The 72,089-nt window shown below is 37.6% G+C and overlaps 1 protein-coding gene across 3 annotated transcripts, besides 3 other annotated features; it reads right to left on the reverse strand.

Moving 5' to 3' along the window:
• Positions 1-3,422: 3,422 nt before the first annotated feature.
• EMB (embigin) lies at positions 3,423-50,576 on the reverse strand. Of its 3 annotated transcripts, XM_011543146.3 has the most exons (10): positions 50,421-50,576; positions 50,183-50,215; positions 35,375-35,458; positions 18,428-18,614; positions 18,108-18,196; positions 12,956-13,083; positions 10,409-10,685; positions 9,517-9,550; positions 7,090-7,144; positions 3,423-6,521 (listed from the first exon to the last, which is right to left on the reverse strand). In XM_011543146.3, the coding sequence occupies exons 3-10, from the start codon at positions 35,418-35,420 to the stop codon at positions 6,504-6,506; spliced, it is 834 nt and encodes a 277-aa protein (XP_011541448.1). In that variant the 5' UTR covers positions 35,421-35,458; positions 50,183-50,215; positions 50,421-50,576; the 3' UTR covers positions 3,423-6,503. The 3 variants fall into 3 exon arrangements, with proteins under 3 accessions (XP_011541448.1, XP_047272658.1, NP_940851.1); XM_047416702.1 differs by lacking the exons at positions 50,183-50,215; positions 50,421-50,576 and adding an exon at positions 48,573-48,616; NM_198449.3 differs by lacking the exons at positions 50,183-50,215; positions 50,421-50,576 and adding an exon at positions 48,271-48,519.
• Positions 23,406-23,455: an enhancer, noted in NCBI's record as "active region_22542". NCBI's record gives its function as "activates an Ori minimal core promoter by ATAC-STARR-seq in GM12878 lymphoblastoid cells {active_cell/tissue: GM12878}" and the evidence as "EXISTENCE:reporter gene assay evidence [ECO:0000049][PMID:35858748]".
• Positions 48,063-48,252: a silencer, noted in NCBI's record as "silent region_15998". NCBI's record gives its function as "represses an Ori minimal core promoter by ATAC-STARR-seq in GM12878 lymphoblastoid cells {active_cell/tissue: GM12878}" and the evidence as "EXISTENCE:reporter gene assay evidence [ECO:0000049][PMID:35858748]".
• Positions 48,333-48,462: a silencer, noted in NCBI's record as "silent region_15999". NCBI's record gives its function as "represses an Ori minimal core promoter by ATAC-STARR-seq in GM12878 lymphoblastoid cells {active_cell/tissue: GM12878}" and the evidence as "EXISTENCE:reporter gene assay evidence [ECO:0000049][PMID:35858748]".
• Positions 50,577-72,089: the final 21,513 nt, after the last annotated feature.

Here is a 72,089-nt window from a genome sequence, read left to right on the forward strand (position 1 = left end):
TACTATACAGCCATAAAAATGGATGAGTTTATATCCTTTGCAGGGACATGGATGACACTGGAAACCATCATTCTCAGCAAACTATCACAAGAACAGAAAACCAAACACCGGCACGTTCTCACTCATAAGTGGGAATTGAACAATGAGAACATATGGACACAGGGAGGGGAATATCACACACCGGGGCCTGTTGCGGAGTGGGAGCTAGGGGACAGATAGCATTAGCAGAAATACCCAACGTATATGATAGGTTGATGGGTGCAGCAAACCACCATGGCACGTGTATACCTATGTAACAAACCTGCACATTCTGCACATGTACCTCAGAACTTAAAATATAATGAAAAAAATTTACCCAGAACAACAAGAAAATTTGTTCTCTGCATCATTTTAACTTAAAATATCTATTTTTATGAAGTTCGCTACTGCCTTTTAAATTGTTCAAATATATTTTGGGACACTTTGAAAATTCCTTTCTGAAAGACTTTTGGTTCGATGTGTTAAACTAGAGTCCCAGCTCTAGGTGCACTTTTTCACTGGGCTTGAGAAGGACATATTGTTCAACATGATTTAAATTATTTGTGAGTATACACAAAGAAAAAAAAAACTAGTGTTTTCTGTTTAGTGCCTTTATATTCTCTTTTAAACCACTATTAAAAATAAAAAGCATGACAATGTTTTTCAATACTTAACTTTTTAATTCACTAAGTACTATTTTATTCAATTTAATTGCATATTAGATGTATCTTTTCAGTTACATGCAACAGAAAATATTTTTTAAACATTCCTATATAGACATTTTCTGTGCTATTTACACAGTACAGAAAGCCCTCAATGAGAATTTAGGCACATATGCTTACAAAGGAAAAAATTATAATTATTAGAAAGTATGTCAAAATAAATCCATGATCCTTGATTTAAATAAAACTAAAGATTATGATCATATTTCTTTCTTTAAAAGTACAAAGACAGTTAATAAAATGTGATAGTTACAAACATGTGCTATGATTTTGCAGCATTAAATAGTATTGTTACATATGTAATAAATCTAACATTGTGCTACATTATTTTCTAAAGTAAATTAAAAATTAAATAGCAAAATCAGTTTTTATAAACAAAGTTTTTGAACATAATAAGCCAACACATAAAAATAATATACATAGTTGTTGCAGGTTAATCTTGTGATTAAAAGTAATTTTGACAACATTATTCATGAATTATTTTCACTGACTTCATAAGAAAATTTTATCATAAAAGCACAATCACACATTCATGATTCACTGAGAATCACACAGACATTATTATTATGACACATGAATCAGAAGATATGCAAGCCCAAAGAATTCTCGAGTGCATTCCATAGGCCAGCAAAAACATGACTTTCTTTGCCAGCTTCTCTTACAATCTGTGAATCATACTTTTGAATGCCAATAAATCTCAACCTATTAGATGCTTTTGGAAATTAATAAAACTTTAAGCTTACTAAACTGTCTCATTATAGGCAGTTTATAGTGAGACTCTCCTGACATTTACTTAAAATGGCTATTTCCCTATGTTTACTACTAAAAATGGCTATTTCCCTGAAAGTTGATTTTTGTTTATCATTTACTTGTTGCAGATGCTACTGCTGTGTCTATGGCAGACTATCCATAATGTACTTAAATTCTCTCTGCAGGCTAAATGTACGACCAGAGACTATTTTCTGCCTGTTGTCCTGGGGAAATCATAAATAGCACCTTCTTTCACTTTCAGTGGTTGGATGATAAATTTTATGGCCACCCTCCCAATTTATAAGTAAAATTACAAAAAAAAAAAAAAAAAAAGAAAGAAAGAAAGAGTGCTAAGGCAAATAAATGTGTCTTGATTCCCCAGCACCACTATAGGGATACAAGAGTGGCAAAGCATGGATTCCATAAAAATTCCATGGAATTTATGATATAACTGACCAGTTGAAAGGAATAAAATTGATATTAAAAAATACAGATTATAGATAATAGCCTCATTTTCTAAGAAGCATGTAACTTGCAGGCCAAAGCTGTTCAACGTGGTGGTTAATCCTAGGTTCTTCAGGAGGACTCCGTGAATGTGAATCTCAGCTCTAAACACTTACAGGCAGGGTGACTTAAGGCAGCTTACCTAATCTCTCTAAGCTGCAGTTTCCTCATCTATTAAAAAAGTAGATATTAACTGTTTTTATAGCATAGGACCATTGTGTGGATTAAATGAACAAAACATGTCAAAGCAATTTGCACAGTGCCCATCATATGCCATGCACTCAATGTCAGTTATTATTATCCTTAGTGAAGCAGAATTCAATTGGTAAACAGGGCATGTAACTGACTTTCTGGATACAGTGCAGATACATTCCTAAGTATCATATGAAAGAAGGGTCTATAGTTCCATTTTCTTTTTCTCAATACTAGAGTAGGATAAATTCATGGTTAATTAATAAAAATCAAAATAGACATTACATAAATCTGTATAACTTAAGATTCTAAAATAATTGAGTCACTCTTCTATTTTTCATTCATTCAATAAGTATTTATTCAGAATATAGTACAAGTAGGTCACTTTGCCTTTAATTAATACTGCAACACATACTTGAACTTATTTCCACCTATAGATGAACAATACTAATGAGGAATAAGTCCCCAATTCTTTGCATAAATTTGTTCGATTAGACAAAATGAAAGAAATGCTTTCAGTGATCAAAACTAAACTATGAAACTGTGAAAATAATTATACCTTTTAAGATTAAATTTTGAATTGGATCTGAGATATTCTGAAGTATACTGGCAGGGGAAAGTGGAATGAGGTTAGTGGAGTGAACACAAACATCAACTCTCTACAGTATGATGTAAAGAAATACAATCACTAAATTTTGGGGGGAACAGATACAGAGTCTTCCTCTGTCTCCCGGGCTGAAGTGCAGTGGCAATCATAGCTCAGTGCAGCATCAAACTCCTGGGCTCAAGTAATCCTCCCGCCTCAGCCACCCAAGTAGCTGGAACTACAGGCAAGTACCATGCCTGGCTAATTTCTTTTTTATTTTTAGTAGAGACAGGGTCTTACTATGTTGCCCAGGCTGTTCTCAAGTTCCTATCCTCATGTGATCCATCCTCCTTGGCCTCCCAAAGTTCTGAGATTATAGATGTGAGCCACCATGCAGCCTAAAATTCTTTACATTTAAAATCAATGCATTATGTTATTAGAATAAAGGATAAAAATAAGGTTTGCATTTGTACTGTCCATGAAACATGAAGAACAAGGGAAATTTAAATAAGTTGAAAGCAACGTAATCTGTGTAATAGTTTAGGAATTAGAACTCATTTTGCTCACAAGACACTAATTCACTATTACAGAAAATATGACTGGACCTTTATACTATTCTATGTGTTTTTCAAAGTAAAAGAAGCAAATACTGAAGTTATAAAAGCTTGTTTTTCTTTATTAGAATACTTTTTTCAATTCTGATTTGTCACAATTTAGATTCTTTTTCTAAGAATAAGCAGAAATTTACAAAATTTAATTTTTATTTATACATTCATCCGTTCAATACACATTTCAAGAAAGCTGTATTGCACCCTTTCAGTGGTAGTTACAGGACAAAGAAACAAAATAATCCAAGAGAGAGACCAACAAATGTATATTTATAACACAGAGTAATAAACACAAATAAATGTGGAGTTATTTAAGCATGTAAGATGGTACATGCTCTACCAGGTATGGGGGCTTCTCTAAGACACAAGATCAGATTAAAGTCTTGAAAGATAATCTGGGGTTAGTCAAGCAGGTAGAAGTGTGAAGAGCACTTTCTGAGCGGAATCTCCATGTGCCAAGTCTAGTTCAAGAGACTGGATAGAGATTAGCAATTTGGAGAATGCAATATTAAGAAATGGCAAAGGTGAGCCTACAGAGATTCCAAAGTTGCATAGTGAGGTTTGTGTTTGAGAAAGTGGACTCAGGCAGCCACGCAAAAGAGGGATTAATAGAAAAGGAGACTGAGGTAGGAAAATCAAGGCATTAGTGTTGCAGCAGGTGTGGGCAGAGTTGGGGAGGCAATGGGATGGATTCATGAGCTATTAAAAAGGTCAAAGGAGCAGGGATTCATGACCCATAAGTATTAATTAATACAGAAGAAGAAAATATCAGAATGAGTTCTAAATTAGGGCCTGAGCAGCTAGATGTTGGGATAATAACAAAAAGACTGCAAAAGGAGAAGATTTACACTTTGGCAAAAAATGTATATGAAAGTATCTGGGAATTTTATGCCATCATTAAATCTACTTATTATGCTGAAAATCCTTGTTAGCTGGAAAGACTAAGAGAATTCCCCAAGGTGCCTAATATATAAACTTGGAGTAGTTTTCCTACTTCAACTTTTATGCGGCTTATTATTTGCAGTCAATTTATATTTGGTCAATATTAGTTAATTCATTTATCATCTCTGTAAGATTGGTTAATGGAAGCAGATTAAAATCCAACAGTGGTAATTTTCTGGAAGTCCTCCAGAGAGACTACAAAAAGCCAAAAGTCAACTTTAATTTTTGAGTACTTTTCCTATTTAAGGTTACTGAGATAAATTGTCTTTGCTAGAAAAAAATAAACAGTATTGCCAATTAAAAACTCCATTTACTATAGAAATATTCCTGATTATTTTACCTTTGGGAAGCAATGCTTGTTGCTTGAAAATTGTATGAGCCTCAATGGTTAGTGGTGGTAAAATGGAAGAATGCATACTGCAGATGGGTTACACATTTGTTTGTGTTCTATATTCCAAGTCACAAATACACTGCTTTGAATTGTATTTAGTCAAACAGCAGATTTGACTAATATTTCCCTGAATTCAAATAGCTTAGATTAATTAAGCTAACTGATTGGTTATCTACCATTATATAGATATTACCCAAGTAATGTTGTCAAAATAATAATTAATTAAACTAAAATAAATGTATGGCCCTGAGACCAGAATAAAATGAAAACCAAGAATAAAATGAAGTTTGCCATTACCGGGATGTATTCAAGTTCAGCAAACTTATATGTGTAGTTAAGATGCTTTACAACAAAATATTGCATTTTGTTATAGCAACAAAGTATTGAGCAGCTTCCAAGTCACTACCTTATGTGTATTATTCATACTAGTAATATTGGTAAACATTAGTGATACAATTTTCACTACCAAAATTTTATTATATTTTTCTTAGCCAATACATGGAGCAAATTTTTATAAAGTATTTCTTGTCAAATCATTGAATTCCTCCTCCCCAACCTTTAAATTCCCTAGTCGCCAAGAATCTTGGGTTCCACACCACCACTCTTTGCTTCTGTTCTTAAAGTTGTTGCCCTTTGAGCAGTGGGACACTTCATGGTCATTTATGTTATCTAGTATCTTGTGGTATGATTTTAGTATTCATTCAAGCATTGACAACTTTTCATGTTGATTCAGATTTTATAAGATTTGATTACAGTGAGTTTATAAAATATTTCAGTTATATATGCAATAGAAACGAAGTATCCTATTTTGGAAGATAAGTCTAAGGCATTCACAGCAATAAAAAAGAAGTGCTTTAGTATTTCTGGACTTCAGTCAAGGGAATTATTATTGTAAAGCACTAATAATGCAGGTTTAGATATTTAACCAGCCATAGATACCAGGAAGCCAGGTGTTAAATCAAAGAACCAGGAAACCATGAGCCACAAAAGCATCAGTGTAGCAGTGTTTTAAGTATTACGACTATATGGACCTGCACCCTAAAACATAAACAATGGTGTACCTTATGAAGTTAAAAACCCTATTTAAGACTAAGAAGCACTTTAGCCTGGTGGGGAAAGCAGTGGTTATGAGTGGAATAAAGACTGGAAAATTTGCTTTTGTAGTGCAGAGCTTTAGAGCAAGCACAGTTTTATTTATTTGCCTTAAACCAATATTTCCGGATAAAAGGTATATTTTTCTTGTGGAGATTGTAGAATAACTATCATTAGCAAAGGCAGAAAGTATTCATTTCAACTTAGTAAAGACATATTTTTTCACTATCACAGAAAGATGACCTTTACATAAAAATTGTTACATATACTTCCATAGATACTAATAGTAAGTATGATTTTTTTTTAAAAAATAACTTTCTAAGACAAATGGCAAAGGCTTTCTTTTTCATGAATTCTTTGGTTATAAACAGGTTTTGAGTGATTTTTGTTCTATGAAGTATTAAGTGATTCTGCTGATATCTGTTCTGTGTGTCCTTTGAAGACCAGAATATAATTAATTTTATTCTGGTCTAACATATTTATTCTGATTTACATTGCTTTTATGTAACATAATTACAGAATGAAAATATACCTTTAGATCTGACATATATCGTTGATGAAGCTCCTGCTGAGCATGTTGCATAAGCTTTTCATCCTTTTAAAACTAAAAACTCAGAGGCTCTTAACAGGAAGGATAAACAAAGCTGAAATACGAACTCTGTATATCTTCCAATGATTCTCGACATGATGTTTTGTATTCACTGGCCCAGAGACTCCTGAGTTAAATAAAGCATAATCAAATATAATTAGTATGTTCTGGTTATTTTATAGTAACTTACTATCACTTTAGCAAAGCAAAAAATACTGGGAAGTGAGGGATCCAATCTACTGCCAAAACAGAGCTCCTACTCTAATGTTGATGAACTAAAAATTTTGAATCTAATCAGCAAAGAAAGTTAGCTTATATGCATAAGTTTATACCCCCAAATATATGGGAATAAATGAAACTAAAATAACAGAAAATCCAGAAAATTTTAGAGGAAAACAAATAAAGCTACATGAAAAATTGTAAAAGAAACTAGTCCGTGGTGATAAAATAAAATATGTAGCCAGTGCAAAAGATTTACTTCTAGATTAGTTGCTATGTGCCCTCTGGTGGAAAATGATTTATTTTTGTATAACTATACTGTATATTTTCCCCTATAATAGTGTTAACAAGCATATTTGAGCACATCATAAATGACCAGATCTTTTATGGAACTAAAAAAAAGTAACTGATTGATAGATAGCCTATGTATATTGAATTTGACCTTTTATTTGGAATATCATTCAGAAGTAACTTACATTTTTTCTATGCCTGGGGACATTATTTTCTATACCATTGCTATCATCTGATTTCCTGCACAGAAAACAAAAAAGAAAATTACTAAATGCTTATATTATATAAAATTAAGTCAGTACATCACTGATATGGCTATCAGGTTAAAATGTAAAATGTCAATACGGACAGAATTCTTTCTTCCTAAAAATGTTTTACTTACAATGTTGAATTTATTTTATGGCATTGCTTGAAGAGGAGCTGTTACCACAAATGATAGTGACAAAGGCTTGTTGATTTTATGCACAGGGAGAATTGCTTCTCCCCAAGCATGAGTGAGGACTTGGGCGTAAAGACCATAACTTATGTGTGGTTTTGGAAACATGCAAGGTAATAGCCAATTAGGAGGTCAGCCAACATGTGTGATATTGGTGCTATACATTTGTATGCTTATTACACTGAAATAGAGGTTAAAAATGGTTCTTTTTCCACCCAAAGTTTATCAGAGCAGGACTACAAATGTGGGCCTCAGATTCTAAAGATTGACGGAAACTAAATAACCAGTATGCATAATGAATACCTTGCCCTTCAAGGTCTTGGGGGCAGGCGTCAATTATCAAATCATAATGCATATTATAAGACAGTGTTACTTACAATTAACTGATAATTAATATTTTCTAAAAAAAAAGAAATCCCACGAGTGCTTGTTTTTCTTTTGTGTGTACTCTTCAAAAGCAGAATAATGGCCACTAAGAAAACACCTCAGCAACTATTGCAAGAAATGGTTTGAGGGACATCAAGAAGCTCATTGTTCTGAATGATTTCAAGTGCCCTTGATATTTGTATACAATCTAAAGATAGTGAAATAACCTGAAGAAAAACTAAACACCTTCAGTGATCCTTATGGTGCTATACAAGATGAGCAAAATGATGTACATTGATCCAATTTTCAGAAAAATAATTCATCTTTTACACTATATATTGAATCCATTTTACATTGTTCAGAAGTGATGGTCCATTCCACACTGTTCTGGTACCATCCTTTCAGAGTGTGTTTTAAATCAGAATGCAACTTCCAAATGTGAGCTCAGAAGAATGGTTAGAGACAGTGGGAGGCAGAGCTCGGAGAATAGAGGAATCCGAGCAAGGTTCTGTTTTCAAATATGTCAATGACTGTCACGTTTGTTATATGATGCTAAGAACAAGAAAAACGCCAATACGTGGAAATAGGAAAGATTAAAAGTTCAAATCAACATAAATAAGATATCTATGTTCTCCAGAAAGAGAAGGGATTCTCTTGGGAGAGATACAATTCCCTTCCAACTATGGGAGTCTATGATTCTAAGACAACATTGCTTTTCTCTATCTGGTGTTATAGGATTTCTGATGTAGTTATTTTGTGCCCTTAACTTGGAAGCTCATATCATATTGGTTTATTTTAGCAGCCTATGTGAATGGAGTCAACATGATTATCTGAATAATGTCTACAAACATCTAAATGACAACTGTCTGCTCCACTCCTGCTATCCATGCCTGTAACACTCACTCCATAGAGCTCCTGTTGGCTGATAAACTCTAAGTGCCATTTTGTGTTAGTTATAGTTGCTCAGGCCTTCCACTTCTCAGGTTTCTTGCAGCAACTTTAATCTAGCCTCGTTTTCCTGGACTCCAGCCCTTGGCTCTATTGTTCAGGCTTTAATCCCAGTCTTGGACACCTCTGTCACTGGCCTCCATACTCAGTTCTCTGGCTTCGAGGAATTCGGAACTCCCATCTTTGCCAAACTAAATTACATCCCTGGTGATTTTATTTCCAGACCTCCTCATGCTTAACTCTAAACAAAGGCTGTGTAAGAGAACCTGTGGCACAATTTGTGTTCTCTGAATAATAATAACTAATAGAATTCTAGGCCAGTGATTTTCAACAGACAGAGGATCAAAACCATTTGTAGATGTTTTCAAGAAATAACAGATGCCATAGCCCCAACCCAAGAGGTTCTGATCCAGGAGATTCAGCAAGGTCTGAGCAACTGTATTTTTTTAAAGAGGCTCTTAAGTGATCAAAAATTGCCAGGCTTGAGAACTATTGCTTTAAAAATAATAATATTAAATACTTCCTGATGGTTACTGCACACCTTCTGTGCACCATAACCTATGCTATGCATTTACACATATATAATATTCATTCCATCCAACAACCTCATATGGTGAGTACTATTATTAAATCCATTTTGTAGAGAAGAAAGCTGAAGTACAGAGAAGTGCAGGTAGTAAGTGATGAAGAAGAATTCTCACGCAGGTAGGCAGACTTGGAAAGCCACTTTCCACCACCACGTGGACATATACAGAAAATACTCCTCTGCCTTTTCTCCCCCTAACTGCAAACATTTCATTCAATTTTATGTTTCCCTGTATTTTACCCAAGTGAAAATTAATCTGTAAAAAATAATACTTACAGCTGTTCAATCTGCTCAAATTCTTTCCCCTCATCTGTGTAACAAAAGAAGAATTTGACTGTGAAGTTGGTTTGTCACTTTTATGGAACATATATGCTCAATTAAACCTCCTTCCTAAGTAAGTAAGTACTATGCTGTTTCTCCTGTTTGGAATGAAGGAGAGACATGCTACCTTAAACACCTACACCTCCTTTATCTGCACTACAGACCTTATCTGCATTTCTGATCAAACATAGTTTAGTGGCCTGGTATTTTCAAAAACATGACTGCTTAGTTTGTCATTATTTAAATCATTAAAAATTTAGTATAAAATCAGGAAAGAATACAGGACGTAAGGTCAATTTTCTAGAGGATTACTGCTTTATCAACCTGTAACCCATCAGGCACAGGCCGCAAAAATAGGACATGACAGGATGGTCTCTCTTTAATGAGAACTCTGGAATGGTTAATAAAATATTTTTTTAAATGATAATCTAAGTGAAAGAAAAATTGTTTCTTTTAGACTTTTTATATTAAGCTATCATAGATTTTTCTAATATTCCAGTGCCAGAATACATATCACCTAATTGGTACTTAGGTACCAGTAGCACCAAAAAAAAAAAAAAAAAAAAAAAGAGGGGGGTGGTGGGGGAAGAGAAAGAAAAAAGGCATTTTTAATACTAAGTTTTTTCAGGAATTGAAACAGGAAGACCATGGGTATATGTTTCCAGCTCACTGTCACCATTGTTGTAAACCTAAATACTGCTCCAAATAAGAAAATGAAGATTTTCCCCAAAAATCCTAAAGTCATTGCAATGTATCAAATCATAATCCATATCATAAGTAAATGATACTTATAATTAACTGATAATACTTTCTAAAAAAAACAAAAAACAAAAAAAAGAAATCCCACCTGAGTGCTTCTTTTTCTTTTGTGTGTACTTTTCACAAAGCAGAATGGTGGCCACTAAAAGAATCACCTCAGCCACTATTACAAGAAATGGTTTGAGGGGCACCAAATAGCTCAGCACCACAAGCTCAATGTGTTCTTCACTCTCGCCTAATTGGAATAGTGCACGGCACCAGTAAGATTCCCCATCTTCCTCCAAAAGTTGTGTTATCTTCAGCTTTGTTTCGTTAGCATATGTTCCATTGATCACATATTTATTCATTTGAACACCAACAGGAACCTAATATGAGGAGACATTAAAATCCATTCCTATCATAGCACATAAAAGATACATGACATAGTTTTTCAGTGAAAGCTATAAGATAATGCCAACAATATTGCTTACTAGAGAAAGGCATATTAAAGTTTGTGAGAGGTTATCTATAACAGACTTAAGTCTTATCAGAGTTTGATCTCCCAGGGAGCAAACAAAGAAAAAATATATACATTGCTATAAGGATTTAGCAGTGAATGTTTAAAACTACAAAGAAGCAAATAGGTCATCATGAATAAATATTATAGAAGAATTAAAAACAGAAAAATCCCAATCATCTGAGTCTCACATTCCTATCCTTGCCTAGTGCTTTAAAGTACTTTTTCCTTCACAAGCACAGGCACATATTCAAACAACTACCACCCCGGAAGCTACTATTTCTGATCATTTCTATAAAGGAAAATCGCTCACTCAGACAATGTGATTTCCCCAGGCTAGAAATGAAGATGAAACTCTCAGGCTTTTGGAGCTGATGTAGATAGAATGGAGGGGACCCTCTGTGAGCCTGGGATCCGAAGTGAACTGCACACCTTCTGTCTTTTCATATCTGAATTTCTTTCTCACTCAGATAAGCTGGCTTCTAAGATTTGCTGGGTTTTCCACAGCCTCACAAGGTGCCATATTAAGCTATTTGGGGCTGTTTTATTTAATCTATTTAAATTAAATTTTATTCCCAAGCCATTTGATGCTTTTCCTGCTCCATCACTCAACCGTGCTATTCAATAAATGCTAATCTGCATACAAATATTCTCAGAGCTTATCCAAGGAATAATTATCTGTGAGTATATTATTCGTGCAAAAAAAATTACAGCAACCTGGCACCATGTGCACAACACTGCCTGGAATGTTTGGTACAGATTGGTCAGAGCTAATCAATCAAAGTACCATATTTTTAATAAGTACCCAGCTGATTCTGATGCACATGGTTGGTCTACATTTTGAAAAGGCACTTGTGCTCAAGTTTTGACCTGCATCCTATTCCCCAAACTTTTCTCACATCCTAATAAGACTCATGCTTAGAGTCAAATTAAGAGGATAATGACTAGTATAGCAATGGACAAAAGCACTGGTACGTCTAAAACGACATTTTCAACATCTGATATAATTAGATGAAGGCTAATGTTTTTCACATATTGTTGTACCACATACACATCAATAAATAAAGCTGTGTATTTCAAATACCATAGTTGACATTTGTTTTTACAAAATTACACTTTTTAAAAAAAAATTACATATACACAATGACTGCCTTTCCTCATCATCCATCAGAAGACATAAAGGAGTAGGAATGGCTTCAGTCTGCATCTATGGGATTTGGTTGGAACTATTTCATTGAAAAACTAAACCTGTTAGCACAGAATAAGTCACACTCCCTTCTGAATCATCTGTCATCCTTCAATAGTCTATAATAACACCAATTTTGCCTAAGAAGGAATTTAATATTTCATTGTAACATCTACACTGTCTCACATGTTCCTTCTACAATTATAGCTTGCCTTTAACGGGACTTTAATTGTAATGCTTCTTAGTGCCAGGGCAAAGGAAGGGTGTCTCTTAAAGGACAATGTCCTAAATTTTCCTGCCATTAGAGGCTATTTGGGGAGAAGAAAGGAAACCAGAAATTATTTATAAAATACTCATGTTTTTCTTAATATCAGCTCTTTGAATAGCGATTTCTCTCAGTAAAAAAGGAATTAAAAGTATTTGGCTTCTCTCAGGTAGCTTGAAAAGGCCAATGACACTTTCTGATAGAACCTAAGATGTAAGATTAAGTTACAAAGTTTTCATTATTTTCTCAAATAGTGCCACTATTTTGCATTCTATCACAGATGTTTCAGGAGACAGAAGCCCAAAAAGATGTCTAGCATTTTTTCTAGTTACTTTCATGGAATGATTTTTAAAAAGAATATTTTCTAATGGGGTTATTTCTAAACTAGGCAACTACACACAAAATGTAATTTCTTTTCAAAGAATGTAATTAAATTGTTAAACCTAAAAAACAAACTACCAGCTAATGAAACGTTAAGAGTATCTTCATATGTATAACGTAAACATGCCAAAAACCATCAAATGACAACTCTGTTTGTCACTGCTCTTTCTTTATGAACATAAGCTAAACAACAAGATAACAAAAGTATAAATCATCTTAGGAATGCTGAGTCTGTTACAATCTTGTTATTTTTTAAATAAATGTTTTCTGTTGTTGTTGTTTTCTTCAAATCAAGGAACTATCTTACCTTTACACTCCCATTACTACTGTACCAGGTCCAATTTAAAGGAAAACAATTTTGACATTTACATGTCAAGACAGTAGAATCCCCTACGTAAGAGATCAATGGCTTGTTTTTCCCATGAAGTTCAGGGACTGAGAATAAAATAGAGAAATGTATGTTACTGAAAGAGTTTAGGTAAAGGAAATGTATTAAATGTGCAAATATTGTCTCCTTTCATTTTTTCATTACATTATTTTAAGTACTTTCAGTTATATATCAATGAAACTAATTTATAGTAGTTAGGGTGTAGTTAGTAGTAATAATAATAGTAGATAGATTCGATATAATTGTCTCCAATGTATAGAAATGGAAGGTCTTCTATTATTGAGCCTAACAACAAAAGTATTGTTCCTTTTTGGATAAGTTAAATGTTTTGGGTAAGAAAGAGGCTTCATGTTTTCAAACCCCTGTTCTTTCTTCCCACCTACTAAGTTACCTTAGAGTAATTATTTTCTTCAAAGTTTTAACCTCAGGTAGCATTTGAGTGAGCAGATAAAATTTCCAGGATAGGAAATCTTTAGTTGATACTAATTTATGAAAAGCCAGCAAAGAGTTAGAGAAGGTGGGAACAAGGAACAAAGGAAAATTAACAGAAAGAGAACAGCGTAAGAAAGAAAATAAGATTTAAAAATTCTTTCATGTGGTTTTGTAAAATATATATATATATACACTAATATCCATTATGATAAATTTCCTAGTCAAGGAAGTTTGAAGTAGATTCCATTAGAAACAGAATACAAATGAGCACTGAATTTAGAAAAAAAATAAGTTTTAAGGATGTAATAACTTGGTAAAGAATATTAAAAGATAAGAGCATAAACAGTACAATAAAAAGCCTACATGGTGCAATCAGTTCCTTCTGATTGACCTTTAAAGATGTATTATAGAAGGTACACTTACACTGAAGATGTAGACTCATCAACTAAGATTATTTTGTTAATTTTTTTCTTTTACTTTTTTCAATTTTAGCAGGTTTTTTGCTTCTTTTGGTTTTGTGTGTGTGTGCGCACATGCGTGTGTTTGTCTGTTTACTTTTTTCATTTATATGTTTAGTTTGCCAGTAGGGAAAGAATGGATGAAATCATGTCAACTAAAGACCTGCAGATAAGCAGAGATTGGAGCTTGGCTAAAATAGGGATTCTTTGCTGAAGCCACAAGTTTCCCTACAACCTGAGAGGAAGAGCAGCCACACTTCCTGAGTTCCATCTGAAGAGGCACAAGATGCACTAGTGCATTACTAGGGCAATGACCTCAACAGCCCTGTTAGGCTCACCTTAAAACAAACACTGTTTTGGAGTGCAGGCTTTGCATTAGACACTCAGTAATTAAGGACACAGTTTCCGCTTTCCCAGGTTGTTTATCTCTCAGATATCCTATTTCTCAATCTCTACATGTTTCTTTCTGGCAATTGAGTCATGCTTTAGCATGAAAATATGTGTTGAAATAGGTTCAAAATACCAAAATTTACCCACAGGCTAAGAATAAAATGTGGAAGAAAGGTAATTCTTGGGGAAAAACCTGGCAGAATATACACTGCTTTTCAGTATTCCTTGAAGAGCTACCTGCTTGGGAAGCATAATGGAAGCTGCGAGGCGCTTTTCAAGAAAGTTGAGTATTCTGAGATTTGATGAGGAACACATGACTATGTTATTAAACCATCCCAACTAAATATTAAGATCAGGCTGTAAATTGCAGGTAGCTGACAATGACTGAGTGACAACATGGAAAAGCTGAAACCAAAATTCTGTTTTCTTGCCATCTCTTCAGTTTTCTTGATTATCCCCTAGACTAATGACTAAAATACCATAAACCATGCTTTTGTTCTGCTATATATGGCTAATAACAGCAGTGTGGATTTAAATTATAAAATGCACTATGTTCAGGGAACATGACATTTGTTTGAACTATTCTGGGGTTCAGGGCCACAGCTTATATTTGGAAATATTTACTAATATAAGGACAGTGAGACAGTATTCTAATGTGCCCTGTCGACCTTTTAAGACTTTGCATAAAGTAGGATGCATACGAGTGCTACGGTTGGAATAAACCAGGTTTGAAGGTGGTGAAATTGCTGATTCAGGCTAGTTTCTAGGAAGATGGGGTTTGGATATACCCAGTGAAAGTAACAGCTCTCTGGAGTTGTAAAATTGGAGACTATATTTGTATATTCATGAACTAGAACAAATTGGCCTAAATGTCATATTGGTTCAAAGACTTTTAGGTACCACTAAATTAGGAAAAAAGATTACTCCATGTAGTAAAAGAATGCTAACTATACTTCAACACTGGGATCCAGGGCTGAAGTCCTAGCTGATTCTATTATGCTACCTTTCCATACTTTATATTTTTAGATACTTCCAGGGGAAGACAGATAGTTGAGCTTTGACAGGCTTCACTACATTTGGTACTATCAAAATCTCATCATGACTTCCAAAAAGTTCTTGTTCTTTACCAATTAAATTTCTGCATACTTTCTACTAAGAGATTTTAACACTGATAAATATTATGGAAGCTTTCAGCAACCACTCAGAATATTTGATCCACTACTGAGAAACACTATAGACCATCACTCATCTTTCTCTTTCTCGGGTGGCAAGTAATCAGCAACTTATTAGCAGTCACAAACTTCCAGTGTACACTTTTGCTGTCTCCTCTGTCCTGGCATCAAGAGCGAAACACATAAAGTCAGCAGGTTTTTGTGCATTGAACTAATCAGTAATCTTGAGGGCCTTTTACAACTTTGTAGTAGTAAATCAACCAGCACCCATAAAGACAGCAGCAGGGACTTTGCTGATGAATTGTTCTGAAGACTCAGGCTCATGCACTATAGGTGGCTCATGTAGTCAATGGCAGAAAAATTTATCTTTGGTTCAATTTAAAATAGAGAATAAAACAGTCTTTTCATCTACATGCAGTTGTAAGTCTTCTAAGAAAAGATAATTATTCTTCTTAGGAAAAACCATTAAGTAAACCATATGGAGAAATAATATAATAGGACATTTATAAAAATACACACCATTTTATAAGCCTTTCAGACCTATTAAATAACTATAATATCCATAATGTACAGATGTCTTTAAATACTACTCAAGTAAAAATTATTTCTGTAAGCAATATTCAATTTAGATGAATTATAGGGAATTTTTATTTTACCAAGGAAGATTTAAAAGGACCCAACTTATTAATTTTATAAATATCTTCAAGATATAATACATACTTAAAAGTTACATTAATGTTAAAGGGGCATTAAAAACAAATTAGCTAACCTAAACTGCTTCAAGACAACTAGAAAAGAAAAAAAAGTAAATGTTCAGTGATTCTTTGCTTTCCTTAAAGCCTTGATTTAAATCCTAGGCCTTGGGTCAGCGCTGCTGACACCAGCCAAAATCAGCTTAGTTATCTCAAAACAGTTGGAGAATCAAGAGGCCTTCCGTGTGAATACTTGCAATTCAATGTATTGGTATGTTGAAAAGTAAAATGCTTGTTAATCTTCACATTAGACACAAGAATGGTCACTTCCACATAATAATTTAAGTAATTATCAAAACTAATGAGAAAAATGTGTTATCTTCAATATTGAAAGCAGGTATGACTAGTATATATTTCCAGAGCACAATGTCTTAGAAAAAAAAAGAAAAAAGTGTTTAAAGTTGAATATCTTGGGAGCACTTTAAGTCACAAGATTCTGTGAGCATTTCCTCAGAATCTGTAGGCCTTCTTTACATATTTTTTAAAAACTCAATAAAACATGTTCACTGAAATTTTGTGTGTTTAGTATTATTTTTTGCTCATTGGGAAGAAAAAGAGAAAGGGAGGAAAAAAGGAAGGAAGGAGGCAGGAAGGGAAGGAAGGAAATGAACTCAAAAGGTGGGAGGGAAGAAAGGACAGAAAAAGGGAAAGGAAAAGAGAGATTAAGGAAAGAGGAGGGGAAGGGCAGATGGGGCAGGGGAGGGAAAAATGAAATGCATAAGGAAAAGGAAACTGAAAGGAAATGTATATGGTGTTATCTAGTCCTTCACCAAGTTAAAGGCAAATGGAGGGAAAAAAGTTAAGAAAGAATATACATGACTAAAATAATCAAAGAATGATACTAGTTTCTGCTTTTGGAGAGACCAAGATATATAAATACAAGAATTTATTATATTCACCACATTGGAACAATTACAAAGACATAAAAATAAAATGACTCTGTGAGTGCAGAAGGGATGCAATGAGGGACACAGGAGTGAACCATTAGATCATGGCAATGGTGAAGCAAGCCATTCTGCTATTGATGGAGCCTTGAGAATAGCATCCACATTCTGTCACAGCAGACAGTCGGGCTTTAGGAGTTTTAGGAAAAGTTACAACAATTTTCATGTTTCCTGGGGAATTAATGCAAAGCAGAGTCCGACGTAGTTAATATGGCGACAGATTGCATTTCCCAAATACCAGCACGATAATATGGTTCACTAATCACCACAAAATACTGGGTTTTTCATAATGATAATTATCTAACTCAAATAACTAGTCTTTATTATGAGATTGAGACCTTCTTGAGTTTTGGTTTAATGATGGTAACAGTAAAATATTTTAATTCGTTTGTTTCCAAGCAAAAGAAATGTGGATGATATTCTGTGGCTTGTATATATCTTTAAACCTCCTTACTTGGTGAGATAAAAAGTAGGCAACCGTTTGTGCATCTCCATATTATTTTTAAGTTTTATGGATCCTAAAATCCCATGTCCTGGAGCTATGGATATAGAACATCAACCCACACTCTCAGAGGCTGGGACCACAATAACTTAGAAACGTGGAGGACTATTATAAGAGCTATGAATTTAGAGAGATAAATAAAGAAATTCAGGCAACTGATATAATTCACTAATAATGTGGTAGGCTGGCCTTTTGAACTAAAACATGTGCTTTAAATTGAGGAATAGAAGCAGGAAGGAAGTGGACTTGGGGGATACAAGACCATTTTCAAGGCTGCCTCTTGTGGCTCTGGAAAGCATATGACTTTCTTTCAGCTACATTATGTTTATTATTGTAAAAATAATTTTAAAATTACAGGATTGAGAAATCTAAGAACATAATGCTGAAGTTATTAACTATTCCTCAAGTTATTAATACTGACCTTTGAAATTAAATGTTCCCCTTTGTTCCTTTTCCTCTCGAAAGAAACAAGAATAACTTCCCATTTGTTTGCTATTAATGATGGTGAACCTAAAGATAATTCAAGTTATTAATATAGGCTTAGTTCTCAAAACCTTAATGAAAATGAAAAGACTTAGCCATTAATAAAAATTTAAAAAGAGAAATAATTCTGTAAATATGCAAATTAGAATATTAGCATAACATTCAAGTGGCTGCAGAGGAAAGAATGCTCAGTCAGCAAAAATATTTAGAATTAAGCTACTTTTGGTGAGCAAGGTAGGTTAAAATTTGTATACTCACCTGTATTGGGTATACAAGGTGCTTCCTGTTGCACTGACAAGATAATTATTCTCAAGTTGTTCACCATCTTTTTTCCAAGTCACATTTACTGCATTCAAATCCCCAGATGTTGTGAACTGGCATGTGAGATTTACATTAGAAGGCCTTTCTAAAGTGATATTTTTTTCTACTGGCATACTAGAATGTTCTATTAGCACAAAAGAGGACAAAATGTGAAAGTTATATTCAGAGGAATCTAACACATAAAACCTTTTATATTATTAACAGCAGTGTTTCATTGACAATTTCTTAATGTAACATTCATTTGAAGAATTATTCCTCTATCAACATAGTTGGTTCCCTTTCTTATTCCCTTTTATATGCACACCTAAAGAAAAGTTTTGATTCAACATTAACACAATTAAAAAAAACCTAAAGCTGTGATAGTTATCTCCTTAAGCTCTATACTGAGCAGAATATAGGGTAGAGAGTACCCTATAACATGTGCCGTATGCTCTGACAGTGTAAAAACAGCACAACTGTAAATACAAACACACACTCATGGGTGAGAATGGAATGCCTGTTTCAATAATTTTGAGTAATCATGTTGTTAGTAGTTATTAAGTTTTATGGATCTAATAACTACTAGAGAATGTTTTGTGTGTAACATGGATTTGAGTGATATATTATATTCTAACCATTCCTAGTCTTCTTCAGAACCTGTAAGGACTGGATATAGACATAGGTACAAGACAGAGAATTTAAATAAGCATCCAGTAGTTCTGAATTTTGACTGAATTTCAATATCAGTATGAATTCATGAGGTGTTTATCCTTCTTTTTGACTTTCAAAATAGATATTTATTTTGGATTGATTGATTATCATAAGAACACTTAACATTAGACCTTCCCTCTTAGCAAATTTTTTAAACTTGTACCTAAAAAGTAGTCTGAAAGGTTCTCAATTACTCTTCCCATCTACAGGTGGGAAGAGAAGGAGCTAACCCTTAGAGAAGCTTTAGGGAAGTTGAGGTGTTTATCTTGAAAACAATACACACACACACACCACACACACACACACAGACACACACACACACACACACACACACTGAAGGGGTCCAGAATATGCCTGGATAGCATACAAATTATTTTGAGCAGAAGGCATTTGAGTTCCTAAAATAGCTACTCTGACTAAAAGCAGAGCCTTTCAAAGGAACTCCAAAAAACCTCCATTGTCATAAATCCCCTCCCTAGGAGCAATAGGGAGAATGGAGTCATCACTGAACATGAGAAATCTTCACACCACACCTAAACAGACACTGTCACAAAACTATATCTTCCACCTGTTACCTAAAGGGCTCATTTATCTTTCCTAAAACTCATTTCGTTTTTCCATAAGCTGCCTTTCTCTCCTCCTCTCCTTACCCTACTAAGATGGTGTATAAGCCCCCACTTTTAACTGGCCCTTTGAGCTACATGTTTTGGTAACTTTTGTCCATATGTTATTAAATACGCTTTTTGTTTTGCTAATCTATCTTTTGTCAGTTTAATTCGCGGAGCCTGAAATTGTAGAGAATTGCAGAGAAAAAGTTCCTCCCTGACAGTTTGGCAAGGAATATGGAATGGTTAGGACTCCCCACCCTTCCACTCCAACCCCATTTCTAAAGCCTGAGATTTCAGGACCTCTGACCCAGCAGGTAAGTACAAGCTTTTTTTTTTTTTACACCAGTATCCCAGAAATCTGGGATTTCTGGGATACTGGTGTAAAAAAAAAAAGGGTGCACTAGAGCAAGAGCAGTAAGAGCCTCTACTTGTCTTTTCTTTCTTCAGTTTAACCCTCAAGTTCCCAACCACTAACTATCCAACAATACACACATACATACACACGCGCCCACGCGCACACACACACACTTAGGGAAAACACAAAAAAACTAACTTTAATTTTGAACAGTGGCAAATAAAGAAAAAATATTAAGCATGTACCTTGTTTGTCCTACACTAACTGTATCACTGGCTAACCAAACAGTAGAGAAAATAAACGTTCTCTTTATAGAAAAATTCCAGCAAATGAATAAAAAAGAAATCATACAAATATACCATAATGATGCTGCAACCCCTAGTGAATCATGGATCTAGGCATTTTGCATCAACTGCTGCAATAATTTCAAAAACAGAATTATGTCTCTCTTGAGGAAGAATACCCCACTACCTAGGATATAGTCTTGTTAAAAAAAGGTGCTGGAGGAGGTTCTTGAAACTGGTTAAGTCTCTGGATCCAATTCCCAGTTTACAGGAAACATGGATTATAGAAGAACACATTAACCTACATTTCATGAAAGTAATCAACAAAATCCAGATTCTGGGAAAATTCTACAAATAAATGATCTGGTTTTTTCTTTTTCTTTCTTTCTTTTTTTTTTTTTTGAGATGGAGCCTCGTTGCCCAGGCTGGAGTACAATGGTGTCGTCTCAGCTCACTGCAACCTCCGCCTCCCGGATTCAAGCGATTCTCCTGCCTCAGCCTCCCAAGTAGCTGGGATTACAGGCGCCTGCCACCATGCCTGGCTAATTTTTTTGTATTTTTAGCAGAGATGGGGTTTCACCATGTTGGCCAGGCTAGTCTCAAACTCCTGACCTCAGGCGATCTGCCTGCCTTGGACTCCCAAAGTGATGAGCCACCGCACCTGGCCTGGTTTTTTCAATAGACAAATTTTAAAAGGGAGAGAGATGTCTTTGTATCGGACGTCAGGTGCTATGTTTGGGGCACCTGAAGATTATAAGATACTCAAAAAATACTATTAAAAGAAAAGCAAAACTGAACTGTAATATTTAGGGATGCATACCTGGGTAATAAAGCAATACAGAAAAGCAAGAAAGTGACTGCATAAAAATCAGAATAGTGGTAATTACTCTTAAGGGGAAGAGAAGGAGTTGTGTTTGGAAGACGGTAGTATATCATATAAACAAATTTCTCAAGCTCTTCTCATTCTCAATAATGGTATAGTATGATGAAATGTAGAATGCAGAGCCAAAATGTAGAAAGAAAAATAATACAACTCAAATAAAATGGTCAGGTGCAATGGTTCATGCCTGTGATCCCAGTAATTTGGGAGACTGAGGTGTGTGGGATTGCTTGAGCACAGGCATTCCAGACCAGCCTGGCCAACATGGTGAGACCTCATCTCCACAAAAAAAAAGAAAAAATTAGCCAGGCTTGGTAGTGCATGCCTGTGGTCCCATCTAGTCTCAGGTAGAGGTGGGAAGATCTCTTGAGCCCGAGAGTTGAGGCTGCAGTGAGCTAAGGTGGCACTACTGCACGCCAGGCAAGGTGATAAAGCAGGGCCCTGTCTCAGGCAAAAAAAAAAAAAAAAAAAAAAAAAAAATTCTATCACTTTTAATTACATTTGAAACTTTACGAAATGCTTCCATAAGCAAGGACCAGATGCAAGGTTTGCAGATAGTGAAGTACAGCTCGTGCAAAGTGCTTTGTGAGCACATGCTTGAAATAACTGCTTGTAAAATTGCAAAATTGCTGAATTGAATTTAATGCTCAAAAAGAAAAATAATATTTGATGTCTCTAGAATACATATATTGCCAGAGACTACCTTATTCCTTGCAGTTCCCTTTACTGTGCTCTATTTCACTATCCTAGTATATTTTAAACATTTTGCTAGCCACACCAAATTATTCCAACTACCTTTTAAATGTTGGTGCCCATCAGGATTTTGCTCTCTGGTCTCTTTACTTCTCAATTTGGCACTTCTTTGTTGGATTCAACTATTAACTCTAATGCTCTTTACTTGCAAAATTAGAACCTCCACTGAAGTCGTTTTTTTATTTTACAGCTCCAGGTGTCTACGGAGCATCTAAATCTGGATATCCCATGAGAACTTCAAACTCAAAATATCCAAGAGATCCATTAATATTCCCTTGTGCTGACCTATAACACTGAATCACATGCAGTAGTATTTAGTTGATTCTACCGCTAAAATGTCAAACAAATTTGCCCAGTTTTATCCAACCCTCCTATTATTGGCCTTCATTATCTTTCACCAAGACCAGGTAAATTATCTAATTTCTCTTGGCCAGCTTCTCTTGCTCCAACCAAAGGACAACTTTGGTTGGAGCAATTTAAGCAAAACTCAAATTGTTTAACTGCCTTGATTCTATACCTTGCATGTGCAAATCAAAGTATCTTTGTATTAGACATCAGTTTCCTTATTTGTAAGGTGGGACAATAATATTCCATGAGATTGTAAAAAGTTCTATCATAAGAAACGTCAACAGTAATATAATATAGCAATTAATAAATGCCCACTTACTTCTTCTCACCATTATCTCACTGGGGAATATTATAAAAACTATCATATATGGTGCTAAGGGTTATATGTTGATTAAATAATTTAATCTTCACAACAGCTTTATGAGGTAAGTATCACTGCTACAATTCCAACTTTAGAGATGAGGCAAAGAGAGGCTATTTTGTCTAAGATTACACATCAAGACAAAGGCAACACTGAATCTCAGATTTAGGTATGCCTGAGTCCAGACTGTGATAACCAACAGAATATACCAACTCTCAAACATATTAAATTCTCATTACAATGGAATTAACTTCATCACCTTCAAACTGTTGAAACAAGATTTTAAATAAAAGAAAATATTAATAGAAGATTAAAGAAATGTACAGTGTAGCTATATACCAATATGAATGCGATGATAAAATGAACAGTGCAATCAAAATATTTTAAAAATACACATTTTCAACTAAACATAGTTTTACATAACTTAAAGTGCAACACAGTTTTTCTTAATGGTAGGCCATCCTCCAAGCCCTAATCGTTGTCTCACTGTTTCCTATAATACTTTGCAGGTGCTTCTGCAGTTTGCTGTGCTTCTGCAGTTTGCTTTCCTTCCTGTCAAGAAATCACAGCATCAAAAACATGCAAAAAGCTCTACCTTTTTACATATTTTGTGGTTAGCCAACAAACTAATGTGAGCTCAGTCAACGATGTTTCAACTTCCTTAATACTGCACAACTGCAATGCATTTTTGCTGCTTTAGAGTGCTGCAAAAACATCTATGACATCTGCATTTCTAAAACGATAACAATTTGTTGTTTTTGAAACGTATTTTCAAGACTGTTCTTAAAACCATATAGTAATTTATACCTGTCTAAATAATTTCTTATTTTCATAGGTAACATTTTTAAAGTATATGGGCCTTTCAACAATTTGCAGTCTTCAGAGAAATGACATTTAGATTTTCTTGGGTCTATTCAGGACCCAATCTTGTAAACCATTTCACTAGAAATAAAAGTCTGCTTTGTTCTTTATTAAGAAAAAGAAAATATGGAAGAAGCCAATTAAAATTTATTGCATAGGATAGTGTTTCCAAACATGCTTTAAAGATAGAAACCCTTACTAAACACAGTTAAGTGAACTGTGACATATACGACGGATTCGATGGGACAACTCTGACAGAAGCCAAGATAGAAAATACAGAGCCCTATCAGCCTGACTTTTCATTATTCATAATGAGGTAGGAGGTGGAATGTGACTCTGGACCAGATTGAAGACTGACAGAAACAAGGAAGAGGCAACGAAAGATCCTCTCCGTAAGACACACCCACCAGCACCATGACAGTTTACCATTGCCATGGCTACACCCAGAAGTTACCATCCCTTTCCATGGCAATGACCCAGAAGTTACCTTCTGTTTTCTAGAAATTTCTGAATACCTTGTCCCTTAATTTGCACATAATTAAAAGTAGTATAAACATGGCTGCAGAACTGGCCCTGAGCTGCTACTCTTGACACACTGCCCAGGGGTACCCCTGCTCTGAAGGAGAAGTCACAGAGCTGTAACAACCCTGCCTCAATAAAGCTGATTTTTCTACCACCAGCTCACTCTTGAATTCTTTCCTGAGCCAACCTTCTCGGGCTAAACCCCAATGTTCGGATTCACCTGCCCTGTAATAATTTCACCATAAAAGTCAATAAAGCTTCATGATGCAACCCAAAATGTCTATTAAACATCCAGAATCCTTACAGAAACAGAAGGCCACACTAACATGAGGCCAACACCCCTATATAAAAATGATACAATGGATCTTATTTTTATCATTAATGTTGTGCGTCTTAAACATATGGAGTTAACTTATGAATAAGAATAAAATTCTCAAAGTTTATATCCAAAATTTATAAAACATAATACTAATCCCTTGATTCTTGTAATTTCACTTCTCTCCCAAATAAGTCTCATATGGATTGAAGAATCATGATGGTTTATTAAGTGATCCTATCAACAAGTTATTTACATGCCATCTGATTAGTGCCACACCAATGTGATACAGCCTAAAACACACGTGCTTCCTGAATCCCATAAACTTAAAATGTGAAATCACCAATGTGCACAGAGAAACCTGAAATTATATAAACCCAACTTGAGTAAAATGTAGTACATATACCTTGATATACTTTTTTATATGTATATAAAATCTCCAAGTAATCCCTGGAGACTCCCTCAAGACCTATGAACTATGTGGCTGGTGTTATATGAGCTGAGCCTATTTTCAAACTTTTAGAATTTTTTTTACACAGACATCCTCAAAAGAAAGAGAAATACCAGAAAACATGAATGGCTTCTACACAAATGAAGCCAGGTTTTCCAAAATAATTCATCAAAGATTTGGCAATATTTTGGAAAATATGTTAAAATTATTTAAGAGGAGATGCTAGTTGAATTTCACTAAACAAAGCTCCTATCAGTCACTGTTTTCCTCCACTTCATTTAGTAACAGAAATTAAGGCATGTAATGGTTATTTCTCTACTTTCTAAACTGATTTAACATCATTTCAAAGAAAAACAAAAACAATTCTGTTTGAATTCCAGAATTGCATGTCTCTTGTTTCAACAATGCAGTATTTAATTTGAGACAATAACATTGGGTAATAATCCAATAATTAAATATATTTTTCTACAACATAGAGAACACTGCAACTATTGTTTACATCAATTACAGGAAAACTATAGTAAATGGTTACACTGTTTTAGTAACCAAATACATTTGTTGCCACTGTTTCCAAATAATTAACATGAAGTTAATCCAACACTATAGTGGGGACCACTGATCATATTTTTGGACAACCAGAATCCGAACACCCTTCCCATCCGTGTAAGGTTTGGTGATAGGCAAAGTACTCACTCACTGCGGAAACCTAAGAACAGATATTTCTTCTCTCTGCCCAGCTGAGCACTAGGGTTTGGCCACTTTAATTATAACCTTCTACTCATGGCTGTAAAGTTAGAGGGAGGGAGTTAGGGACCTAGGCAGAACTGAAAATTAATCACAATAGCAATGGCAAGTGTCTAGCAGTGATTGTGCCTCATTATTCTTTCACTCACTCATTTAACACTTATTTACCGAACACCTACCATGTGCTTTTCATTTATCCACTCGTTCAACAATTTTACTAAAAATATATCACGTGCCTTTATTCTAGGCCCTAGTATCAAGAGTCCAGTGCCTGCAGAAATATCTTAAGCAGACTCTTCCAGTAATCCTTGCTGTCTGTCAGCCTGAGGTCCTTGGCATTGCCAGAACTTGATTTCCAGTTTTCTCATCAATTCTGCTAGCCAAAATCCTTTATTCAACAAATTATTTCCTGCTTAACTGGCTATAGACTGTTTCTGGGCTTGAGATCATTAACCTAATCCATATACACCTATCAAGATTTACACTAGATACTTCATCTATGCACTCCTTCCATTTTATTAAAATTACATAGCACTGATGTCACTTGGCAGCTCACAAATATCTAGAACATATGATAATACTTGGTCCCCAGAATGAATTCTGCAAAGTGGTAATCATAGTACCAGTTCAGCACATTTGAAAGACAATACCTGAGGTTACACAGGGGACAAGATCCAGGCTGAGGTAGCAGTCCAGGACTCAGATCAGCCAGTCCCTGGCCCTGTATGCTCCCCTCCATGGCCAGTCCTGCCCTTTTGTTCTTGTAGCTATAAATCACACTTTAGTATTTTTTCCATCTCTTCTACATTTACAAATCAAAATCATCTCAAGCCATAACAACTTGCCTCCAATCTTTATATCTAATTTCTGCCTTCTCTACCTTGATAAAAAGCTTTCATTTATTTTGAACCATTTTGCACATATCCACTTCAATATAATGGAAGAAAGGAACAGCAAATGACAATGTCATATCATTTGATTCCCCAGTACAAGAACCATTTAAATTTTGAAATGGATTATTCTAATGGATTTCAAAATTATTTTAGTAGCAGAATTGTTTCAGAAATAAATCACAGGAAAACTTAAACAGAACCCCCACTACATACACACACACATACACACACACACACACACACACAGATAACTGTATAAAACTGATAAAAAGTGTTGCTACAATTAGTGAAGACTGGAGAGGGTGTGGAAAGCATTCAAGATTGGCCTCTTCATCCCTTCATCTCCTTTCCCCATCATGGTTGCATCACATGGAACAAAGGACTTAAAAGTGACACATGCACACGTATGTTCATTGCAGCACTATTCACGACAGCAAAGACATAGAATTAACCCAAATGCCCATCAATGATAGACTGGATAAAGAAAATGTGGTGCATATACACGATGGAATACTATGCAGCCACAAAAAGGAACAAGATCATGTCCTTTGCAGGGACATGGACGAAGCTGGAAGTCATTATCCTCAGCAAACTAACACAGGAACAGAAAACCAAATACCGCATGTTCTCACTTATAAGTGGGAGCTGAACAATAAGAACACATGGACACAGGGAGGGGAACAACACACATAGGGGCTTGTCGATGGAGGGCAGGGGTGCAGAGCATTAGGGAAAAGAGCTAATGCATGCTGGGCTTACTGTCTAGGTGATGGATTGATAGGTGCAGCAAACCACCATGGCACACGTTTACCTATGTAACAAACCTGTACATCCGGCACATGTACCCCAGAATTTAAAAAATAAAATACAATAAAAGTAACTGGATTCCATCAAAGGAGAGGTAAACACAAGTCTCAGCACACACCAGATCAAGATAAGGGCTCATAAATACCTAATGTAAACTGAAAGCATGGCCTGCTACCTTGGTAATGAATTTCTCCAAACTGCAGGTGTTTACACCCTGATGCCAATCCTTGATATTTAGTCTTACAATGGTTTATGTCTCATGGTATCAACTTCTAAGGTGCTAACCATGCAGACACTCAGGGAGTCAGTACATACATTTTGTACACACCCCAAGTGACTGATTGTCTCAGGTCACATGCCTCCTTTGCAGAAAGGGCTCCTCTAACCTTACAACACTGCTAACAACAGACTCTCTCTATCACACTTCCTTTATATACTTCCTAGCATTTGGCACTGTCCGGTTTCACCTTTCATATTAATTTGTTTACTTACTTATCCATTGCCTTTCCCACTGAAACATACACTGTATGACATCGGGGGAGGAGGGCAGAAAGGGAAGTCTGCCATGTTCACCACTGTAAACGAGGCTTTCAATAAATTTTTGTTGAAGTGGTTGTAGCTCCCGGAATACAGTACTTAAAACATGAATCACTTCTTTAGACAGATAAGGCACTTTCCCTTAGACTGAAGGTTCAAGCATATTAAAATTCTGCCTCATGATTTATATGAGGAATTCTAGGTGGAAAGTACTTTACGGGATATGCAAGAAATGCATAAGAAGTTCTTGTCTCACACAGTTGACTCATCCATTGGCCAAAACAAATTTGTTTAGTACTTTTATATGCTATATGTGATATAGAGGGGATTTAAAATTACTAATCTAGCAGGGGACATATAACTCAAACACAAATATCTACAATTAAGTTTAACTACAACAGATACTGCAAATAAAATGAGATCTAAATCACAGACGGCAATAGTATAAAAACATTAATTTTCCCCAAAATAAATCTACAGAGTGGGTGAAGAATCAGTCAAATTCCAAGAGTATTTTTTACAGAACCCAATTTTAAGAAATGCAACCATCAAAAAGTGGGCGAAGGATATGAACAGACACTTCTCAAAAGAAGACATTTATGCAGCCAAAAGACACATGAAAAAATGCTCATCATCACTGGCCATCAGAGAAATGCAAATCAAAACCACAATGAGATACCATCTCATACCAGTTAGAATGGCCATCATTAAAAAGTCAAGAAACAACAGGTGCTGGAGAGGATGTGGAGAAATAGGAACACTTTTACACTGTTGGTGGGACTGTAAACTAGTTCAACCATTGTGGAAGTCAGTGTGGCGATTCCTCAGGGATCTAGAACTAGAAATACCATTTGACCCAGCCATCCCATTACTGGGTATATACCCAAAGGATTATCAATCATGCTTCTATAAAGATACATGCACACGTATGTTTATTGTGGCACTATTCACAATAGCAAAGACTTAGAACCAACCCAAATGTCCAACAATGATAGACTGGATTAAGAAAATGTGGCACATATACACCATGGAATACTATGCAGCCATAAAAAAGGATGAGTTCATGTCCTTTGTAGGGACGTGGATGAAGCTGGAAACCATCATTCTCAGCAAACCATCTCAAGGACAAAAAACCAAACACCACACGTTCTCACTCATAGATGGGAACTGAACAATGAGAACACATGGACACAGGAAGGGGAACATCACACACCGGGGCCCGTTGTGGGGTGGGGGGAGGGGGGAGGGATAGCATTAGGAGATATACCTGATGTTAAATGACGAGTTAATGGGTGCAGCACACCAACATGGCACATGTATACATATGTAACAAATCTGCACGTTGTGCACATGTACCCTAAAACTTAAAGTATAATTAAAAAAAAGAAGTGCATGTGAAAGAAAGTCCAAGAAAGAAAATCTGTTTTTTTAAAAAGAACAGATAAAAAGATATGTTTTTAAAAATAATACTAACATGTTAATTATGCCATAAAATACCAAGAAATTAATGAAATAAAATAGGCAAAACTTTTTAGACTGCAAGCAAAAATCTATTAGTGAATCAGGAAATCAATTTAATAGTTATCAACAGATTTGTTTTTTAATGGATTGGAGTAAAAGAGAAATTATCAGAGTATAACAAGCTTATTAGGTGTAGGTGTTATTCGATGAATATTCTGTTTCATATGTGTGTGAACATGCAGTTGGTGCATCAGGTTGCAAAGTAAAATGTACTTCTTACTTTGGGAAGTACTTTAATAACTTTGTAAAACAATGTAACAGTAGAGAAACAGAACAGAGTTTGGGAACTGAAATATGATTAGAGTGCTATTTCAAAGCTATCAGGAAAAGGAGAACTATTCAGTTAAGAAAGTTGAGACGCTGGCTAACAGTACAAAATAATAACCATAAAATTAGTTCCTTCTCACACACAAAACATAAAACTATATCATAAATGGGTTAAAAAGTGAAAGGTGGAAAAGTATGCAAATAATAGGAGGAAATATAATGAAACTTCTTCACAACTAAAAAACACCACATAAAAGTTTAAAGTTTAAAGTGGGAAAAAATATTCGCAACTTCTATAAAAAGTAAAAATTCAGTATCCAAAATTTATGCCTACCTCATTTAAATTAATTCAAAAAATAAAATATAAGCCTAGTACGTGGGTCAGGGAAAGGGGCCAACTGTCAAGATGTTTTGAAGGCCAATCTGGAAGTATATGTTAAAATAAAGATGTGCATAATTTCTAACTGAGCAACTCTACTTTGTGGTATTTATCCTAGAGAAACATTCACAATTATGCCCAGAGAGATATATGTAGGGTATCCCTTGCTACATGGTTTATAACAAAAAAATATATTAGCCAACTAGGGTCCATTAGGAAAAAAATGTCTAAGTAAGCTGGTGTATTTATACTGTGCATACAAATTAAAAAAAAAAAAAGCTAGATTCATATGCAATATGACTAGATCTCCAAAAACTAATGTTGAATGACAAAAATCAATTTTCAGAATACATATGGACTAATAGCACTAAAACTAAAGAAAACAAACAATACTAGTTTTTATGGATGCACACATGCACACACACACATACACAGCATGGGAAAGAAACACATTGAACAGCGTATACCATTGTAAAAGAGGAGAAGAGAAGAGAGACAGAAATGGTGGGTAATTCAATGAGACTTGAAACTCATCAGTCACATTTTTTATTTCACCTCCTGAAGTTCTATTTGGATATTTTTTGAACCTGCTTTGTCTTTTTAAAAAACAGTATAATATTCATTCTCATGTTTTTGATATTTATTTCTCTACCTAGTATTTTCTATAATCTGAAGCTCTGGAATGTCTAATCCTACTGCTCCTTAGCTCTGTTAGGGACTGTGTGCTTGTTTTTTATATTTTTGTTTTGTGACATGTTGAGACATGTAACAGCAGGGATTATGTCACCAGGATGGACAATGCATTCTTCCACAGAGGGTTTTTCATTGCTTTCCTGTGGAAGTACTACCTGCCAGGGTCATTTTTGTGTTATTTCTCAGCTCGGAGGCTCCTGTACAGTATAATGCAGGTAATGTAAATTTGCAATTTAAACTGTGTTGAGGACAGGCCCACGTCTTTAAATAATAACGGAAATCTTTGGGGATTTGCAGGTTTAAAAAAATTATTTTTATTCACATTATTTTTAACTGGCAGGAAACACTGGGAATCTTTTGGTTTAAATGCCTAACAAAACTTTAAAAGAAATAAGCCAACTTGTCATCTTGTGCTGTCGGCTGATTTTCTTCCCTAAATCAAACCTTTCCCTATATTTACAGCCTAGGAAGGATAGTTTTCTTCAGGTTTTCAGTTCCAACTCTCCTCCTTGCATGAACTCAAGGCCTTGTTTTTTATATTTTTGTAGCTCTTAAAACTCAAATATCTTGGCAACAAACACAGGAAACCTAACACAATATCAGTTAACGGGTTTCATGCCCTGATCACCAATTTTGATCGGTAGAAACTTCTTTACTTTTGTGTACATTGCTATATATTTAAAAGAATGTTTACTGTATTTTAGATACTCGTAGGTGTGGCAGGAGGGTTTTCAGATTTTCTAATTTACTCTAATGCTGAAAATAATGTTTAATATTTTCAAAACAACTCATTTTTACTTGCAGAATTAAAATTTAACAAAAATACAGTAAATACATATCAGAGAAGCAGGAACATATGCGCTTCTCTGATATGTGCTTTATTGAAGATGGGATCTTGACTCCATTCTTAGAGAGAGGAAGGATTTGAACACCAGTAGGAGGGAGGGAAGAGACAGGTCCCACTTACAGAGTGTGAGGTCCTGTGCCTGTGATTCAGCACCATCATCTAACTTTATGGTGAGATTCTTTACTAAATGTTAATCACAAGATTATTAAATCATGTGTATTCCCAAGATAAGGGGATGGGAAACATGCAGGACTCTCATTTTTAATGTATAGAACAGTGGGGATAATTTTCAAATGGGGAAAATTTTGTACCCCAGGGAATGTTTGACAATATCTGGAGACATATCCAGCTGTCATAACTTAGCAGGTGTCACTCACATCTAGTGGGTAATGGCTAGGAATGGTGTTAAACAACCTACAATTCTGCAAACAACCTCCTATAACCAAGAATCATCCAGCCCCAAACATCAATACTTCTGTTAATATAAACAAAAACAAAAAAAACTGATATTAAAAAAACAAAAGTTGATCGCAGCCACTGCCACTTGTGTTGCTATGGGTAGATCCCTCTTCCATCTTTACTTTCTCTGACTCTCTATGAATGTTAGGCCTCAGTTTTTTTCTCTGTGCATCAACAGTCTACATATCAAGTTTGATGAGTACCTCTGAAAAAATATCCTAACACTTGCAGCATTGGAGTCATGCTAGAATCTTTTCTGCAATAAAGTATTTTCACTTCTTTTCTTCTTCTCAATCTTCTCAATCACCTGCCCCTAGAATCTGAGTGGTCCTAACCTAGACCTCTTGCTGGCCGAGATTTAGACAATGTGGTTGTTTTTCCTTATCTTGACTAATCTTCCCGAATCTTACATTGTGCCTTAATTTGCACATCTGCACCTCTAATGTCTGCCTATATTATCTCCTTGGCTCACAAGGACCTTGTGGGAGAGCTGCTCACATCTCAACATGTAAATAAAATGTGCCTTTGGGTCAACACAGGAGAGGTGATTCCAACGTTAACAAGTTGGTCAAGGAAACTGTCAGCTGTTTATTTTTATTTCAATCTCTTCTGTTAAACTATAACACACTGATTGAGCAACTAAACACTAATATGCAGAGAGGAAAAAAACAAAAAAAATATATTGTGGTAATACAAACAATACAATGAATTCCAAATACTATGGACATTGGAAAATTAAGTACAGTGATATAAAAATAGTCCATTACCAAAAGATCTGTTTTAAAACCTCTGAGAGCAGAAAAAATACTTTTAGTTTCAGTCAAGTCAATTACTTTCACAAATTTATGATTAAGCAAGTGCAATTTCTTTATTTCTGGGGGGGCAGGGGAGATGGACTCTTGCAGTGGCACAATCTCGGCTCGCTGCAACCTCCGCCTCCCAGGTTCAAGTGATTCTCCTGCCTCAGCCTCCCAGGTAGAAGGGAATACAGGTGCCCACCACCACACTTGGCTAATTTTTGTATTTTTGGCAGAGACGGGGTTTTGCTATGTTGGCCAGGCTGGTCTCGAACTCCTGGCCTCAGGTGATCTGCCTGCCTCGGCCTCCCAAAGTGCTGGGATTGCAGGCAGCAAATGCAACTTCTAAAGCAATAGCTTTATTACTAAATAAGCCTAGAAATAGCAATAAACCTAGAAAATAGCTTTATTTTCATTGTTTACTACATCATTTCAAAACTAATGTCATTCTTCTAAAAATAAATATACTTGATTTAATAATGCTGTTAAAAGAAACAAGTAACTGGGCATTATGCCCAGAAAGAAAGGCTGCAAAGCATAATGGCTAATAGCACAGACTGGGCACCAAGCTGCCTGCATTGAAAACCATAAGCTCCAACTCAGGAACTGTGATCCTGGTCAGTTCACTTCGCCTCTTTGTGCCTCTCTTTCCTCACCTGCAAATTACAAATAGTAATAGTACCCACCTCATTGAGCTGTTATAAGAATTAAGTTACTTAGAAATACAAACATGGTACATAGTCAACATCATGAGTTTGTTAATAATTAGCAATATTTTAAAAATATTAAATAAGTAAGCTTTTATGAATCAAAAGCCATGTTTTCATTCTCCCAGGCACAAGAATCCATATGTTTTCCAGTCTCGAGAATCTTTGGATAAGTATGTATGTCAAGAGCCAGACCAAAATCTTTCTGGTCCAAAATTTACAATTAACGTATTGTATTTGAATCTCTCTACAAGATACATTTTATCCTAACAGAGAGATTAACTTCGACAATGGCCAGAGGGAAAGAGAAAATAATAAGTAACAACATAGAAATGTTATAAGTATTGTTTCTAGACAACAATGAATAATGATAAAATCAATATTGATACATATCAATGTTATGAAAATATGAAAACACTCCATTTACAAATAGTAGGTTAAAAATCTTAACAGCAGTAAGAAGAAAGTCTATGGTTCATAAGGTAAAAATTGATAATCAGGAATTGGAGTTATCTTGTCATTTTCAACTAAATTAGAGTCCAGAGACCCAGTAAAAAAGAAAAAAAAAAAAAAAAACACTTAGGACACAAAGCACCTGCCCGGGGCTAATACTGCAAGCTAGCTGCTGAAATGACCTGGTATAACTTTAAGACCAGTTTTACCTAGCAGCTTCTGAAACAAACCACCATGACTCTAAGACTAATTTACCCACCACCATCACTCACCAGTCAGAACTTGTTAGCTCCCAAAAACTTTGCTAGTGCTAATGAGTTTTCTTCCAAAACAATATATAACATTTCTCTCTAATAAAACCTCTAAACTTCTCTTTGGTTTTCAGTCATACTGAAGACCATTCCACTCTCTGTGTAAGCCCTGAACTCCAATTCTGTTCTACCAAATAAAACATTTTGTTTAGAGATTCATCTCGATATTTTTATTTTACATTGACACTAAAAATTATAAATATATCTTCAAATTTAAATTCTGTAGTTCAGCAAAGGTAGTTTCTAAGACCAAACTTTTTGATGGGAAGGCACTAGAGCAACAACCTACATGGAAATGTAACCATTCAGTGCCCAACTCTGAGATCTAATGTTTCTAAATTAATGACAAATCTTTGTCAAAAACAAATCCAAAGTTAAATGAAGACATTATTATTATTATTATTATATTATTATTATTATTATTTGACAGAGTCTCACTCTGTCCCCCAGGCTGGAGTGCAGTGGCTCAACTTCGGCTCACTGAAACCTCCAACTCCTGGGTTCAAGTGATTCTCCTGCCTCAGCCTCCCAAGTAGCTGGGACTACAGGTGTCCACAACCATCCCCAGCTAATTTTTGTATTTGTAGTAGAGACAGGGTTTTGCCATGTTGGAGTTCCTTGCTTGCTTCTCCTTAGCACAGTGACTCATTTGATATCATCTTTAATTTCTCTGGCTAAAGGTTTTCCAACAGATACACAAATTCTCTTCTTGACCTAGAGTGATGTAATGGATGTACCAGCAAGAATTAATGAAAACATAAGAGTATCTGCAAATCAAAATTGATTCTCCCTTTTCTCAGGTATCCATTTTCTGGGGAGCCATTCTTAGCCTTGGCATGTCTGGTATATTTTCCTCCTTTGTGCGCCCCCAGTAAAACGTCCTCACCACATTAGATTCCCAGCTCACTACTGGTATGTTTTCCCACCAGGCCAGGAACAGGGATTACCACTTCGCAAAGCAAAAAGCAGTAGCTTTGTTTAAGAAAAATTGCTTAAACCCTTTTTTTCGAATTGCATTATTTGAAACATGATACATTTACCAGTCAGTGATATGTTATGACTCTCCAAGGAAAAGTTATTTGCCATTATTTCTTCTCTGAGAGGTGGACTTGTAAAAGGCGAATCTATAAGAGAAAGAACACATGATTACACACTCTTATCAAGAGTAAATGACTATCTAAAAACTACTTTGAAACAGCTAAAACACTGTTGTGAACTATTAATGAAAAACTGTGTTTTCAGGAAGCTCAAAGTCTTATATACTTCAAAGACATTTAGAGATATATTAGGCTATTAAATGTGAAAAAAATTCTGATTTTTTTTCTTTTTTAACCTAAAAATCCCTACTGACTTACATCAGATGGCTTTTTTTAAATAACGCCTTCCATTTTTATTCTACTATTATAGTTTCTTTACAAAACATAAATAAACTGAAGATACCAAGGAATCAGATGAGAGAGCCAGAAAATGGAAAGATATGAAGAGGCAGAGAGAGAAGATGAAAGAAGAGCGACAGGCAGACCTTAATAAAGAGAATTAAAAAAAAAAATAGATAGCACTGGGCACCAGGGAACAGAGAAGATAAAATGGCTGACGGGCCAGTTTGGGTTGCTATTTGTTTTCTAGCTACGGTTACCAAGAGGCATGCCCTCTAACACCTGACTTTCAGTTTCCTCTGCCTCTGTCACTTCTCTCTCCTTTTGAAAACTTTAATTAAAGAAACAAGGTTTCTATTTCCACCTCTCTCACTCTCTTCGAAGTTACTTTATTTATTTTATTTATTTTTATTTTTATTTTTATTTTTATTTTGAGATGGGAGTCTCACTCAGTTGCCCAGGCTGGAGTGCAGGGGCATGGTCTCAGATCTCTGCAACCTCAGCCTCCCCGGTTCAAGCAATTCTCCTGCCTCAGCCTCCCGAGTAGCTGGGACTACAGGCTCCCGCCACCACGCCCAGCTAATTTTTGTGTTTTTAGTAGAGATGGGGTTTCACCATGTTGGCCAGGATGGTCTCAATCTCTTAACCTCGTGATCCGCCCGCCTCGGCCTCCCGAAGTACTGGGATTACAGGCATGAGCCACCACACCTGGCCAACAACATGGCCTACTGTTCCTTTTATTTTAGAGTACCAGACCTTACCTTCCAGGAAACTACTCAAATATATCAAAGAAGTCAGAGAAGGGGGAAAAAAAGCTTATTATTGTAAACTTGGCTGCATTATTTAAATTAAATCCCATTCAATTTAAATGAAACCTGAGCCATTTTTATTACACTTTTTAAAAATAATCTGCTCAGAAAGTTATTTCTAGTACAAGATTAGATTTCCAGTTCTTTCATTTTCTTATATGTAAAAGTTAGTGATCACTTTTGTTACTTTAGCTTTAGAACATTGCTTTTACAATATCGCCTAGTAAAATAACGTACCTAGCAGAACCTAACTCTCCAATAGGCTGTGTTCCAAAGGTTTAATCACTTCTAAAACAGCTTTAGAAGTTTAATGCACTTTCTAAACCACCATGGCACATGTATACCTACGTAACAAACCTGCACATTCTGCACATGTATCTCAGAACTTATAATAATTTTTAAAAAAAGAAAAAAAGTCCTTAAATAACATATTAAATCAGACTACCCTCTCACAATGATTATATAGGAAAATATGTCCTGAGTTTCTCACTAGGCTATCAAGTATACAAAACCTTTCCTCCAGTCACATCTAGTATTCATTCATTCATTAATTCATTCACTCATTCATTCATATTTGTACCCATATTCTCCCATTCTCCCTCTCCTCCCATCACCCTCCTTCTCTGTCTTTTCACCCCTTTTCTCTCTTCCTCTTCCCTCTCACCCTCCCCAACTCTCTTTCTCTCTCTCTCTCTCTCTCTCTCTCTCTCTCTCTCTCACACACACACACACACACAAACACACATATACACACTGCTTAAAAGAAAGGCTCCCATAAATGTTATTTTCCTAATGAAAATTCCTTGTTTCCATTCTTGGGGCTAGCATACTTAGAGGTTATATTAAAGACAAAATATTTCAGGAAGATCAAGGCAGATGCTATTCACTTATGGACAGGAAGCCAGGCGGGGGTGGATGAGAAGGAAACCGCTATTCTACTATATCATCTGTTCTGTGAAGCCTGCAAAACGTAAGCTTTGATATCTTTGCTTTCCTCCCCAGGGATACCCCACTGTACAGCAGAATACAATCTTAAGGGTTCTTATTATACTCTTTATCCCTGAAACAAGCCCATAACCTTTTTGAGATTTCCAGCATCATTTATTATTATGGTTCACAGTATCAGTAACAATAAGAGTGACATAAACTAAAGAAAAAATGCTTTCTGTCATTCTTATTCCTATTCCACTTAAGTAAGTGAATATACACAGTATCTCATGCACACTTGGTACTGATGGAGAATATGAAGCTGGGCAAACTTGGTCCTTAAAGGGCTATGTGGATCATAATAGTAGGGGTTTGGGTCCATAATTTGAGATTGAGAGTCATTAAAATTTCGAGCAGCACCCATTAATGCATAGTATATAACTATGCATTAATATATAACTGTATATATAGTTACAGTTATAGTCAGTATATAACTGACTATAGCCAGTATATTTTATACAAATTGGCACATGAGCTAGAGTATGAAGCCTGAGCCTGGAGGTGGAAGAAGGGTGAAGATAATTCCAGGAAGATGAGCTCCAATGCTGGGGCTATTCTCCCTTACTGATCACTAGGACTTGTCATGGATGGGCTCAACAGGGACCTGTGTTAGAACAAGGAGAGAAAATGAGTCTAAGTTTGGCTTTGGCAGAATCTAAGCTGATGACAGTTGAAGGATAGGAAAGGAAGGAAACACCAAGTTTCCAGAGGTAGGGAAGTCTGGGTATTTCCAGAATATACTAGCTGTTGAGGCCATTTACAATTGCTGGCTCACATATTAAAAATACAATCAGACATCCATAAACCAAACACCACCAGTACCTTAACTTCATATTCCCTTTAAGGCACTAATCTTGGTCAAGCTTCAGGTTCCACGGAAAAAGTGCCAAGTGCAAAAGAACACGTGTAACTGCTGTGTGACTTTTGCCTTGGGAAAAGTCCCTTAAAGAGGCAATATACAGAAATGCCTTAAGTGGAAAAGCAGGGCAACCTACAGAAGGTATTAGGACAGTAAAAGAAGTTCTTTGTTTAGGCAAGATTTTTTTAACCAAAAAAGTGAGAATGTAAACCTTATTGCTTTCAGTTGGAGGACAGCTGGCAGGAGGCTGATTCAGCTAACATTGGGGTTTAAAGGAAATTGGCAGGAGACTCAGGCAGATGTGGTTTGAATACTTCCCTAAAAGGATTAGGCTGAGTCACAAAAAGAAGTATAAAATGGAGAGGAAGGAATTTGGGGTCTTAATCCAAATTCTGTCACTGACTGTTACTTAGGGTTTCCAAACGCCATATGCCCAGCTCAGTGCTTTGAAAATATGTCTCCACTGTAAACCTCATCTGATAGGGAAAAAAAATGAGGATCAGAAAAGTTGTATAAATATGAGTGATGATGCCAAGATCATAACATGCATTTCTCAAGTTATCAAACTCACCCTTTCTTAATCATTGCTGGAAAATTTCCATATAGCATTCTTTTACAGGTAGAGACAAAAATATCAACATGAAAGAGTAACATCAAATAGTTGCTCAAGAGATTAAAAGACTTTTTTCTCTCTTTGCAGGGCAGTTGAGGCATAAGACTACTGCATCAAAGAAGTGAGTAACATCTTAATTTTCACCTGTTATAATTTTCTGTGAAATAGCAAAATGGTCTCTACTTAAATGTTTTTCACATATTATATTTTAAAATGTGTTGCTAGAAGGGCATATAATTTATTCTATTAACACTTTCAAGTGAAATAAACATGCTATAATTCTACTTAAAGGTATTAAGGTAACATTTTCACATATTTCATTTTGAGGACTTCATTTAATTGAAGTAAGTTGGGAAGAAAAATAAGTAACACTAGAAAACTGCATTGGGTCTTAAGATTTGCTTTTTTAAATCAGGAAATAAATGCAACTACATCTCTGATTAAGAATAAACATTCTCTCTAAAGCCCCCAAAATCCCTTTATTATATGTTAAAATCTTGGAAGGGTCTGAACTTCATTAAGAAAAAAATGTAAGAAGCAACTATTAGAATAAATATTATTCTTTATCTTTCTCATCTCTATACTGATTGCTATCAACATGCAGTACTTAATTTTAACATTCTGATATACAGCATTATAAATGTGCAACCCAATTACAGAAACACTGATAGGAATGAATATTACATATTATTCATAAAATAGAGATTTGGAAATAAGAATATATTTCTTCATGGAAGCAATGTTATATATAACCATGTGATCCCATGCCAAATTGTAAAGGCCACTTAAGCCATGATATGGTTAAAACTTAGCTTTAAAATACCTAATTACTAAGTAAAATACTGATTATACACAACACATGGAGAATTATGGGTTTTAGGAGCAGAGTAGCCCTATCCCCTGTCCATAAATGCAGCAGAAAGAGGAAAAAGGAAATAAGGCATCTCTGAGTCCTGGAAATTATACTCCAGAGAGATTCATCCAAAAAAGAAGAAAAACAAGTAAAAAAAAAAAAAAAAAAAAGCTTGTCAAAAAATTCTAGTTATCAGGGCCAGGCGCGGTGGCTCACGCTTCTAATCTCAGCACTTTGGGAGGCTGAGGCAGGCAGATCATGAGGTCAGGAGTTTGAGACCAGCCTGGCCAGCATGGTGAAACCCCGTCTCTACTAAAAATACAAAAAATTAGCCAGGCATGGTGGCATGCACCTGTGGTCCCAGCAACTTGGGAGGCTGAGACAGGAGAATTGCTTGAACCCGGCAGTCGGAGGTTGCAGTGAGCTGAGATCGCATCACTGCACTCCAGCCTGGATGACAGAGTGAGACTCTGTCTCCAAAAAAAAAACAAAAAACTTATAGTAATCCTGATGGGAACATTTATAAGTCAGACTTTCTAAGTCAGAGACAGATAACACTCCACACAGAGAACTCTTGAACTCTTGATATTTTCTGCACAGTATGGAAGCTATTGGACAAGAAGCCTTTACAGACAAGGTTTTTTTTTTAAGGCCTACTGACAAGTACAATGCACACTTTTACCAGTCTTGTAAAACTATTTTAAAAACCAGATGGTATAGGAATGGAAATAAATAGATCTCTTTAAAAAAATATAATTTTGGCAATAATATACGTTTCAAAGGGCAATGTAAAAATTCTGTTTCAAATCACCTCTACATGGGTCACTAAGATACTTTAACAGTAACTTATGCCAAATAAAAACTTATTAAAAAATAAAACCCCGAAAGTTAATAACTAAGATTTCTATTCTTTCTAAAGACTGTAGATTTGTTAAATGTTTCAATTGTTAGTCTATTCGATAAGAGTTGGGATTTTGTTCAGTGGCTCTCAACTGAGGGTAGTTTTGCCCCGCAGGAGACATTTGGCAATGTCTGAAAGCATTTTGCTTGTCACAATTGGGGGAAGATTACTACATTTATTTAGTAGGTTATATAAGTTTTCATAACAAATTACCACAAATTAGGTGTCATAACAAATGACTACAAATTTGGTGGCAAAAACAACAAAAGTGTATTCTTTCACAGTTCTGGAGGCCAGGAGTCTGAAATCAAGGTGTTGGCAGGACCTTCCTCCTCTGAACTCTTGAGTGAAGAATCCTTCCTTGCCTCTGCCTAGCATCTGGGAGTTGCTGGCAACCTTGGCATTCCTTGGCTGTTGGTAGCTGCATTAGTCCAATATCTGCCTCTGTCTTTACATGATCATCCTCCCTCTGTATATGTCTCTGTCTCTGTTCAAATCTCCTTCTCCTTTTTTTATAAAGACCAGTCATTAGGTTTAGGGCTTACTCTAATTTAGTATGACCTTATTTTAGTTCATTACATCTGCAAAGACCCTACTCCCAAATAAGGTCACTTTCACAGGTACCCAAGATCAGGGATTAAACATATCTTTTTGGGGTGTACAATTCACCCACCGCATATGTAGAGGCCAGGGATACTGCTAAACATTTTAGGATAACAGCTTGCCACGACAAAGAATTATCCAGCGGAAAATGCCAACAGTACCAAAGTTGAAAACCTTGATTTTGAACAGATACATCAGCAATACTGATTCTTCAATGTGATCATTCTTAATAATCTTCCAATGGCCCTGTGGCCCTAAATTCCTGTTCTGCATAGTTTAGGTGCAGACATTTTTAAAGTGTGAACATTTTTTGCCACCCTTCTCTCCCAAGAACACCCTCCTGCCAGGGGCCTATTTTGAGGACTTTTTATGAAGAAAAACCACATGCTGGAGGGACGCTGAAATGCAAACCAGGAAAACAGTTATAGCTATTAGCTATCTCATTGCTTTTGGCTAAGTTACAAAAGCACTTTGGGCTTCAAGATCAATGAAACAAGGTATCTAAATTCCCTTTCAGGTTCTCAGAAGTATATAATTGCAAGGCTATTAAAAGCTTCTGGTTTGGGATTAGGGACACATTAGTACAATAACCTCAATAACTTCAAAAATGCCAGGAAAATGCTATTTTCAAAGAAAAGAATAACAACTCTTTAAAGGTAACATTCATAATTTCTATTCTAACATTATTTGAGATGTTCTATGTTTAAATAGTGGCAATTTTTATTAGGAGTAGAGTTTATTTTTAGCAAAGTGTTGTGAGGTTTGTTCTCCTACATCAGCATATATGTCATAAGTTATTAATTTCTAACGTTCACCTTATATTGTGCCATATGTGAGACCAGCTGTACAAAGTTAATGTGAAAAGATTACACTTTAGAACAAATAGCCTCAACACATGTGATTTGTTTCTGTTGGAGGGCATATACACCTTTGGAAAATGATACCTAAGAACATTAACAGATTTCTCAACTACTGTTTTAGTTTAATACCTCGGTAAACTGAAGCTTTCTCAGGTAAACTAATTATTTTTGTTTCTTTTCAAACAATCTCAAAGTAGCAGAAACATTTCAAGAACAGAACATTTTCCCCTCTGAACCATATGAGTAAGTTTCTGACCTGATGCTTCATGCCCCACTAAAACATTACCGTCTATTTCCTACAAAGGACATTCCCCATACCATCACAATACAACCATTAAAATCAAGAAATGAATATATATGAAGCACCATCTCATCCCCACACCCCATCTAAGTTTCAAAAAAAAGTCCCTATAACGCACTTGGTAGCAAAAGGTTCCAGCTCAGAATCACACATTGCCGTTGGCTATCACTTCTCTCTAATGTGGCTTCACTCTGGACCTGTGACAGTCTCTTCTGACTTTTCCATAACCTTGACACTTTTTAAAATTCCAAGACAGTTCTGCTCTAATATGATTATATTTGAGGTAGGCATCTTTGGCAGGAAGATCATAGAAGTGATGCTGTGCTCTTCTCACCAGATCGTCTCAGATGGCATACCATTTTTTTGGTCTTTGATCATTTGATCAAAGTGCTGTCTGCCAAGCTTCTCCACTATAAAGTTACTCTTTTTCCCTTGATATTAGTAAGCATATTCTGAAGAGTTACTTTGAATCTTTAGTACTTTGTACCCCATCAAAGTTTTCATTGATTTATTTTTTAATTTGCTTCAGTTGGTACTCATGAATCCCCATATTATTAAATGGGTTACAATCCACTAATATTATTATTTATTTTGATGCTCAATTTTGTCCCAGATTTGTCCAGTGGGAACCCCTTCATATTGGCTCCTGTATCTTTTTGACATGACTCATTATCCTTTGAGCACTCCATTGCTTTCTGGCACAAGATGTTCTAGGCTTATCTGCTACTTTCCCACACTAGCCCTGAAATCAGCCATTTCTCCAAGAAGCCTTGGTTACTATTAGTAAAGAATGGTATTTAGAACCCAAGATCTGGGTGCTAAGTATACTCATCACTACTGGAAATCACTGCTAAGAATACATGTGCACATATTCATATACACATACAACTTATAATGTATATCATATACACTTATGTATATGATATGCATGATACGTATTCATCATACATATATTTACACATATACTTGTTTAAAGCTATATACCTATATAGACTTAAGTAAAGAGATAGGGATTTAATGTCATGGATTCCCATGGATACTGCCAACTGCAATCCAACACCACAGGGTTCATTCTACTTTTTCTCTATCTTTATTTCATTCTTCTCTAGTGAAAAACCTAGATCCTATTATCTTTCCTAGATTTAATTATTTGATCCATCACCCTGTATACTGCTAAACTGTCATTGCTACTGCCACACCTGTCCCCACAGAGATGTCTCCTTACCCACTCAGGCTCCAACCTCCATCGCTGGTCTGACCCTCCTACATGCTTTCCTCCACATCTTGTTTGGGATCAAACATCACCCATCTGCTGCTCCTGCACAAAAGCCTTGTTAAACTTGCTCAACTCTGGGATCCTGTGTCAAGCTGCCCGCTGCAGGAGCAACCATTCACTGTGCTCAGGCCCTAATACTCCACACCAGGCTGCCCTCCTGCCTGATGCCATCCTTACCAGGGTCAGCCTCAGATATCCTGATCTGGTCCCCTTGGGCTCCACCCACTTAGTGAGGATGTCTCCTTGCTCTTCCCCACCAAATAACTATAGGACCTATGGAGGGAAAGATGAGAGGTAGGAGGGAAGGGAACGAGGGTGACAGAAGATGAGGAAGAGTCAGTTGCCCTAATTCTTAACAAATGTTTTCAACATATAATTTTTTTGTGATGATAAATTTAGGGTAAAAATGGTCATGCATCAGAAACATCACTATTAAAAGTAGGCTTAGGCTGGGCACCGTAGCTCTCGCCTATAATCCCAACACTTTGGGAGGCTGAGGCAGGAAGATCGCTTGAGCCTAGGAGTTCAAGGCCAGCCTAGGCAACCTAGTGAAACCCCATCTCTACAAAAAATACAAAAATTAGCCGGGTGTGGTGGCATATGCCTGTAGTCCCAGCCATGTGGGAGGCTGAAGTGGGAGGATCTCTTGAGCCCAGAAGGTCAAGGCTGCCCTGAGCCATGAGTGTGCCTCGGTACTCCAGCCTGAGTGACAGAGTGAGACCCTGTCTCAAAAATTAAATGAATGAATGAATGAATAAATAAATAAAAGTAGGCTTATGGTTCATCTGTTCCATTTAAACAGATTTTGGTCTTTGATCATTTGATCAAAGTGCTGTCTGCCAAGCTTCTCCACCATAAAGTTACTCTTTTTCCCTTGATATTAATGAGCACATTCTGAAGAGTTACTCTGAATCTTTAATACTTTGTACCCCATCAAACTTTTCATTGACTCCTTTTTAAATTTACATCAGTGGGTACTCATGAATTCCCATATTATTAAATGAGTTGCAATCCACTAATATCATTATTTATTTGATGCTCAATTTGTCCCAGATTTGTCCAGTGGGAACCCCTTTAAATGTCCTTAAAGGTAAAAACTGCCAGCATGTTCTACTGAGATATGGACTAACAATGTCAGACATATGTGGGTGCTTGAATAGTATTTGCTTCAAAAATATTTATTACTAGAAAGCTGCTGTGTTTGGGGTGAGAGGTTAGTAGGGAAGGGGGTTCATAAAGGGAATGCAAAAGCCACGTCCTCTGGAAGTTAAAAGGATCATTTTAAATGATTCTACTGCAAACATTTTTCAAAAGATAAACATGACCCATTTCTCCAATTTGTGTCATGTAATAGTAATAATAATGATATTTAAATACTCCCACTGATATATCCTTTACAAAGATATATTATATGTCTTATTTAATCAAAAAACCTTAAAACAGTCCCTGTACCTAATTTTATTCCAGGACTCAAACTGTGTCAGCATGTCATTCAGTGCAAATCAGACATTTAGATGCATAGGCTATGCTGTCAGTAGTTCTGAACTTTCATAGACATTTCCAATTAGCTCGGAGAGACAACTGGATATTGTGTTTAAGCACTGTGTTTAGGAAAACAGGCACTGGATGGACCAATGCCAAATTTCCTGCTCTGCTGCTTAACTAAGTATGTGTAATTACTTGGGCAATTAAGCAATTACTTGGGCAATTACATAAGCCAAGCCCCAATTTCTTCATCTTGAGCCCAGAAGGTCAAGGCTGCAGTGAGCCGTGAATGTGCCTCTGCCCTCCAGCCTGAGCGACAGAGTGAGAATTCCCCAGGAGTGCAGAGGTTCTCAGAACTGCAATACTCTGAGATGAATTTTGAAAGGTGAATCAGGGATAGAAGAATTAGGGATACCCAGAAAGGAGAAAAATGTTCTAGACAATTCTTTTTTCTTTTTTCAGCTGGAACTAAAAAAATGCTAACTCATAGGGCTATACATTTATAACTATTCTTATTATTAAAATTTGACTCAAAGTCTTAGGTTAACAGACAACCTGTGTCTAAGTATGTAGGCCTATACATCTAGGTCAAAAATATCCAGTAAACCTCACAATATCCTTTGGCAAAGAGAAAAATGAATTTCCCAGAGATCAATACCGAATCTAGAAAACAAGCTGAGAGTGCCTGACAATTTTTAATTCTGGCTTAAATTCGATGCTAACTTCATAACTTTTGTCTTGTACATTATTCCACAATTTTAGCTTACGTGGAGCTAAAAGAGCAGAACTTATACCATATACATAGAGTGACATCCCCTCCCCCATTCATCTTATTGATTTACACCTTCATTTATTCCACTTTCATTTGTTTCCTACCTTTTTTTTTTTTTTTCCTTTAGAGATCTTCTCTGCATATCAACTTAACCCTGACGCCTATGGAATAAGTATTTACCTAACAGTGCACTGTCTAGGCCATATCATTTTAAAGCTGTGGTTTTTAACCAGCTTAAAATCACATTTAAAGCTACATGGAGAGCTGATGAAACTCCTTAATGCCCACACTGAATCCCAAGCCAAATGAACCAGAGTTTTGCGGGAAAAGATCCAGGTATCAGGATTTTTCAAGCTCTCTGGTGATTCTGACATACAGTCAAGTAGAGAATCAAAGTTCTACAATGAATCCAGAATGCACTGGTTCTCAGAACTGCAATACTCTGAGGTGAACCAGGGATAGAAGAATTGGAGATACCCAGAAGGGGGAAAAATGTCCTGGACAATTCTGTTTCTTTTTCTTTCTTTTTTTTTGAGACAGTTTTGCACTGTCACCCAGGCTGGAGCTTAGTGGCACCATCACCATCATAGCTCACTGCAGCCTCAAACTTTGGACTGAAGCAATCTTTCTGCCTTGGCATCCCAAGCACCTGGGACTACTGGTGTACATCACCACAACCGCACTTTTAATTTTTTTTTTTTTTTTTTTAATAAAGAAGGGACCTTGCTATGTTGCCCGGGGTGGTCTTGAACTCCTGGATTCCAGCCATCCTCCCACCTCAGCGCCCAAAAGTGCTGGGATTACAGGCCTGGACAATTCTTTATAAGTGGTATTATGGAAAAGAGATGTGGCACAAGGAAATCTGCGAAGGAACCCACGATGTTCTGTCCAAGTTGTTAACAACTAGACGTTTTAAAAGGCATTTATAAAAATTAATAGTCTTACCTTTTGATTATCCTTCCTTCTCTATGGTGTGTTACAAAAATTCCACATCTTACAAGCCCATGAAAATAAATTCCCATGAGAGTTTGAAAACTTTTTGCAGAATAATGTCCCAATTTTAGTTACTGGTGGCCAATATTTACCAGCTTGAGAGGTGGTCTTTTATTACCCTTACTGGCTGGTAACATTTATGACACAGAAACTTGCAATAGGTTGGATGGAATCCTTTCAATATGAAAAGTAATTATAAACAGGTGAAGGTAGAATGGCAACTTTCGTGTTGGCTTTGTTAATGTTTTGCACGTAATCCCTCTGTCAAAGTGTCTTAAACAATAAAACAACAAGCAAAAATCTCACACATACACACACACACATGCACACACACATTTTGTTTTCAAAGACCACGGTGTAAAATGAAGATACACACACGTTATCCTGTAAGTTGTGGATCTTTGGTTGGCTAGTTGGTTATGATGTTTTTTCCCCTACTCAGCTCTAAAAAAACATCCTCGGCAAGGTGAGGTGGCTCACGCCTGTAATCCCAGCACTTTGGGAGGCCGAAGCGGGCGGATCACCTCAGGTTGGGAGTTCGAGACCAGACTGACCAATGTGGAGAAGCCCAGTCTCTACTAAAAATATAAAATTAGCCCGGCGTGGTGGCGCATGCCTGTAATCCCAGCTACTCTGGAGGCTGACAGAGGAGAATCGCTTGAACCCGGGAGGAGGAGGTTGCGGTGAGCCGAGATCACGCCATTGCACTCCAGCCTGGGCAACAAGAGTAAAACTCCGTCTCAAAAAAAAAAAAAAAAAAAAAAAAAAAATCCTCAAAGCCAACCCACCTGCCAAGAGGAGGGAAGGAGGTGATACTCGAGCCTTACTCTCGAATCAAGAAAAGGGAGTAGGCCTTGGGGAAATGTGGCTTTCAAAATTCATGCCATATTTGCCCAAGCCAAGTCGCTAGCTGGTCCCTGCAACCACCCACACACCCCACTGCCTTCTTCCTAGGAAAAACCAGACTCTGCCCTGTTACCTACGCGCCCGACTCGCGGGGCGCTGTTCGTTCAAGACTCGCCCCAAAGAGCGCAGGAACGCGAGCCGCAGCAGTTTCAGGGTTCAGCTTAGGTGACACAAACGTAGCTAATGGGAGGCCGCCGCCGACTCTCCCACCCGCCCTTACCAGCATCCCCGCGCCTCTCCCCGCCACCCTTGCCCGGCGCGCCGGCGATGCCCTCTGCCCGCGGGGACCCGAGCCTCGCGCGCCCTCCGCCCTCCCTACCCTGGACCCTGTACCCATCACACCTGGGGCACTGCCGTCCGCCGAGCTTGGGCGCGCGGCAGCGAGAAGGCACTGGAGGAGGAGCAGCCGGGGCGTACGCGCCCTGGCCTCCAGCAGGCCGGGGAGGGCGCGCATGGCGCCAGAGGGTCCGCCTGGGTCCTCGTGGAGACTGCTCCCTCAGCTCGCCGCCGCGGGTGTCCAGAGTCCCTGCGCACACTCGCAGGTGGCCCGGCGCTCGCAGCCAGTGCCGCGGGTAGGACGCTGAAGAAAAGGCGGAATGGGAGGGGCCCGGCCGCCTTGCCCCACTCCCCCGAGACGCTCTTACCGCGCCCGGCCCTCCATCAGTTATGCAGCCCTCAGCCGGCTGCTGGCGTTCCCGGATGTGCGGTGGCGGTGCTACTTCCCGGCTGCAGCCTCTCCGGCCTCCGCCCTCTCGGCTCTAGCAGGTCGGGAGAGAGCTTGGGCAGGTGATGTCTAGCCAATCTCGTGGGGAGAGGTCGAAACTCTGCCTACAGACTGGCCTTTGCACTTCACCTGAGGCAGGTTTCACTAATTTGCTTTGATGGGACAGATGAGAAACACTTTTCTCCTCCCGGACCCCGGACATCTTTGGGCTTTCTTACGAGGGAGGCTTATTTTTGCGCAGGTGTAAGGTTTTATCCAGCTGCCAGACAACTTGTGTTAATCTTTCTTTGCTTTGCCTACCAATCACACACATTCTCTCTTCTAGTCTCTGAAGGCTTAACTGATTTTCTCCGGATGAAGGTTTTAGAGTCCCAAGGCCCCATACCGTGTCTGATTTTACTTTATTTTTGTTTGTTAAGCCTAACAGCTTCTGAGGAGCCACCTAGAGCTCAAGAAGCAAAAGCTACTGAGAGTAGATACTATGTAAACTGCACAAGACATTGACCTTTGTTAAATCCGAACACTCTTTAAGATAATGCTCTTACCCACAAGGCTGTAGCTTGGAATATTCAGTGCTCTGAACCAAATTAAATAAATTAGTGCTTTATCCGGGAGGGGAGGAGAAATCTATATTGTAACATTGAAACACATTGATTTGATTTCTCTCCAGGATGTTATAACGCATTAAAAGATATTTTTAAAATTTTTCACGAGCTTTGTTTCCTCTCCCTTTATTTTTTTGAAGTTCAGCTTTCACATTCGTAAATTCAAAATATATCGGCGTTAAAAAAAAAAGGATTGGAAATAACATGAGACAAATTTTGAAAATTGAGCTATTTAACAAAACCTGTGTTTATTCCAGGCAGGAATGGTTAATTTGTAATTGGTACGTATTACTAAAACACGTCTGTTTCTGGTTTAGTATTATATGCACAAAACTTTGGAAACAGAATGTAGATTCTTCAAATTGGCAGTGAGATAATATGAATAATACAATTCATTCAACAATATTATCTACCAGGTGCCAATCTACCATTGTGTTCAAAAGAGGCTAGATAGGCACACATGCACAAATGCACGCATGCACACATGTACACACACACACACACAAATTAGACAACTGTTTATCTGTGAATGACAAATCTCAGAAAAGCCTCTTCTCAGAAAATTATGGTCAAAATTATTAAAATCTTCTGAATGAAACTTTAAAAGATGCCTTCAAGGACTAAATCTTATACACTGTTGACCCTCTGAGGGCATTGACTGGGCTTGCTAAACCCAAATTGCCTAATCAATGGCTGCTACATCACACCTCTTTCTTTCAACCCTGCATCTGGTCTCAGGACTAACTGCACACATTTCCCTATAATTAGGTAGAGTGTCAACAGTAAGCACTTCTCACCTCAAACTAAACTCTGACTGACTTTTCCCAGTTAGTCTCATAAAATCCTTAGACACAAATTCACCCTTCTTAAAGAAACATTTTTTTCAGTTGAATCAGCCTATTTATGACCAGAAAAACTTACTTACCCAAGTTGATGCTGATCCCCACTGTTGCTTTTGCTGTTGGAACAAAAGAGTTGAGAAAGAAATATAATTCTCATTTTGCTAAGCATTTTGAAAGTCTTTTCATCACTGTTCCTGTTCTATATTTAGATATTTGATATTTCCAGCCTTATGTACATTCCACTTTTTCAAATGCTCCATATCCTTTAAAACAAGCTTATTGACTGCCTTCCCTATATAACTTTTTCTATCCCTGATTCACCTTTCAAAATTCATCTCAGAGTATTGCAGTTCTGAGAACCTCTGCACTCCTGGGGAATTCTCACTCTGTCGCTCAGGCTGGAGGGCAGAGGCACATTCACGGCTCACTGCAGCCTTGACCTTCTGGGCTCAAGACGAAGAAATTGGGGATTGGCTTAAGTAATTGCCCAAGTAATTGCTTAAGTAATTGCCCAAGTAATTACACATACTTAGTTAAGCAGCAGAGCAGGAAATTTGGCATTGGTCCATCCAGTGCCTGTTTTCCTAAACACAGTGCTTAAACACAATATCCAGTTGTCTCTCCGAGCTAATTGGAAATGTCTATGAAAGTTCAGAACTACTGACAGCATAGCCTATGCATCTAAATGTCTGATTTGCACTGAATGACATGCTGACACAGTTTGAGTCCTGGAATAAAATTAGGTACAGGGACTCTTTTAAGGTTTTTTGATTAAATAAGACATATAATATATCTTTGTAAAGGACATATCAGTGGGAGTATTTAAATATCATTATTATTACTATTACATGACACAAATTGGAGAAATGGGTCATGTTTATCTTTTGAAAAATGTTTGCAGTAGAATCATTTAAAATGATCCTTTAACTTCCAGAGGACGTGGCTTTTGCATTCCCTTTATGAACCCCCTTCCCTACTAACCTCTCACCCCAAACACAGCAGCTTTCTAGTAATAAATATTTTTGAAGCAAATACTATTCAAGCACCCACATATGTCTGACATTGTTAGTCCATATCTCAGTAGAACATGCTGGCAGTTTTTACCTTTAAGGACATTTAAAGGGGTTCCCACTGGACAAATCTGGGACAAATTGAGCATCAAATAAATAATAATATTAGTGGATTGCAACTCAGGGATAGAAGTACTGGGGATACCCAGAAGAGAGAAAAATGTTCTAGACAATTCTTTTTTCTTTTTTCAGCTGGAACTAAAAAAATGCTAACTCATAGGGCTATACATTTATAACTATTCTTATTATTAAAATTTGACTCAAAGTCTTAGGTTAACAGACAACCTGTGTCCAAGTATGTAGGCCTATACATCTAGGTCAAAAATATCCAGTAAACCTCACAATATCCTTTGGCAAAGAGAAAACTGAATTTCGCAGAGATCAATACCGAATCTAGAAAACAAGCTGAGAGTGCCTGACAATTTTTAATTCTGGCTTAAATTCGATGCTAACTTCATAACTTTTGTCTTGTACATTATTCCACAATTTTAGCTTACGTGGAGCTAAAAGAGCAGAACTTATACCATATACGTAGAGTGACATCCCCTCCCCCATTCATCTTATTGATTTACACCTTCATTTATTCCACTTTCATTTGTTTCCTACCTTTTTTTTTTTTTTTCTCTTTAGAGATCTTCTCTGCATATCAACTTAACCCTGATGCCTATGGAATAAGTATTTACCTAACAGTGCACTGTCTAGGCCATATCATTTTAAAGCTGTGGTTTTTAACCAGCTTAAAATCACATTTAAAGCTACATGGAGAGCTGATGAAACTCCTTAATGCCCACACTGAATCCCAAGCCAAATGAACCAGAGTTTTGCGGGAAAAGATCCAGGTATCAGGATTTTTCAAGCTCTCTGGTGATTCTGACATACAGTCAAGTAGAGAATCAAAGTTCTACAATGAATCCAGAATGCACTGGTTCTCAGAACTGCAATACTCTGAGGTGAACCAGGGATAGAAGAATTGGAGATACCCAGACGGGGGAAACTTTTTCTGACCTTTCTGGTCCAAATTGACCTTTTCCTCCTTGGTGAAATAAATATTGCAACAAGCACTTTGATACTCTCATCATGAAGCGTATAAAGGGGGAATAAGGGTCCTTTGTTTTCTCCCCTTGAGTTGGGTGGGCTCTTTGACTCCCCTAACCTACTGAATATTGCTGAAGAGATACTGTGTGGGCTGGCCAGGCGTGGTGGCTCGCGCCTGTAATTCCAGCACTTTGGGAGGCTGAGGCAGGCAGATCACAAGGTCAGGAGCTCGAGACCAGCCTGGCCAATATGGTGAAACCCCGTCTCTACTAAAAATGCAAAAAAAAAAAAAAAAAAAAAAAAAATTAGCTGTGCATGGTGGCGCATGCCTGTAATCCCAGATACTTGGGAAGCTAAGTCAGGAGAATTGCTTGAACCCAGGAGGCAGAGCTTGCGGCAAGCCAACATCGCACCACTGCACTCCAGCCAGGGCAACAGAGCAAGACTGTCTCAAAACAAAAAAAGAGAGAGAGAGATTGTGTGAGCTTTCTGTTCCAGACCACAAGAGCTTCCACTTCCTTTCTGTTGGAGATCTTGCTCATAGAAGACACCTGCCTAGTGAAAAGTACTACAGTATTATCCTGAGACTGCCACACTGTGAGAAACCCAAACGCCATGGAGGACCCCGTAAAAATAAAGTCAGGTCAAGTAAAAAAGGAATATGAAGGTTTATTATACATACAGAAGAATAGTTCACAAACCAGAAGACTTCAAATCAAAAATAGTAAGAAACTTGACGTGAGAGTTACAGTGCAGCTTATAAAGCATCAATGAGGAAGTGCATTGACCTCTGCTGTGACTGGCTATTAAAAACATATTCCTTTTTGGGCAAGTAGAGTTGTATAAACTTATTTATCTGTAACAAATTGGTTCAATTTCATCATACTAACAAGAAAGGAAAGCTTAACTTTTGTTAATCATTAGAAATTGCATTTCAGAGAAATCAGGATAGCTTAAATTTTGGTTATGTGGCTATGAGTGGTTGACCTAAGAATATACTGTTGCCTCCATTTTGATTATACTTTAACAAATCCCTCATACAGGACCTTAAATCATTGTTGATTGTTTCCTTTGCTGTGCAGAAGCTTTTTAGCCTGGTTCAATGCCATTTGTCTATTCTTTCTTGGTTGCCTGTGCTTTAGAGGTCTTACACAAAATGTCATTGCTCAGCCTAATGTCCTGGAACACTTCCGCAAAGTTTTCATCTAATTGTTTCATAGTCATAGTTCCAGGTATTAGATTTAAACCTTTCATCCATTTTAATTTTATTTTTGTGTATGGTGAGATATAGGGGTTTATTTCATCCTTCTACATGTAATTACCCAGTTTTCCCAGCACCATTTATTAAACAGACTCTCCTTTTCCTGTTGTATGCTCTTGGTGCTGTTGTTGAAGATGAGTTGGCTGTCAATGCATTGATTTATACCTGGGTTCTCTATTCTGTTTCATTGGTCTGTGTGTCTGTTTTCTTGCCAGTTCTATGCTAATTTGGTTACTATAGCTTTTTTTTTTAATGTTTAATTTTTGTTTTAAGTTCCAGGGTACATGTGCAGAATATGCAGGTTTTTTATGTAGGTAAATGTGTGCCACCGTGGTTTGCTTCACAGATCATCCCATCACCTAGGTATTAAGCCCAGCATGCATTAGCTATTCTTCCTGATGCTTTCCTTCCTGCAACACCCCACCCCCAAAAGGCCAAGTATGTGTCCATGTGGTCTCATCATTCAGCTCATTCAGGTGAGAATATGTGGTGTTTGGTTTTCTGTCCCTGCGTTCATTTGCTGAGGATAACAGCTTCCAGCTCTGTCTATGTCCCTACAAAGGACATGATCTTGTTCCTTTTTATGGCTGCATAGTATTCCATGGTGTATATGTACAACATTTTCTTTATCCATTCTACCATTGATGGGCATTTTGATAGATTCCATGTCTTTAATATTGTGAATCGTTGGTTATTATATCTTTGCAGTAAATTTTGAAGTCAGGTAATGTGATGCCTCCAGCTTTTTTTGTTTTTTTCTTATTTTGCTTGGAATTGCTTTGGGTCTTCAGGGTCTTTCTGGTTTCATATAAATTTTAGCATTTGTCCTATTTCTGTGAAGAATGGCATTGGTCTTTTAATAAGGGTTGCATTAAATCTGTAAATTGCTTTGGATAGTATTGTCATTTTAGCAATATTAATTCTTCCAATCCATGACATAGAATATCCTTATTAATGTTTTGTTCAATTACTTTAATCAGTTTTTTATAGTTATATTTGTATAAATCTATCAGTGTTGGTGCACAGATGTATATAATGGTTACATTTTCTTGCTGAATTGACCTTTTTATCATTATGTAGTAACCTTCTTTATCTCTTTTTACAATCTTTCATTTGTAGTCTATTTCCTCTAATGTAAGTATAGTTACTCCCACTCTCTTTTAGTTTCCAGTTGCATGCAATATCTTTTTTCACCCCTTCACTTTCAGTCTATCTATATCTTTAGAGGTGAAGTGGGTTTCTTATAGGCAGCATGTAGTTAGGTATTGTTTGTTTATCCATTCAGCCACCCTATGCCTTTTAATTGGAAAATTGAGTCCATTTAAATCCAGTATTATTATTGATAAGTAGGGAATTGCTACTGCCATTATGTTGCTTATTTTCTGGTATTTTGAAACTCCTCTCTTCTTTTCTTCTTTTCTCACTCTCTTCTTTTGGGGTTAAGTGATTTTCTGTGGTAGTATGTTTTAATTTGCTGTTTTTTAATTTTTGTGAATCTATTATAGGTTTTTGCCTTATGGTTACTATGAGGTTTACAAAAAAATCTTGTAGATATAACAAGTTATTTTAAAGAGATGACAATTTATCTTAGATCACAAAGAATAGAGACAAACAAAAAATGAAACTTCCACATTTTAACTTCATTTCTCTCTCATTTTGAATTTTAATTGACTTTACATATTTTTATATTACCTATCTCTTAACAGGTTTCTGTAGCTATTATTGTTTTTGATAGATTTGCTTTTTGAGGCTTCATATTAGAGTTATAAGTGGATTGCACACTACAATTATAGTATCAGAGTATTCTGAGTTTGTGTCTGGGATTTATTCCTTCTGGTGGATTCGTGGTCTCGCTGACTTCAAGAATGAAGCCGCAGACCTCGCAGTGAGTGTTACAGCCCTTAAAGGTGGCATATCCAGAGTTTGTTCCTTCTGGTGGGTTCGTGGTCTCGCTGACTTCTGGAATGAAACCACAGACCCTTGTGGTGTTACAGCTCATAAAGGTAGTGTGGACCCAAAGAGTGACCAGCAGCAAGATTTATTATGAAGAACGAAAGAATAAAGCTTCCACAGCATGGAAGGGGACCCAAGCAGGTTGCTGCTGCTGGCTCTGGTGGCCAGCTTTTATTCCCTTATTTGGCCCCACCCATGCCCTGCTGATTGGTCCATTTTACAGAGTGCTGATTGGTCCATTTTTACAGAATGCTGACTGGTGCATTTACAATCCTCTAGCTAGACAGAAGAGTTCTCCAAGTCCCCACCTGACCCAGAAACCCAGCTGGCTTCATCTGTCTATCCCCCCTCTAAATAGGACACCCTAACTGCTGTGGGAATTGTGCTATGACCACTTTAGCTACTTCCTGCTGGATAGAGGGAAAGAAGGGGCCCTGCAGTGGTAGTGTCCTCCAGAGGGGAACTCTCTAGGCCAGCCAAAGGGCCAGTGAGTTGATCCAGGGGTCCTCAGTAGAAGTTGTTAGTTGAGCTCATTTAGGGTTCCATTTGTAAGACCTCTATGTCTTGATGGCATGGATCCTGGAGGAAACAAATTTGACAAGGAGGTTAAAAACACACAGCCCGAAGGTGAGTAATAGCAAGATGGCTGAAACAGGACCTAGAAATGGGAGAAGCCACGTTGCCCAACTTCAGAGGTTGGTATAAGAGTTTGAAAGGCATTGTCTGATTTAAAAAGCCTTTTCCTGTAAATGCCGGGCAGCATTTTGTACTATCCCTGACTGGTTAGTGTAAAAACAACAGTCTTCCCCTAAGAAAGTGCTGAGTCCTCCTTTCTCAGCAGTGAGGAGGTCTAGGCCTCGGCGGTTTTGGAGAGTCACTGCTACCAGAGTCTATTTGGGATTGTAGAGTAAGGATAGATTTTGTTATTTTTTGCAAACTGTCTGAGAAATCCTTTGAGATTAATAGCAAAGAATAATTGAAATCCCAAACTTACAAAGTTTTCAACAAAACTACAGTTTGCTAAAAGTTAACAGTGTAACATGTATTATCCTACTACCACACACTAAGACCTTATTAACTTAGAATTGGTATAGATGGCTCCTTCCTGATTCTGTAAGTACTTTAAGGTTTGGCTGAGTGCAAACAACTGGCACATTTGAGCAGACCAATTGTTAGGCAATTTTCCTAATTCTGCTTCTACAAGAGTTTCCTTATCACTTACTGAATACCCATTGTGTCTTTTTCCCTTAATCTCCCGGGAGGAAACATCTATCATCCCGTCCTGAAGGGAGTACTTCCTAGGTCTGGTCGGACCTTTGTATGGTAATTAATTAAGATTTAGATCCCCTGTTAGGAAACCTGCTGGGTTAAGGATATTTTTATAGGAAAGCTACAGTTTTGATAGGAAGGCTATGGGTTGTCAGTGGCCTCAGTGTTTTTGGGCTACACCCTTGTTTACACTGACAACAAGGTGGTTTGGAGTGTTATAGGGTTATGGAGAAGACCTTCAATTATAAATTATAGGTTTAAAATTTACCCTGGATTTTAAAGGAATAAGATACACTGTTTTTTCTTTACTGCTTCCATCTCTCTTTCTCTTTGACTTCTTCTTTGTCTCTCTCTTTCTCTCTTTCTGACTCCCTCTTTGTCTCTTCCTCTTTCTCTGACTTTCTATCTCTCTCTTTCTCTCTCTCTCTGACTCCCTCTTTGTCTCTGTTTCCTCTTCTCTCTCCCTCTCTCTCTGACTTTCTGTCTCTCTCTTTCCTTTCTGCTGGTCTTTGCCTGCCTCTGCCAGCTGCTTATGCTGCTGCTCTCCCCTCTCCTTCCCCGTTTTGATGGCTTCAGCAGTGTAAGACTACCACCTCCTTGGGTTTTTGCACTGTGTGCAATAACTCCATGATTTCCTTGTGGTATTTAATGGGGCTCCCCCAGAGGTTAGGAACTCCCTTTCTTTCCATATTGCAGCATGGGCATGTAGGATTAGATAAGCATACTTAACATCTGTAGCAAAGTCTCCCAATTAGAACTGAGGAGGTGGGAGAAATACCTGGTTACAGGCTGTCCCAAGATTCCTCGGATGGTAATGGACCTTGAGGACAGCTGTCTGGGACAGGAGATTAACACTGAGAAAGATGCACCAGTGTCCAGGAGGAAGTCAATTTCCTGGCCCTCAATAGATAAATGTACCTGAGGCTCAGTAAGGTTGATGACATGAGCTGGCGCTTGCCCTGGGCACCCTCAGTCCTGTTGTTGGATCATCTGGTTGGGGATTTCTGACCCAGAGAACCTTTGTCCTCTGGGACAATGAGCCTTCCAGTGATAGCCTTGGCATAATGGACATGGGTGAGGGGGCGGCTTGTTTCTCATTGGACAATCTTTTTTAAAGTGTCCTTGCAAACCACACTGATAACAAGCCCTAACAGGTGATTGGCCTGCTCCATTTTCTGTCCTGTCTGAACCACCAAGGTTTGTCTGAGGGCCATGACTAAGGCTGTGGCCTTTCTCTGATCTCACTTTTCCTTTTCAGCCTGTTCCTCTTGGTCCCTATTATAGAACACTAAGGTTGCCAGGTTTAATAATGCCTCCAGATTTTGTTCAGGGCTCAGAGCTCGCTTTTGGAGCTTTCTCCTGATATCTGCGGCTGATTGGGTAATAAACTTATCTTTTAGGGTCAATTGACCCTCGAGGGAGTCAGGTGACAGGGGAGTATATTTTCTTAGGGTCTCCTGTAGCCACTCAAGGAAAGCAGGATTTTCTTCCTTTCCCTGAGTTATGGTGGACTTCATTGAATAATTCATGGGCTTTTTTCTAATTCTCCTTAGTCCTTCTAGAACACAGATCAACAGATGTTTGTGACTCCAGTCCCAATGATGTGAGTCTAGGTCCCAGTGGGGATCCATACTGGGGATGGCTTGCTGACTGGTAGGGAATTTGTCCCTTTCTTCGTCTGTCACTCTATCATTTACTTGACTAAGATACCAGGTATCTTCAAACTCTCAGGCTGCAGCTAAAGCCGCATTCTTTTCATTAAAGGCCAGGGTTTGATCTAATAGCATGACATCTCTCCAGGTGGGATTGAATGTTTGCCCTAGACCCTGTAGGACATCTATATACCTATCAGGATCATCTGAAAACTTCCCCAGGTCTGCCTTGATCTGCTTTAAATCAGAGAGGGAGAAGAGGACATGTACCCAGGTTGGGCCAAATTCCCCACTCCCTACAGCTTAAAGAGGACATAACTGATAGCCTGGGGGTTTTTGTGGTCACTTGGAGATTTCTTTCCTTGTTTCCTTCTGGGCAGGGATATTAGAGGAGGCTTATCATTAATAGGAAGGGGAGCTATAGGGAAGCTAGGATATGGGGGTAAGCTGACAGGTCCTCTTGTGGGATATAAATTAGAAGATTTGCATAGTTGTGGATTCTCCTTCAATGAAAAGAAAGCTTGGATATAAGATATTTCACTCCATTTGCCTTCCCTTTTACAGAAAAGGTCAAGCTGCAGGATAGTATTGTAATTTGTACTTCCCTCAGGTGGCCATTTTTCCCCATCAGAGAGATGATATTGGGGCCAGGCCATATTGCCAAAAAAAATGAGCCACCTCTTTTTCAGGGTTTGCTGGTCAAATTGGTCCCAATGGCTTAGGATGCATTGCAAGGGTGGGCCTGTTGGTGTCTGAGTGTTTCCCATCACTTGGTGAAAGTCCCATCTGGGTCGGCAAGGTGTGTCCTGAGTTTATTCCTTCTAGTGGGTTCTTGGTCTCGCTGACTTCAAGAATGAAGCCGCGGACCTCACAGTGAGTGTCACAGCTCTTAAAGGTGGTGTATCCAGAGTTATTCCTTCTGGTGGGTTCGTGTTCATGCTGACTTCAGGAATGAAGCCACAGACCCTTACAGTGAGTGTTACAGCTCATACAGGTAGTGCGGACACAGTGAGCAGCAGCAAGATTTATTATGAAGAGCAAAAGAACAAAGCTTGCACAGCATGGAAGGGAACTTGAGTGGGTTGCCACTGCTGGCTCGGGTGGCCAGCTTTTATTCCCTTATTTGGCCCTACCCATATCCTGCTGATTGGTCCATTTTACAGAGTGCTGATTGATCCATTTTTAGAGAATACTGATTGGTGCATTTACAATCCTCTAGCTAGACAGAAAAGTTCTCCAAATCCCCACCCATCCCAGAAGCCCAGCTGGCTTCACCTCTCAAGTTTATTCATGAACGTAATTTTACCAACATGTTTTATACCATAATTTTGTTTTTGAACATTAACCATTTTTACTTTCAGAAGGAAGAATTCCCCTTAGCATTTCTTGTAAGATGAATCAGGTAGTGGTGAATTCTCTCAGGTTTTCTTTGCCTGGAAAACATTTTATATCATCTTCATAATAAGTTTGCTAGATACACTATTCTTGAATGACAGCTTTGTTTGTTTTTAACTTTTATTTCACGTTTGAGAATACATGTGAAACTCTTGTCATCAGAGTTTGTTGTACAGATTATTTCATCACTCAGGTATGAAGCCTAGTACCCAATAGTTATTTTTTCTGCCCCTTTCCCTCCTCCCACCCTCCACACTCCAATAGGCCCCAGAGTCTGTTGTTATCTTCTTTGTGTTCATGAGTTCTCATAATTTAGCTCCCACATATAAGTGAGAACAAGCAATATTTTGTTTTCTGTTCCTGTGTTAGTTTACTAAGGATAGTAGCTTCCAGCTCCATCCATCTTCCCACAAAAGACATGATCTCATTGTTTTTATGGCTGCATAGTATCCCATGGTATACATGTAGCACAATTTCTTTTTTTTTATTTATTATTATTATACTTTAAGTTTTAGGGTACATGTGCGCAATGTGCAGGTTAGTTACATATGTATACATGTGCCATGCTGGTGCACTGCACCCACTAACTGGTCATCTAGCATTAGGTATATCTCCCAGTGCTATCCCTCCCCATCCCCCCACCACACAACCATCCCCAGAGTGTGATGTTCCCCTTCCTGTGTCCATGTGTTCTCATTGTTCAATTCCCACCTATGAGTGAGAATATGCAGTGTTTGGTTTTTTGTTCTTGCAATAGGTTACTGAGAATGACGATTTCCAATTTCATCCATGTGCCTACAAAGGACATGAACTCATCATTTTTTATGGCTGCCTAGTATTCCATGGTGTATATGGGCCACATTTTCTTAATCCAGTCTATCATTGTTGGACATTTGGGTTGGTTCTAAGTCTTTGCTATTGTGAATAATGCCACAATAAACATATGTGTGCATGTGTCTTTATAGCAGCATGATTTATAGTCCTTTGGGTATATACCCAGTAATGGGATGGCTGGGTTAAATGGTATTTCTAGTTCTAGATCCCGGAGGAATCGCCACACTGACTTCCACAATGGTTGAACTAGTTTACAGTCCCACCAACAGTGTATAAGTGTTCCTATTTCTCCACATCTTCTCCAGCACCTGTTGTTTCCTGACTTTGTAATAATTGCCATTCTAACTGGTGTTGAGATGGTATCTCATTGTTGTTTTGATTTGCATATCTCTGATGGCCAGTGACGGTGAGCATTTTTTCATGTGTTGTTTGGCTGCATAAATGTCTTCTTTTGAGAAGTGTCTGTTCATGCCCTTCGCCCACTTTTTGATGGGGTTGTTTGTTTTTTTCTTGTAAATTTCTTTGAGTTCATTGTAGATTCTGGATATTAGCCCTTTGTCGGATGAGTAGGTTGTGAAAATTTTCTCCCATTTTTAGGTTGCCTGTTCACTCTGATGGTAGTTTCTTTTGCTGTGCAGAAGCTCTTTAGTTTATTTAGATCCCATTTGTCAATTTTGGCTTTTGTTGCCATTGCTTTTGGTGTTTCAGACATGAAGTCCTTGCCCATGCCAATGTCCTGAATGGTAATGCCTAGGTTTTCTTCTAGGGTTTTTATGGTTTTAGGTCTAACGTTTAAGTCTTTAATCCATCTGGAATTGATTTTTGTATAAGGCATAAGGAAGGGATCCAGTTTCAGCTTTCTACATATGGCTAGCCAGTTTTCCCAGCACCACTTATTAAATAGGGAATCCTTTCTCCATTTCTTGTTTTTCTCAGGTTTGTCAAAGATCACATAGTTGTAGATATGCGGCGTTATTTCTGAGGACTCTGTTCTGTTCCATTGATCTATATCTCTGTTTTGGTACCAGTACCATGCTGTTTTGGTTACTGTAGCCTTGTAGTGTAGTTTGAAGTCAGGTAGTGTGATGCCTCCAGCTTTGTTCTTTTGGCTTAGGATTGACTTGGTTATGCGGGCTCTTTTTTGGTTCCATATGAAGTTTAAATTAGTTTTTTTCAATTCTGTGAGGAAAGGCATTGGTAGCTTGATGGGGATGGCATTGAATCTGTAAATTACCTTGGGCAGTATGGCCATTTTCACGATATTCATTCTTCCTACCTATGAGCATGGAATGTTCTTCCATTTGTTTGTATCCTTTTTTATTTCCTTGAGCAGTGGTTTGTAGTTCTCCTTGAAGAGGTCCTTCACATCCCTTGAAAGTTGGATTCCTAGTTATTTTATTCTCTTTGAAGCAATTGTGAATGGGAGTTCACCCATGATTTGGCTGTCTGTCTGTTGTTGGTGTATAAGAATGCTTGTGATTTTTGTACATTGTTTTTGTATCCTGAGACTTTGCTGAAGTTGCTTATCAGCTTAAGGAGAGTTTGGGCTGAGACAATGGGGTTTTCTAGATATACAATCATGTCGTCTGCAAACAGGAACAATTTGACTTCCTCTTTTCCTAATTGAATACCATTTATTTCCTTCTCCTGCCTAATTGCCGTGGCCAGAACTTCCAACACTATGTTGAATAGGAGTGGTGAGAGAGGGCATCCCTGTCTTGTGCCACTTTTCAAAGGGAATGCTTCCAGTTTTTGCCCATTCAGTATGATATTGGCTGTGGGTTTCTCATAGATAGATCTTATTATTTTGAGATACGTCCCATCAATACCTAATTTATTGAGAGTTTTTAGCATGAAGGGTTGTTGAATTTTGTCAAAGGCCTTTCTGCATCTATTGAGATAATCATGTGGTTTTTGTCTTTGGTTCTGTTTATATGCTGGATTACATTTATTGATTTGTGTATATTGAACCAGTCTTGCATCCCAGGGATGAAGCCCACTTGATCATGGTGGATAAGCTTTTTGATGTGCTGCTGGATTCGGTTTGCCAGTATTTTATTGAGGATTTTTGCATCAATGTTCATCAAGGATATTGGTCTAAAATTCCCTTTTTTGGTTGTGTCTCTGTCCGGCTTTGGTATCAGGATGATGCTGGCCTCATAAAATGAGTTAGGGAGGATTCCCTCTTTTTCTATTGATTGGGATAGTTTCAGAAGGAATGGTACCAGTTCCTCCTTGTACCTCTGGTAGAATTCAGCTGTGAATCCATCTGGTCCTGGACTCTTTTTTGTTGGTAAGCTATTGATTATTGCCACAGTTTCAGCTCCTGTTATTGGTCTATTCAGAGAGTCAACTTCTTCCTCGTTTACTCTTGGGAGAGTGTATGTGTCAAGGAATTTATCCATTTCTTCTAGATTTTCTAGTTAATTTGCGTAGAGGTGTTTGTAGTATTCTCTGATGGTAGTTTGTATTTCTGTGGAATTGGTGGTGATATCCCCTTTATCATTTTTTATTGCGTCTATTTGATTCTTTTCTCTTTTTTTCTTTGTTAGTCTTGATAGCAGCCTATCAATTTTGTTGATCCTTTCAAAAAACCAGCTCCTGGATTCATTAATTTTTTGAAGGGTTTTTTGTGTCTCTATTTCCTTCAGTTCTGCTCTGATTTTAGTTATTTCTTGCCTTCTGCAAGCTTTTGAAGTGTTTGCTCTTGCTTTTCTAGTTCTTTTAATTGTGATGTTAGGGTGTCAATTTTGGATCTTTCCTGCTTTCTCTTGTGGGCATTTAGTGCTATCAATTTCCCTCTACACACTGCTTTGAATGTGTCCCAGAGATTCTGGTATGTTGTGTCTTTGTTCTTGTTGGTTTCAAAGATCATCTGTATTTCTGCCTTCATTTCGTTATGTACCCAGTAGTCATTCAGGAGCAGGTTGTTCAGTTTCCATGTAGTTGAGCGGTTTTGAATGAGATTCTTATTCCTGAGTTCTAGTTTGAATGCACTGTGGTCTGAGAGATAGTTTGTTATAATTTCTGTTCTTTTACATTTGCTGAGGAGAGCTTTACTTCCAACTATGTAGTCAACTTTGGAATTGGTGTGGTGTGGTGCTGAAAAAAATGTATATTCTGTTGATTTGAGGTGTAGAGGTCTTTAGATGTCTATTAGGTCTGCTTGGTGCAGAGCTGAGTTCAATTCCTGGGTATCCTTGTTGACTTTCTGTCTTGTTGATCTGTCTAATGTTGATAGTGGGGTGTTAAAATTTCCCATTATTAATGTGTGGGAGTCTAAATCTCTTTGTAGGTCACTCAGGACTTGCTTTATGAATCTGGGTGCTCCTCTATTGGGTGCATATATATTTAGGATAGTTAGCTCTTCTTCTTGTTGAATTGATCCCTTTACCATTATGTAATGGTCTTCTTTGTCTCTTTTGATCATTGTTGGTTTATCATCTGTTTTATCAGAGACTAGGATTGCAACCCCTGCCTTTTTTTGTTTTCCATTTGCTTGGTAGATCTTCCTCCATCCTTTTATTTTGAGCCTATGTGTGTCTCTGCACATGAGATGGGTTTTCTGAATACAGCACACTGATGGGTCTTGACTCTTTATCCAATTTGCCAGTCTGTGTCTTTTAATTGGAGCATTTAGTTTGTTTACATTTAAAGTTAATATTTTTATGTATGAATTTTATCCTGTCATTATGAGTTTAACTGGTTAATTTGTTCGTTAGTTCATGCAGTTTCTTCCTAGTCTTGATGGTCTTTACATTTTGGCATGATTTTGCAGTGGCTGGTACCAGTTGTTCCTTTCCATGTTTAGCGCTTCCTTCAGGAGCTATTTTAGGGCAGGCCTGGTGGTGACAAAATCTCTCAGCATCTGCTTGTCTGTAAAGTATGTTATTTCTCCTTCACTTATGAAGCTTAGTTTGGCTGGATATGAAATTCAGGTTTGAAAGTTCTTTTCTTTAATAATGTTGAATATTGGTCCCCACTCTCTTCTGGCTTGTAGAGTTTCTGCCAAGAGATCTGCTGATAGTCTGATGGGCATCCCTTTGTGGGTAACCCGACCTTTCTCTCTAGCTGCCCTTAACATTTTTTTCCTTCATTTCAACTTTGGTGAATCTGACAATTATGTATCTTGGAGTTGCTCTTCTTGAGGAGTATCGTTGTCGCGTTCTCTGTATTTCCTGAATCTGAATGTTGGCCTGCCTTGCTAGATTGGGGAAGTTCTCCTGGATAATACCCTGCAGAGTGTTTTCCAACTTGGTTCCATCCTCCTCGTCACTTTCAGATACACCAATCCGACGTAGATTTGGTCTTTTCACATAGTCCCATATTTCTTGGAGGCTTTGTTCATTTCTTTTTATTCTTTTTTCTCTAAACTTCCCTTCTCATTTCATTTCATTCACTTCATCTTCCATCGCTGTTACCCTTTCTTCCAGTTGATTGCATCAGCTCCTGAGGCTTCTGCATTCTTCACGTAGTTCTCGAGCCTTGGTTTTCAGCTCCATCAGCTCCTTTAAGTACTTCTCTGTATTGGTTATTCTAGTTATACATTGTTCTAAATTTTTTTCAAAGTTTTCAACTTCTTTGCCTTTGGTTTGAGTTTCCTCCCATAGCTCAGAGTAATTTGGTTGTCTGAAGCCTTCTTCTCTCAGGTCGTCGAAATCATTCTCTGTCCAGCTTTGTTCCATTGCTGGTGAGGAACTGTGTTCCTTTGGAGGAGGAGAGGCACTCTGCTCTTTAGAGTTTCCAGTTTTTCTACTCTGTTTTTTCCCCATCTTTGTGGCTTTATCTACTTTTGGTCTTTGATGATGGTGATGTACAGATGGGTTTTTGGTGTGGATGTCCTTTCTGTTTGTTAGTTTTCCTTCTAACAGACAGGACCCTCAGCTGCAGGTCTGTTGGAGTACCCGGCCGTGTGAGATGTCAGTCTGCCCCTGCTGGGGGGTGCCTCCCAGTTAGGCTGCTCAGGGGTCAGGGGTCAGGGACCCACTTGAGGAGTCAGTCTGCCCATTGTCAGATCTCCAGCTGCATGCTGGGAGAACCACTGCTCTCTTCAAAGCTGTCAGACAGGGACATTTCAGTCTGCAGAGGTTACTGCTGTCTTTTTGTTTGTCTGTGCCCTGCCCCCAGAGGTGGAGCCTACAGAGGCTGGCAGGCCTCCTTGAGTTGTGGTGGGCTCCACCCCGTTCGAGCTTCCTGGCTGCTTTGTTTACCTAAGCAAGCCTGGGCAATGGCGGGTGCCCCTCCCCCAGCTCACTGCTGCCTTGCAGTTTGATCTCAGACTGCTGTGCTAGCAATCAGTGAGACTCCGTGGGCATAGGACCCTCCCAGCCATGTGTGGGATATAATCTCCTGGTGCGGCACTTTTTAAGCCCGTCTGAAAAGCGCAGTATTCGGGTGGGAGTGACCCGATTTTCCAGGTGCCATCTGTCACCCCTTTCTTTGACTAGGAAAGGGAACTCCCTGACCCCTTGTGCTTCCCAAGTGAGGCAATGCCTCACCCTGCTTCAGCTCGTGCACGGTGCACACACCCACTGACCTGTGCCCACTGTCTGGCACTCCCTAATGAGATGAACCCAGTACCTCAGATGGAAATGCAGAAATCACCCATCTTCTGCATTGCTCACACTGGGAGCTGTAGACTGGAGCTCTTCCTATTCAGCCATCTTGGCTCAGGAATCCTGCCCAGAGATCTCCTTTTTATCATAGTTCATGTTGGATTGTAACAGCATGCCCAGCTTAGTATTTTCCTTCAAAATTTTTGGCATAGGAACCATCAGCATAGAGCAACAGTTCTGGATTGGTGTATAGAATTTCTTGTAAATCCAATCTCGGAGTCAAATTTTGGGAAATCAGTTTAACACAATTATAAGTCTCTCTTTTGTTGGGTAAAGGTAAGATGGTAGCAGAGTTTAAAGAAAGAATTGCAGCAAAGTATATGCAGATTTGAAGGTGATAGGAGCAGAATCACATAAAATGTTATCCTGCTGTCTGAGAAATGCTGGGTACATTCAGGATTTAGCAAGATTTCTACAGCATGTGAAAGGTGTAGGCATAAGTTATTGCTTTGAACAAGTTCTGAGAAAGATTGTATTATTTGGCACCTGCAACTACTGCCTTTAAACAATTTGGATATGCTGTAGCAACCAGACATAACTGTACACTATACTAGTCTATGGGCCTATTTTGTCCTACAAGTTTTTGAGTGAGGACCCCTAGAGTCTGATTGTTTCATTCATGAATAAACAATGTGAATGGTTTAGAATAATTGGAGAGTCATAACACAGGAGGATTTTGCAAAACCTGTTTTAGTTCAGTAAGGGCCTCCTACTATTTTGCTTTCCAAAGAAAAGGGTTCTGATTGCTATTTTTAGTTAGTTCATGGAGTGGAGAGGCCAGTGTTGTGACCTGGTCTATCATGAAAGTCTGAGGAATCCTCTGAGTTGCTTTTTAGTCACAGGTCTAGAATAATTTTGAATAGCATTTATTTTTTCTGGAGACAGAAAGATTATTTTTGCAGAGAAGTCATGACCTAGATAATGCGCCACTTCTTGTGAGAATTGAAGCTTATCTCAAGAGGTCTTATGGCCCTTATAAGCTGGTTGTTATAATACATATATTTGGTCAATTTGTACGTCCTCTTTAGATGAAGAACAAAGAAGCAAATTACGTACATATTGAATCAAGGTGGAATGTCTGGGAAACTGCAATGTTCAAATCTTGATATAAAATTTGTGAGAAATATGAAGGAGCCTTTAATTCTTAAGGTGTTACTGTCAAAGTACATTGTTGATTTTTTCAAGTGAAAACAAACAAATATTAACACTCTTTTTGTCTACTGGAATGCTAAAATATATATACAAAATATAAGTCTACTACAGTGAACCACTCAGATTCAGTTGATTCCTTTGACAACAAAGTGTTTGGATTTGGTATCACTGGGAATCTTTTTTCTTTTTTCTTTTTTTTTTTTTTTTTTGAGGCAGAGTCTCGCTTTGTTACCTGGGCTGGAGTGCAGTGGCGCGATCTCGGCTCACTGCAAGCTCCGCCTCCCGGGTTCATGCCATTCTCCTGCCTCAGCCTCCTGAGTGCTGGGGTCTAGGGTCTACAGGTGCCCGCCACCACACCTGGCTAATTTTGTTTTTGTATTTTTAGTAGGGACGGGGTTTCACTGTGTTAGCCAGGATGGTCTCGATCTCCTGACCTCGTGATCCACCCGCCTCGGCCTCCCAAAGTTCTGGGATTACAGGTGTGAGCCACAGCGCCTGGCCGGGAATCTTGATACATAATTTTATTTGTAGCTCTAAGGCCCTGTACAAATCTCCATCCCTGTCCATGGGTTTTCTTGACAGGTAAGATAAGAAGGTCACAAGGACTAGTATACAAAATAATTACTCCTTGATTTATTGGGTCCTCTACTCTTAAAGTGAGTCCCTGCGTTGCTTCAGTTTTCAGAGGGTATCAGGGTAACTTACAAAGCAGTTTAGGCCAGGTGCGGCGGCTCACACCTGTAATCCCAGCACTTTGGGGGGCCAAGGTGGGAAGATCACCTGAGGTCAGGAGTTTGAGACCAGCCTGGCCAACATGGTGAAACCTCATCTCTACTGAAAGTACAAAAATTAGCTGGGCATGGTGGCACATACCTGTAATCCCAGCTACCCAGGAGGCTGAGGCAGGAAAATCACTTGAACTCGGGAGGCGAGGTTGCAGTGAGCCGAGATCACACCACTGCACTCTAGCCTGGGCAACAGAGTGAGACTTCGTCTCAAAAAACAAAAAATGAAAAAGAAAATAAAGCAATTTAAAAAGGTCAATCACAATTTCAATGGATCTGATGTGTTTGATCTTTCCCACATCTGTAGAGTAGAAGCCCATAGAGTATCAGGAATTTCAGAAAGATGTATATCTATACATTTATGGAACTTAATAGTTTCCTTAGGATAGTCAATTTGGACTTGGAGAACCCACAATGTTTTATTGTCTGATAAATCTTAGATTTCTAGGGTCATTTCTCCAGAGGATAATTTTATTAAGATTCCTATTTAGGAAAACAGATCTTTATCTAGGAGCTTCAGAGGAGCAATATCACATAAAAGGAAGGCATGATTCTCAGAAAAAGGGCCAAAGGTGACAGTTGAGAATTCTGTTAAAGGAACACTTTGAACTTGATTTGAAACTCCTGCCATTGAGATAACTTTTATTATCCTGAGAAAGTTCCTGATATATCATGGTGGATTCCAAAGTAGAAAGAGTTGTTCTGGTGTCACAGTACAAATTTCTTCATTTATGTTTGGTTTCTTCTCATTGATTTAAAGTAATTATTGGAAGTAGCTTACTGGGCAATTCCTTGGAACCCTATCAACATTAAGAGTTGTTAAAAGGATGTGGGGGTTGTTCCAATTTCCCCTTATTTAGCTATGGGCAGTCTTTTTGCCAATGCCCCTTCTGCTTCCAGTAACCCTAAGCATCTTTATCAATGGAGGCAAAATTGGGAATAAGATTTTTTAAAGATAGACCAAATTCCCTGCAACTGTTGTAATTGTAGAGTCATTGGTTTGCTTACCTGATGGCTTCTTTTTTTAATCTAATATCCCTTCAACATGCTCTACTAGATGTTGCAGTTCTGTGAGAACTACCCCTCATTTTAGTTTAGATTTCTTCAGTAAGTCACTTATTTCTGTATGCAATCCAGGAACAAAATGGGCTGTTTTAGCCACTTTATCATCCTGGCCTTTAAAGACAGCATTATGTGAAAACTGTCTACAGATGGGCATGATAGTCTGCAACAGATTCATTTGTTTATAATGTTAGATTATGGTCCAGCCTATTCTCATTGGAAGTGCTTCAGGAATAGTGTCTAATAGTTGTTGGCCCATTTTCCTGTCCATCTGCATTTCTTATTTAAAAGCATGCTTAGCAGGATCCTCAGTATATCCAGATGGATTATCCCAATGGGGTTTGGTTTTTCTAGCCATTTTCAGTTACCTCCTGTGCATACTATCACATTGACAAATTGGTACAAATTAAAAGCATGGATTATAGACCCCCTAAAAAAATTTTAAATTCTTCTGTAAATTTGGTTGTATTTTTTTAATATCACAAAATCTTTTATAATGGCTCAGAGTTCTGTGTAAGGCCAAGGTTTAAATTCAGCTCTAACAGGTACTCCTGGCTCATTTGAGTGTCTAATTTTTTAAAGGAAGCTAGTGTGGAGAGGTTTAGGTGGAAAAGCCAAAACATTAAAGGGGTTAGTAGGTTCAGAAAAATCAATTACTGGAGGATAAAATGAAGCAGAGGGATTCACAGAAGGGTCTATAGAGTCAGGCTGAGTTTTAGCTTTTAAATTATTATTTGCACACCAGTAGAGATTATTTTGGAGAGGTTATTGTGAGTCATTCTGTCTATTAAAAGCCTCTGCCTACCAGTCCAAGACTGCATTCCATTGTCTTTGAGAGGTTCTGGGTCATTTCTTTTCAAGAGTGCTTTCAGAATGAACTATTTTATCTAAGTTGAAGGTTACCCAAAGCAGCCACTGCAGCCTCACATTGTCCTTTATAAAGATCACCAATTTTTCACACACAAAAAAAAAGACACAAGATCGTGATCCATAGCTGTTATAAATATAGGAAGCAGGGGGTTCAGACATATGTAGGGAAGGGATTATGGACCAGGTGGAAAGTATCTTTGCCTTGGATTTCCTCAAATGAATGTATCTATAGGGAATCTTGTACTTGTACTGCTGTCCAGAAACCCAATGGAATGGCAGGTTGTCTCCTGTTACAGACACAGGGAATAATGGGTTTTATCCTCTTGCAAATGTAAGGATGACTTATCAAGAAGCTTTCACACAGCACAGGTATGCACAACAAAGTTGAAGAGCTTGAAATGCAGAGAGTACATCTTGGATCTGAGAGTACCCTTGAGCTCCGTGTTCAGCAAGAAAGCAGTGAGCACCATGGGCTCTGTGGTACCGGCATCAGGTTACTCACCTGTCTTGGAGCTTATCAACAATCTACTTATCAAGGATCTAGTTTACATCTCATATTTGACACCAGAAACTGTTAAAAATAAAATCAGATCAAGTAAAACAGGAATATAGGAGTTTATTGTGCCTACCAAAGAACATTTCAAAAACCAGGAGATTTCAAACTGAACGTGTTAAGAAGCTCATCTCACAAGTGTTACAGCACAGCTTATAAAGCATCAGTGAGAGAGACATTGAACTCTATTGTAAGTGGCTACTATAAATTTGTATCCCTTTTAGAGCACATAGAGCTGTAGAAGCTTATTTTTCTGTAGCTGATTGACTCAAATTTATCATACTGACATGGAAGAAAGGCTTATGGTTTGTTTATGGTTAGAACTTGCATTTCAGAGAGATCAACATAGCTTACATTTTGTTATGGCTATGGTTGGTTGTTCTGAGAGTATATCCAAACAGTGGCCTTCATTTTCAATTTTTTTAACATCCCTTAACATCCCTTAACAATGAGATGCCATGCAGAGAGAGAAAGAAAGAGGCCAAGAGGCCAAGGAGCAGTGAGGTGCCAGATTTGTGAGGGACGCTCCTTGGAGCTTTCAGGCAAGGCAAGCCTCCAGCTGAGTACCACACAGTGATCCAGTTGATGCCACTTGAAGCAGAAAAACTGCCCAGCTAAGCTCTGCCCAAACTTCTGGCCCACTTAACTGTGAGGTATAATAAAATTGCTGTTGTTGTAAGCCACTAAGTTTTGGGGTAGTTTATGTCACCACAATAAATAATCCAAACATTCTCCTCTAAACTTAGTTTGTCTATAGGATTAATGTGACAAGTAATAACTTACAGCCTTGTGACCTGACCTCCACTGTTGGCTTAAATTTCAATTTAAATATTTTATTGTTATTCAGTTTGTCGTGTGAGTATATCTTCTGTCCCAGTGAGATTACAATTCTTTTTTATTACCTACAAATAGCCTTATATATAGCATTTGTGGTTAACTCTGCTTTTATTCTTTAAAAATTAGTATAGGAAAAACTCACCTTTTTTTAGCCGAAATTTGTGTTGTGTTTGTTTAATGCTACAAACATCTTTATTTGTTTTTCCTTTCGGTATATGAGCCATCATTGAATAAAAGTGAGTGACAAGGTGCTGGGAAAATGTGGAAATGAGATTGGGAATGTGGATGTAGGTTATGTCTTATTAAAAATAATATTTGATTAAAAATCACTAGAGAAAAACATATGTCAGCCACAAGTGGTATATAAAGTAATAAAATAAAGGTGAGAATTTACAAATGATCCATTAGTAGAAAACAAACAATAAAAAAAAAAAACAAAAATACAAACACAAGTCCTGGGATGGTATAGCCAAAATTCTGTGATGACCCCCAAGATTACTGCTGTATATAATATATATCATATAATATATATCACAACTTATATAATTCATTCCCTTTGAGCATAGAAAGGCCTGTGAATATACTGGGGTAGTCACTCCTTGATTAGGTTATATTTGATAATGAGAGGTGACAGCGTGCTGACAGTC

Source organism: Homo sapiens, chromosome 5 (genome assembly GCF_000001405.40).
Source record: "Homo sapiens chromosome 5, GRCh38.p14 Primary Assembly".
NCBI lineage: Eukaryota > Metazoa > Chordata > Mammalia > Primates > Hominidae > Homo > Homo sapiens.

Bases quoted from the DNA above. Each gene is read 5' to 3' on its own strand.
- EMB (NM_198449.3), bottom strand. From the start codon at position 48,382: ATGCGCGCCCTCCCCGGCCTGCTGGAGGCCAGGGCGCGTACGCCCCGG. The intron at 35,459-48,270 runs GTGTGATGGGTA...TTTCTCTTATAG, and splicing joins GGCGGACGGCAGTGCCCCAG to ATTCGCCTTTTACAAGTCCA. The intron at 18,197-18,427 runs GTGAGTATACAA...AATTATCTTTAG, and splicing joins ACCTTGTATACCCAATACAG to GTTCACCATCATTAATAGCA.